This window comes from Lissotriton vulgaris, chromosome 2_1 (genome assembly GCF_964263255.1).
Source record: "Lissotriton vulgaris chromosome 2_1, aLisVul1.2, whole genome shotgun sequence".
NCBI lineage: Eukaryota > Metazoa > Chordata > Amphibia > Caudata > Salamandridae > Lissotriton > Lissotriton vulgaris.
The window spans coordinates 1907457938-1907530026 of NC_141687.1; the positions used below are offsets into that span (position 1 = coordinate 1907457938).

The 72089-nt window shown below is 43.3% G+C and overlaps 2 protein-coding genes across 2 annotated transcripts; one reads left to right on the plus strand and one right to left on the minus strand.

Annotated features, from left to right (window-relative positions):
- Nucleotides 1–24555: 24555 nt before the first annotated feature.
- On the minus strand, nucleotides 24556–25464 carry LOC147733495 (uncharacterized). Its single transcript, XM_086958974.1, has one exon. It carries the CDS (start codon nucleotides 25462–25464, stop codon nucleotides 24556–24558), a length of 909 nt encoding a protein of 302 aa, XP_086815100.1.
- Nucleotides 25465–26589: 1125 nt separating this feature from the next.
- Nucleotides 26590–27504, plus strand: LOC147733496 (uncharacterized). The gene has a single exon (XM_086958975.1). The coding sequence runs from the start codon at nucleotides 26590–26592 to the stop codon at nucleotides 27502–27504; it is 915 nt and encodes a 304-aa protein (XP_086815101.1).
- The last annotated feature ends 44585 nt before the right edge of the window (nucleotides 27505–72089 follow it).

The window sequence follows — 72089 nt, forward strand, 5'->3', positions numbered from 1 at the left end:
TGAAGCAGTCGCCATAGAGTTACACCTACCTGCCCCCCTATGTCACTCCTACACCCACCCCCTTCAAATACAAGATATAGTTCCATGGTGATGAGACAAAGTCACTCTAAAATCTTAGTGGGTGCCTAGGTCTAGTGCACTTAGGGCCAGGTGTCTTCGCCCCGTGGGCTTTCACTGGGATATTTTCACTTTTTACTTCACCATGACAAGAAGACATCAAAATAATCCATGATTCAGCCATTTTACAAATAATTCTGTTTCAGTCTTCTTCTATAGTTATGAATAGCAACTTCATAATTTCTTCAGGAACAACTATTTGAAGCATTTGAGGGAGTTAATGAGCTACTGGAATGGGAGGATGGTTCACATAACAACGCTCTGTGAAAGATATCTGACATGGTTGCTGGGTCTTCCCCCACCTCTCGATATCTTCTCATGTGTGTCTTAAATGGTAACCAGGTTCTGTCAAATTTGTGGACTTTGTCATATATGGTGGATCATGTATCCATCCTGAATATCCTCCAGATCTTCCCCACCAAATATGTAGAGGTGTAATAGTGGAATAGAAAGGTTGTATCCCTCTCTTTCTTTGCTATCTGATGACAATAAGGAAGAGGTTGAGGCCTTACGACCAGAGCTGCTGGGAACCAGGCTCGAGCCTCGGCGTCGGCTCAGCTTCCTATGATTCTGGGCAAATCACTTAATCTCCTCACGCCTGCCAAATAATGAAAGTGTCCTTGTGTAACCTAACTGGTTCTCATGTAAAGCGCTCCTGTACCTTCGGGTTGAGTTCCCGCTATATAAATCTGCGTAAAAAAAAACATACTTTAGGTGTGTCCCTGTGTTAAAGGGAATCCAGTTTTCTAATCTTGCTCTTGTTGGAAGCAATAAAGGCATTTTAAGGGTTTTAAAGAGCAACTCGGCTCTTCCTGAACACACACTTCTTGGGTTGTAAATCCAGTATAGGGTGGTGAAAAATTTTGGCTGCTGTGATGTACGCAAATATAAGGGGATGGGAGCACACTGAGTCACCTCCCTGCACAGTTCACCCCTTGGCATTATGGTACTTGTATTTTTGCTGAAGTGTTTCACCAAAGTTGGTGAGGGTTAGTGCTGTGAACCCCTAATCACATGTGTTTCTGGATATTATCCTTCATCAGTAGAAATAAAAAACGAAATTCATCTGGGGTTGCAGAGCAGACTGCCACAGTCCTTTCAGGTCACAGAACCTCCCTCTGGCGCATAGGTCCATCCCCAAAAGCACGTCAGCACAGTGGCTCAAGGGAGCCTTATCAAATAGAAAGGGGATGGGAGCACATTGTGTCACCTCCGAGCACAGTTCACCCCTTAGCATTATGGTAAATGCAGTCACTTTAAATGCTTACTTGTATTTTTGTTGAAGTGTTTCACCAAACTTGGTGCAGGTTAGGGTAGGTTAGTGCTGTGAATCTCAAAGACATGTGGTTCTGGATATTATCCTTCATCAGTTGAGATAAAAAACGAAATGTATCTGGGGTTGCTGAGCAGGCTTCCACAGCTCTATAAGGTACCTCTTTCTAGTGCACAGGTGTATCTCCAAAAGCTCACCTCCCAACACAATTCACCCCTTAGCAGTATGGGAAATGCAGTCACTTTAAATGCTAACTTGTATGGTGCTTGTCACCAACCCCGCAGTAAAAATGCAACGAAAGACGTTAAAAAGATAGCCCGCCAAAAGATCTTCATATATTTAATATAACAGAATGGGAAGATATCAGAGCCCGGTGCCTAGTGACCTAGCGTTCTTTTATGGCCGCTTTCTCTTCCTCTGTGGAAATCGCTCCTTCAAGAGAATCATGATCTGCCTATCAGGTTGGTGGTGAAGTGGGGGTGTAATCTGCCCGGCATTCATTTTATATTTCTTGATCCAAATTTTGTTCATTGAATATGGACGAGTAGATGGCAGAAAATATTTGAATAATGTTAGGTGTTTTCATGTTCACTGTTTGTTGGGTGTTTGATCTCTTTTTCATGGTATCTTGTTTGTATCTTTATGAGTTTGTAAGACAATGATCTATCAGCCTTGTCTCCCATTTCATCATGTTTGTTTAACACATAGCCGTTTTCTAGCAGTGTCTTCATCATGAGTGGGTCTAATTCACCCCTAACTGTTCTTAGTTCACTGTATGTCATAAGGAACAGACTCTCTTATGCTGCTGCTCTAATTGCTTTGGTTGGGTCTCTAGCTCTAGATCCTTTTGTCTCACTAAATGTTCGAAATGTGATGTGTGAGACATCCGCTTACCCTCTCATTGTCGTACTCTTCAAAGTAATGTTCTATTACCTCCCCCCTATGTTGTTTGTCAACATTGGGTCTCACAGAACTATCTGGAAACCTTCCAGGGCATATGTGAGGGTGCCTGTGGCATATCCGGATTTATGAACCTCCAAGCTTAATTGTGATTGGACAGAGTCTTGACCCCTATCTAGATAGGTAATATGTGTGTATTTAGGTCTCTGAATATAAGAAATAAATCGAATCTTGCACATGATGAGTGCACATTAGAAACAAAGTAAAATCCTTTTCTCCTCTGTGCTGAAGCCTCCAAATGTCTTGGAGTTTCAAGTCAGTAATGCCATGAAATTGGGTTAATGGATTCCTAGGGCATGTGAGTCTCATTGGGTATCTATCCTCTGTATTGAATAAGATCAAGCCGACGTTTTCTCCTATGATTAGGATGTCTTTTGTGAAGTGCCCCAACTTGGAGAGGAAATCCACAAAGTACATTTCCTTCTCCTCACTGGGTGCATATAATAAAATGAAATTAATTGCGGAATTATCAAAGATGCTGCGAATTCCTACAAATCTACCCTCTTTCTCTATAAGTTTCAACTCTAACTGAAAAATTTTCCCTCAACTTAATTATATCACTACCCCTTTTATTTTAGAAGTATTTGTATCATGATTAGGGCTTCCGGTTTTATGGTATTTATTGTTTAGGTCGAGCATTCAAGACCTCTTGCATATACTTTAGTATATACTTATTATATACTTATATGTGTATGTACTTTGTGGGCTCTGGAGATCAGCCCTATGACTTTTCTGCTTCCGCTTAGGGACTTTATTTCTGTTAAACTGCCTCTATTTAACTGTCTTGATAGAAGATGTCCAGCAGAGGTCAGTAAAGTACCAGAATTGCTTTCTGCTGACGGACTTTCTTTTTTTAAATTTTTTTCTGGCATCTGCCTCTATTTAACTTTCTTGGTAGAAAACAACCAGCAAATTTCAGTAAAATACCAGAATCACTTTAGCATTCTTTAAATTCTAGTCCATAGAAATTGTCTTCCACGAGTACCCGTTGACAATAAAAAAAAATTCACAGCTTGTATTTTCATTGATATGACCACAGAAGGCCCTGATTTTATATTAAAAACAGAGCTTTGGACTATGTTATATAACAAATTTTTGTTAACATATGCCAGTATTTAAGGACATGTCATGGACATGTTTTTTTTAACTCTCCATGCTATCTATCTGCTTATCTTTTGCCTGGAATTCATGAAATACAGCATGGAGAGTCTCACCAGAAGCACAATTTTCAGTATTTTTGTGCATTTAAAAATAAATAGAGACAGGAAACACATTATTTTCTGTCTGTATTTATCTGTAAAAATCAGTAAAAATGGACAACCGGAAACCTTAATCATGACATTGGGATGGGTACCAATAGGAGCAAAGCCATGGTATTTCTTTTGCAATCAAATGTATCTCTTGTAGGAGAGCTCTAACTATCTCTTTTGCTTTAATACGTTGCAGCAGGGATCTCCATTTAATTAGGCTTCTGAATATTTATTGTAATGACCGTTAGTGCGTTCATATGTGTAAAATAGGTGGATTTCTAAAACCCATTGCGATCTGATATATTGTTGGCATCTCACTCATGATGCTTTGTTCATGTGTTAATGTCCGAGGAGTGTGTCCCTTGCCTGGCTGTGATACTGTTAGGCCTGACGACCTTGGCGTGGTGTTCCCCCAAACTTTTTTACTTCATTCCTCTGTTTTCTCAATTTACTTTCTTGGCATTAGGACTCTGTGCACTTTATCAGTGGTAAAGTACTTATTATGCTCTCATCCTAGATCATTGTAAAATTGTCCTACACCTGATTGGCACACTTAACTTACTTGTTGTTCCTAGTATATTCCATTACATATACCCATGTCCGGTAAATTAAATGCTACTAGTTGGCCTACAGCACTCATTGTGCTACCTACGAAAGTTGCACTTTAAAACATGTCTCAGACTTGCTTTAAACTGCAATTTCTACCTGCCAAAATTAACCTTTTGCCTGACCTAAACCTTCCTTATTATTACATGTCATTTGCTCCAAAGGTAGGCCCCCAAGGCTCATAGATCAGGGTGCATTGTATTTAAAAAGAAGGACATTTTAATTTATGTTTTACATGTCCTGGAAGTGAAACACTCCTCCTAAGTCATTTTTCACTGTTGTAAAGCCTATCTCTCCCACTGACTAACACTGGGCTACATTATTACATTTAACCAATGCTACCATACTGTTTACACTCAAATGAATAGTAATTTGAAAATCTCTTTAATTGCGAAATCTGATTTAGAAATGCTGAAAGTGCCACTTTTAGACATGTTACTTTTTGTTTCCTAACCATTTGTGCATCTCTGCCAGCCTCCTGAGTCAAATGACTGTGCATACCTCTGCTGTTGGGTGTTGTGTATTGCTTTCAGACAGTAGCACAAAGGCGGCTTATGTGTGGCCAGGATGACTGGGAGGAACTGTACCCAGTCCCACTTACATTTCAAAGAGCTTTGCCATATGCACACAGTGGAATCCAACACCAGGCTTGCCCTGTCTTTTTTCATCCCAGACTTCTTGGAGCCTTGAGAGGGGAAGGGAAGAACTTTCTAGAATCAGTTGTGCACAGGGTGCTCCCCCTACACAACGGTTGGCACCAGGTAAAAATATTGGCCCTGCAGAGACACTCATTAGAACACTGTTGTAGACATTACAGAAGGACTTCCCTGCTGCCAGAGGACTGCCTTGCTGTCTGAGAAAACTGAACCTGCTTACCTTCATCCCAGGCTAACCTGAATAAATCCAAAGGTGAGTTGGCTGACCTCCTGTTTGAGCTAAAGGGACAGAACAAGCTCCAGTGGCCTCTCTGTACTTGCTCAGCTGACATGCTGCATTTGACCTACCTGGACCTGCAACATGATATGTATGATCTCTGCTGGCCTCTGCTTGAGTGAGTTCCTGAGCCCCAAGAGGTGCCCCCAGGTCCTGGACCCTTGGTTAGCATCAGTCTGAGCTTCTCTCAAGACGAAAAGGTGAAATCCTGAATTTTGGGCTATTTGTGACTGCAAACAGGCCCCTTCATGCTGTTACTCTGCCCCCTGCGATGACTGAAAACTCAAAGCTATGGTGAAGACCTGCTCTTCACGCTTCAGCGATCGCCAGCGATGACCGGGAATGTGCGATCTGCACTTCAAGCTACAGCAAGGGCAGCCCATGGTGATCATCAATCTGAAACTCCAGCAGTGATCATCTGTGACGTCCAATTGGCTCTTATCACCACACCACGACAGTCTGCGCCACACACTTGCTCATCATGCTACAGTGACGACCATCTGCGACACACTGTCTGCTTCTCACGTCCACCTGTACCACAACTGGAATTCTTCACGCCGTACTTAAAGAAGATAACTCTTTCAGCCAGACTACCTTGGTCCCTGTGTCCGACCTGCTCTCTATTGCAGTTGGGATTAATGTGTGACTTTCCCCTGGTCTAGCATGACCAGATGACCGCAAGAGGTGCTTTGTGCTTTTAGACACTATATTAACCTCAAAATGTTAATTTTAACATCACTGGTTACACTGATTGGATTAGCGTCCCTGAAGAGAATTGTGGTTGTTTGTTTGTGTGGACTTTAACCCCCCTCAACCAATAACCCAATATTTTACACATACCATAATCAGCATTGATACCTTCCTTGCATCTCATCTTCCCAATAACCAATCTGAAGCGTAGCAAATTATGTTGCATTTCTTCTAATATTATTAAAGCTGCAATAACCCATATAACCTTCATCTTCCTTCAGGGGGCTGCTTACAGGAGGAAAATTTCAAGGCCTAAGCTCCCTGTGCAGCAGACATTTCTTTATAGATTTAGAACAGTAATCCAACCACTGCGGGATCCTTGACTGAATCTGGAAAATATTCCTCTTTTCTGTTGTCAGTGCAGTTTCATGCTTTCTTAGAAGTCTTCCAGAAGGCTAGTTTCATGCTACAGTAGATGATCCACAGTTCAGGAGAGGCCCAGAAATGCCTTTGAATTCATCTCATTACTTTACTCTGTGTTGTTTTCCCTTCTTCGAAAAATGAGCTATCCCGCTATTAGGAATTCTCTCTCGCCTCAGGTGGGATTTAATTTATGCAAAAAATCTGCGCTTTACTAATGTTAATTCTGGGACTTCTTCGAATAATGTGATTGTGTCGTCTCTGAAAGCGATCAGTCCTTGCTTGCATGTTGCAGCTAATATCCTTTCTTCGTCTTTAAAATAATGTACTCTTGCAATCATGTCTGGGGCCAAGTTCTTTCTCAGTTGAAAGACTAAGGAGGATGTTCACAAGGACGTAACTCTGATTTATCCCCACCTTACAGCATCAAAAGCGGAGATAGATTTAACACCCCTTTCACAAGCTGGTGCAAACTGCGGTGGACAATACCAACTAACCCTAATGAGATGCAGAGTTGGCAAAAACCCACGAAAAAACCACAACACCACTTTCACAGCGAAATGCCAGATCTGCGAAGCGAACTAAAAACAGCCGATAAGCCGCAGTAGCAGCAGGGAATTAACACCTGGCTCTTGCTGGTGCTAAGCAGGATGACTACCCACAGCATGAAAGGTGTCCCAACCAAGAGCCACACCTGAAGACCCGCAGATGCCATGGAGACAACGCACATGCAGCACCGATACCCATGAGGGCCACAACATCCTTCGCCACCACCCCCATACCCCCTCCTGACTTCCCCCAGGACATACACATACTGTGCACAGCACAAGAGCCACAAAAAGCGCATGATGATGCACATTGCCAAAATAAATATCCCACATGTGTGGCCAGAGGAATGAGAAATAGTCACACAGCACTGGAGTAACAACCATAAACTTTATTGAGACGTAACACAAAACGACAATGAGCAACACTCCTGTCAGGGCCGTCAAGGGCAACCTTGAAGTCACAGCCTGGAAAACAAAGCACAAAATCAGGACGTGTGCCGTGCGCACATCAAAGGAGCGAGCCACAGAGAAACAGAGAAGGAAAGTGAGCCAGAGAGAGAAAGAGATGGAAGGAAAGAAAAGGAAGGGAAGGGAGAGAGAGAGAGAGGTAAGGGAGAGAGAGTGAGAGAGAGAGGGAAAGAAAGGAAAGGAAGGGAGAGAGAGGTAAGGGAGAGAGAATGAAAGAGAGGGAAGGAAAGCAAGGGAGAGATAGAGAGAGAGAGAGGTAAGGAAGAGAGAGAGAGAGAGAGGGAAGGAAAGGAATTGAGAGATAGACATAACCTACCCTGGGCACAGAGACCACACTGCTCACCTGCTTCTGCCGTGTGTCCACCAGTAGGCACACCACATGCCTGTGCAAACTCCAGGCCAGGGCCCACCACCATGGCATAGTCCACATCATGCAGGTCCGCCCCGCGTCCCAGCAGGTCCCACACATGATGCTGAGTCCTGATTCATCAATGGCGGTGACCACATCAGGGCACACATCATCATCGCAGGCTGCAGACCCGCTCAGGTAGTCCGGTGCCTCTAACCCTGTGCAACCCAAATCAGCGCCACGTGGTGGTGGCCTGTGATGGCCACAAGGCTTCGGGTGCCACCAACCCTGTGCAACCCAAGTCAGCACCACGTGGTGGTGGCCTGTGATGGCCACAAGGTTTCGGGTGCCACCAACCCTGTGCAACCCAAGTCAGCGCCACGCGGTGGTAGGCCCATGACGCCCCCAAGGCCTCGGGTGCCACCAACCCTGCACGCAAAATCTCATGGGCCTTTTATGATTGAACACCGTGGAGCGTCCATCATCTAGTCACCACCGGCAGAGGGGAATGTGACTTTATCGACCCCTTATATTTGCATGGCCAGATGGCCTGTGATGCCTGTGCCGGATGGGTGTGGTGTGTGTGCAAACCTGCCCTCAGGGAGTGGCCGTGACATGCTGACAACTAGACCAGTGACCTGCACAACACCAGTGTGAACGCCTGAAACATGTAGCTATGTGGGCCCCCCCTCGGAGCGTAAGCGGAGTGGTCTGGCCTGGCGTACGCTGGGCCAGGGCAATACTTGCAACTATGACTCGGGGGCTCTGGGCGTGGTTCAGTCCATGTCTGGACCAGGAAGTAACTAATGCGTGTGTCCCTGTTGCTGTGTCAACGGCATACAGTTGAAAATAGGCAATGTAGCACACTGGGATTGGCATCTCACTAGATGGGCATCATTGATGTGAGGGGTATCACTGTCCCTACATTTATCCACACATACCTACATGGATGATGAAAGACATGACACAGCAGTGCGTTACTGGATGTTTATTGCACATCCAGAGGAGTTCTGCAGCTGGAGAGGTGCCAGGCCATGCCAGGCACCAATATGGGCCCGTGGAGGGGCAGCCAGAGTCCATCCGGGGATGACAAGCACTGCATAAGAGGAAGGGTAAAGTCCGCAGTCTGGTCGCCGAGTCATTGGTCATGAAACAGGATATGGCAGTCCATGTCGTGGTCCAAGGTGAGTGCAGTGGAGTGCATCGGGGGCCAGTGGAAGGTCATGGGGCCATGTGCGGCACCAAGCAGAAACAGGCCAGGTGGCAGACATGAATGCTAGTGCCTCCTTCTTACAACAATCCCAGCCACGTCTTCGGATGTGTACTCTGCCCCGCCAAAGAGTATTGCAGTACCGGCTGCGGCACTGTGTGCCCTGACACACCAGGTGCCAGAGTGGATACGCCTGCCGCACTGTGAGGCACTGACACACCAGGGGGCGGAGATGTGCAAAGGGGGCATCAGCATTGATCAGCGCCACAACTTGTGGCAGCAATGCCATGATGAGGATCTGCAGGGCATGGTTGATCCCAGCTACATCTCGCTGATGTGCAGCGGTGGCTGCCATCCTTTCCGCCTCCATCCGCACCATGTCCTCCATGAGCCTCTGCATGTGTGCCAGCTCACGGCTGGAATCGCTGGAGCCAGTCTGAGCGGACAGATGTTCTTCTCTCCGCGTCATGACTCCAGCGATGTCATTCAGGGATCATTGGAGACCATGGAGCGGGCGTGGGTGTCCGTTAGCAACTGGAGCTGGTCCCTCATGGGACCTAGGCACCCATGGATGGCGTCCAGTTTGATAGCCATGAGGCTGAACCCCACCCTCACCTGCTCAGCTATCTCCCTCTGGCCCTCCAGTGCACGGCATTGGAAGGCCATAGATGTTCATGGGGTCTTGGGAGACTGCCGAGGCTGTGGGTGCCTCCTGCTGGGTGGTTTGGGTAGTGGGTGGGGTCTCCTTGATGCAGCTGGGTGTTGATGCTGGGGTTGTCCTCCTCGTCCTCAGTGAAGAGTGGCTAGGACTGCTGTGCAGGAGGTGTTGACGGTGCCCCTGCAATGTGAAGGGGAGATGGTGTATGTGGCCACATGGAACATGTTAACATACATACAGCATGGCAATGTACATTGTGACAGTGTGTAGATCAGGGCCATGACCCAGAGTCATTGTGGGTGTGCACTGTGCTGTGCCTGATTGTGCATGTGTGCCATTGTGGGCCTCTCCACCCGTCCCCCCAGTACCTGGTGGTCACTCACCCTGTTGCGGTTGTGTTGTGTTGTGTCCTGTCGAGCAGTGTCCGTTTCCCCGACTCCAGCCACAGTCTCCACACTGATGACTGTCGACACCAACTCCTCCATGTCATCCAGCATGAGCTGTGGCGCTGGGCTTCCACCTCCAGTCTGCATTGCTGCCTTCTGGTTGGCTACGAGTTTCTCCTTGGTCTTCCGCTTGATGTCAATCCATCGGCTCTTGGCCTCGTCCATTGACCCCTTGTGCTCCCTGCTGGCATTCATCTTGTCCACGATGCCCCGCCATATTCCATTTTTGACAAACAGTTGTTGATGGTGTTCCATCACCTCCGTGATCATGATCCTGTTTTCCTGTGGACTAAACTTCGTCTTCCTCTTTTTCTTGTCCTTGCTATTCCCTGTCTCCGAGGCCCCAGGCTGGTCGTCCGGGGTGCTTGTGGGGTTGCACTCGTCCTCTGCACCTGCTCCGGCTGCCTCCATGGTGCTTGGTTGTTGGCCAGCTTGTGTTTGTGTGTTTTTTCTACTTTTGTAGTGATTTTTCCCACCTGCCATGTGTGCATTGCAGTAAGAGAAAGACAAGGGAACCCTACTCACGACGGAACCAAGGTCACATTACACGACTGTGAATACCTGTTGCTATATGTATGAAATTATTCATCATAGTATAATTTTCAATACAATCATTGAACAACCGAATCAGTATATCTGTGTTTCTTTCTCTCTGACATCGCATATAAACCCTGCCTATATATGCGATTTACGCCTTGTCTTTCAAATTATTATTAAGTATCTATTCCACAGGAACCACTGTTTTTCTTAAAATACTTATGTGTGCATTGCAGGCCTGGCGCTGCTTATCGCTGATTTCCTCATCGTGCTTTGAACCATTGCATGTTTTTTCGAGTTGAGGTTTGTGTTTTTGTTTTTATCTCAGTGGAGGTGGTTGTATCGGGGACATTGGCCACGGTTTCGGCGGACTAACGCATGGTACCGCGGTGTTGTGAATTCCATGTTAACACAGGGTTATTTTCCCGCGATGGGCTGCGATGTGTAAAGTTGCGTTAGCATTTTTTGGTGATATTTACCACACCATACCCCTAAAAAACTATAGGTGCGATCCAGATGGAAAATGTTCGCTGCAGCAGTCTTGAAACAGGTATTTAAATGAAGCTTGTGTGTATGCTCTTTGGTCTGCCTACATACGGATATTGTTCTGTCTGGAATTATTTTTAATGTCATCAATCTTAACGAGCAGTCCAACCTGAATACCTATTCATCTCAATCAGGTGAGTCTTCTGCCAAAATATTTTGCTATGTGCTCCAGCTGTGTTTCCACTTTATGGAGGAAAAGATCCAGCTCCGACAAAACTTTTCATTTTATTTAGTAATCAAAAAAAATACAGATCTGGCTGAGTGTAGTGTGACATCACAATACATTATTTTGTTGAAAGTAACACAAAGGCGGTACTAGAATCATTTATCGTAGTAGAGATTCAACAGGTAAAAGAGACTGCAGTCGAGTAGCAAAATATATATATTCAGCATATCTAGGGTCTAAAGCATGGTCTCTTGTGCGTACAAGCTTGTTGTTCAATAGATATCAGTTGTTGGTTACAGAAAGGTTACAGAGCAGTTGAGTTCTCACCCTCCGCTTCCCCTGTTTCCTTTACCACTAAATGTTTTTGGGTTGGGCACCAAAAACCTTTAGGTCAACTCTGGGGGGGAGTAGTTAACTATATATGTCAGACTGTATGTTGCAATACATCATATCTGTATTCCAGCCCTTCATAGTCGATATTGGGCCCCTAGCCCAGCGCATCGCAAAACAACGCTTAGCAAGCAATAACCTCACCCCAACACGTTTTCTAACACCTTTATAAACCTCTGTATCACATCCCAGTAGAACAAGCAACAGGGCAGATTGAAGGGGAAAACCTGTGATAGCACCCAATGCATTGAAAATCTTTTTTCAGTACTCTTGGATCTCCAGGCAGTACCATGCGGTATGTATGAAACCAGCTTCTTGCTCATGACAATGTTGAGATTCCACTTTGTAAGGGAGTCTGTGGTGATAAAGTTACTCTGGTGTATAATACACTCTATTAATGTATTTAAATAGAATTATGCTGAAAGCACCGCATGCCGCAATGCCAAAAATGCAAGTTGTGCATTTCAATGCAAAACGTGACAGGCACTGCGCGGTACCTGCCACGTTGTACATTGAAATTCAGGGGGGTACCATAGGTACACCCCATGTGCAACCCCCATCCCCCAGAATCCCTGGAGGCCCGCTACTGGCCCCCAATGTTGAAGACTGCGTGCCTTTCCGTGGCGGCGTTGCCGCCACAGAAAGGCGAAAACCCGCATGTATCTTAATATGGATGGCGATGCCTACCAGACACCACCACCATATTAATAGTTTTTCCGCCCGGTCGACTCATCGACCTGGCGGAAAACCTGCAGACAGTCTTTCCGTCCGCCGGGATCCCCCTGCTATAGTAATATGGCGGGGGAATTTGAATGCGGGCGGGAGGAAATGGTGGGCAGATCGCCACCGCCATGCGGGCGTTGGCGATCCGCCTGACATACTAATGGGCCCCTAATAATCCATAATCCATATTTGTAAGTGAGAACATATCACCCCAGTTTCAAGGAGCTTGGGGCTGTCGGGAAAATTAAGTGAGCTATTGCCCAGAGTCACATTAAGGTGAGCTGAGCTGCAGTGGACGCCAGGGATCAAATCGTGAGCCCTGCCATCTGGAGTCAGCGGCTCCGGCCGCTGCGCCACAACTCTCACTCAATGCATATAATAGGGGTGACAATGGGCATCCCTGTAAAGTCCCCACTGTGATCATAATTGGGGAGGTGACAATATTGCCTAAATGAATCCTGGCCAAAGGGGCTTTATGTAGCATCATAACCAAGCTCAGGAACACTTTGCCCACTGTAGTTCGTCGAAGCACTACCCTCATGAATGTCCACTCTACAGTGTCATACGCCTTTTTGGCATCTAAAAGACTGCTGCAGCTCTAACATCTGGCTCTACCTGTTGAAGAACACCAACAACCATTCTAAGGTCATATGTTATACTATGATCTGGGACGAATCCCGCCTGTTCCGGTTGAACCACCAGCAGCACTATTGAAGCCAGTCGGTTTGCCAAGACCTTGGCGAATAACTTGATGTCGACATTCAAATGTTTTGTAAAGCATAACATATCTTCCTTTTATATTAAGTAACATAATAAAACTAAAAGCAACATGACCAGAAGAGACTAGACTATGACTAGGTGGACAGAACCACAATATGAAACAAAAACGTCTAAGAACGGCAAATACGCAAAAGTATGTTCACAAATGGGAAAATGTGATGTGGTGAAAGCCATAAATATGGAAAAAGATCAGGCATAGTGTTTCATCCCCAGTGGAGGTATTTAATTACGAGTATGTCCAATTTGTTGTGGACTAAACAACCCTTGTAAAATGACTTTGCTTGGTCTTCCATATAACCTTAGCCTGTAAACTCATCGTCAAAGGTGAAAGATCTAGCTGTGTCAGGACACCCCACTTGTGGGATGGGAGCCACTACAACTTTGTTGCAACAGCTGTCTCCCTCCACACAGACTGTAGACTCAGTCAACCGGACCAAACTTGAATTCCCCCTTCCTGCAGACATGAGGTAACCTGATTCTGATTCGGACACCACTTGAACCCCTTTTCTTTTTACACAATGTAGAGCATAATACCTACGTTGGAATTTTGTTTATTTTTCATGGAGTCTGCTTCTCACAGCTTTCTCCTTACTCACTTTACATCCAGGTCCATTAGTGCTTCGGTTCAACTGGTGTAAATGCCTTTTGACCCCTCAGTGCCTCCAAGGGGATAACTAATTTAGTCATGTCAGACGTAGATTGCTATGACCAAAGCATTTCCTATACTGTTTTTATCAAAATGGATGAAATTGCAGATGTCCTAACTGACACATCACCAATGAGTCTATTTGCCCTCTCAATCAAACCATTCTCTGGGGGATAGTAATGACGTGTTCTCTTATGTATCAATCGTGTTTCCTTCAAGAATCACACCATCCCATCAGATGTAAATTGCATCTCAAAATCCGTGACTAGAGTTTAAGGCAAACCACCCTGAAAAAAGGCACTTCTAATAAATTCTACAACACGTCTCATATCAGGTTGCTTGACAATCCTCATTACCAATATTAAGTCAAGCACAACAGAATTTGAGAGGATAAAAGTTCTTTATTCTAGGCAACCCACAGAGCGGAGCAGCGACTCCTGCTAGTCTGTCCCAAATGACTCCAAACTCAAACAGCATGAACATTCTAATGCTTGCTGGCACACTTTGGAACAGGCTTAAAATGGCACAACACAGCTGCGTGAAAGTGTGATGACACTGACACAATAGAAAGCTTATGCACAACAGAGCAGGACTGAGCTGGTTATGATAATAAGCCATTGGGCAAGGCCATGGGACTGATCTGTTTGTTATGAAAGTTGCAACAAAGGCAGTAGGTCTGACTTATTTATTGTAAAAGCATATTTTAATGACAATAGGCATTTCATGAGGAAATACCATTACACCATGTTAAAGCTTGTAAACAGGTATTTTGTTACAAGGGATCTGATCATAGTAGGTAATGATTTTGAAATTGACAAAACTTCTTGTTAGAAGATTTTTGCTTTGAGAATTCATGTTATGGAAATTTAGGAAGGGGTGTGTATTGTTTTGCCAATCTATAATGAAACGTTACAGCGAAGGCAGGAGGCCTTACTTATTTATTGTAAAAAGCATGAACTCAAGCCAATAATCTATTAAAGGTGGCTTGTTGTGTATTAATGACTGAAGGAAGGTATTTTACTACAGGGAATCTGGCAAATTACTGTACAAGGACATTATTTTGATATTTGTCATCCTCTGTGACAAACCCTGGGGAAGGGTTGCACTCTGACAAATCCCTATTAAAACATTGGAATGTGGAGCACTCCATTGAAATGCAATGGAGTTCTCCGTGCTCCTACAGGCCGGTAAAAGCTTACAGAGCACTATTCCAATGCTGCTTTTGTTCACACCTGTTGCTGTTGGGATTTAAACCCATTCGGGCTCCGAGAGGCCTTTGTTTTATTTGTTAGAGCATTCTGCCCTCTAGTGGCAGAATGTCCTAATAGCCTTATAACCCTTCGTAGCTGGGCTACACCAGCTATTAAAGTCCAGCTCCCTTTTTATAGGCCCTGGCCTTCGGCTCAGGCCTTTAAAGATGGAGCAGGCCTTTAATGGCCGTATAGCCCAGTGCGGCGGGCTATAAGGCTATATTTTGCCCCTTTAGGAAGGGATGTATATTGTTTTCCCAACTGCAGTTTTGTACATATTTTTAATGTTATGACTACTGAGAGCGGAGCTTTGACTCTGCCCGTAGTCCATTGAGTACAGATTTTTATTTGGAAGAAGTTGCGTGCTTCTAGGAAATCTAATGCTCAATACATCAGGACTGAGTTGGCTATTAAGACAAGATATTCATCAAGGCTAATAGCCTGAATTGCCTATTATGAAAAGTTGCATTAAAAAGGAGTAGGCCTGACTTATTTACTGCGAAAATCATATTTTAAAATCAATAGGCCTTCAAGGATGGATAGTCATTACACTTTGTTAATGCTTTTAGACTAACCCTGGGCGGCCAACTACACTACGCTCGCGAAGTTTGCGTAGTTTGTGCTACTTCGCGCTACGTGAATTGCACGTAGGATAGTGCAAAATCGCGCAGCTGCTCGCAGTCCTTAACATCAAGTTGGCGACCGCAAGCGAGCAAAATGACATCCCGGCGAGGCTTTTTCCTCGTTCGCGATCAGCAACATCAAGTTGGCGATCACGAACAAGGAAAATCTCACAGCGAGATTCTCAACGCGGGGAGGTCAGGTTTTTCATTGCGAGTGGTTGCGTATGCTTGCGACTACTCGCAATGAGAAACTACCAGTCCGCATTGAGAAAGCTGCCGCTCGAGTAAAAATCTACTCGAGCGGCAGAAAATGACAGCTCGCACTGTGCGAGATGCCGTTTTCAATGATTGCACAGTGCGGACAAGCAGCCGGCACTGTACAATCATCGTGAACAGCGCACTACGCAGTTCGCGTAGCGCTACGCGTATCTTGCATAGTGCGAAGTGCACTTTGCGTAGCTGCACGTAGCACAACTACGCGAACTACCCCCAGGATTACTTTAGATAAACAATTTGCTATATGGAATGTCGCAGGTTACTTTATTAAGCAAGGATTCTGTGTTGTTTACTTCCTTTGACCAACCTTGGGGACAGAATATTTTCTCAGTCATAGTTTTTGCTAAATCCTCTTGGGAGGGCCTGGCAGGTGTTGTTGTCTGCCAAATCTTTTAATAATGAAAACATAAAAAACTATACTTGCACACATAAATGGTCCGTGGGGCAACTGTCTTCTGTCTATTTGAGAGTCATTCATATTTTTCTTTTCCCCATGATAGCTTACTGCCTGGGGCAAGAGGTAAGCCCACTTCTGCCGTTGGCTCTGTTTCCTTGCAGCCCTGTCAAGTGTCAAGTACCGCCTATGACAATAATGCATTTTAATGCACTTTACCGCATATCAGTAAGCAGGGATATATATCATGGATTTAACACATTTTAAGCATGAGCATTTTAGACAGTTATTGCTCATGCTCTATGTGAGAAATTGGATTGTTGGTTGACTGGGGTTGACTGGGATGTGAGTCCTGGTCAAGCAACAGCCACATTCCCTGGCAGAATGAACCACAAAAAGTCACTAAATTAATGCTTAATGCTGTGTAGCTTAGCACAAAAAGTAGCCCGGCTTAACTTAGGGAATGTAAATTATTTATGCAGCACTCAAACATTAATGAAGTAAAAACACAACAACAGAAAAATCCCACACCTCTTTAGAAAGATTGAGTAGATTTTAATAAATGATTTGACACTAAAACTCCCAAAATCCAATCAGTAAAACCAAAGTTATCAGTTGTCAAAGTTTTTAATGAAAACTAGCACCTAAAAGATCAATGCGCCAACCACAGACATCTAGCCCCGCGAGCCACGGTGGAAGTAAAAAAATATGGCAGACTGCGATGGAGCAGGGGTTGTATAGTGGATTGGGCCCGGTCAACGCTTAACTTCGGACTTAGAAGAATTTTCAAGAAAAATTACCTCAGTAGGTAAAATTCAGCAGGGCAAGTCTGTAGGCCTTGCCCAGCTGAGGCCGAGGAGGGAGTGCATCGGAGAACCACTAGATGAAGTCCAGATGAAGATTTCTACTTGCGGACGTAGTCAAAGTCAAATCAAGCTGTATTCGGTGCATAAAAAATGACCATAAAAGCATACTATAATATAAAAACAATACATCATTCACTAATACATTTATGTACATTTTCCCAAAAATTATTCACAAAAGGCATTTATACCCAAATGTTTTTACATTAAAAAACTACAGTTTAACAGAATGTGATCTATTTGATTTCATAATTCAAGTTTTCCAGATAAGCAAGATCCTTTGTTCGTTTAATGGCCATCAATATAAAACGAATAAGTTAATACATTTTCCAAATTGCGAATTTGATTAAAAGCATCTTTGAAAGAATACAGACTATTAACAATAAAAAGTGGTCGTAAAATAGATATTCTAACGTCTCTGTAAAAATTACAAAAAAGTAGGAAATGAAAAGATCTACCATCACACGGGCACTTTGGTAAATTAGAGCTCCACTTACCTATCTTTGGGAATGCAACCTGGAAGTGGAGCGTATTGTTAATGTTAATGTAATGGGGAATTTGTATAGTGCATAGCTACTCCAAGGAGTGTCCCGGCACTGGGGAGAACAAAAGGGCCCCATGTGAGAAGAGAAATGAAAAAGGGCTGCTTTAAAAATCTGCATTTATTGATCGAACAGCCAGGTCTTTAATTGGTGCCTAATCTAGTTAAATAAAATCTATGTTGTGTATTAGTGATAAAAATAAGATACAGCTGAATACCTAATAATAAAGGTCCTTCAAGGTAGGAGCCTATACACGATTTAGTACTCAAAACAACATCCCTCGATGAAGCCCTGAGGTTAAGGAGCGTCTTTTTTAGATCCCTTTTACAAAAAATTTCAATATTCTCAGACGTCTTAAGATTCAATTAAAAGACCACGAATATTGTTTAGCCATGTTATTTTCTTACAATGATCCAAGGTGAGGCAGTCCAAAATTCTGTCCCTCGTAAAATGTGTTTCCTCCCTGGACCAAAATCGATGCCACAAAGTTAAGGCCGCTATACTAATCAGATCAATTACGTACGGTGTATCTGTCTCCCTATGGACTATGAAAGTGGCTGTAGAATTTGGTACCAATAACAACCTTCATAAAAAATTATTTTCCAGAGTTAGTAGTGGGGAGGAATCTCCCATAACCCACAAGGCTCCTATGTAACAAACCCCAGTGATACACTTAGACCCATATAGTTTTAAAATTTCCTGTACTGGTTTATTACCAATTTTGTGTGAAAATCTAAAAATAGCCTCGACGGATCTCACAAATTTTAATTTACATAAATTAATGTGTGAACTCCATATACCTTTACTATTAAAAAGTATCCCCAGATAAGAAAATGTAAAAGTCCTCTTTATGGATACTCCATCAATATAGTGTGTTCTACTCCTAGTTTTATTTTTCCCGTGCGTCATGACTAGGGTTTTACTCAAGTTAATTTTCAGGTGTTTTTCAGTCATGAAGGTTGTAAAATTATCCATCAGAAGTTGCAGGCCATTTGTTGTCCTAGAAATTAGGACAGCATCGTTGGCATATAATAAAACTGGGGTAACACGCTTACCAACTTCAGGAGCATCAGCTCTCAGCAACTTCAGGAGCATCAGCTCTCAGACTCTCTAATAAAGAGTCAACACCGTTTATATAAAGTGAGAATAAAAGGGGGACAAGGGAACAACCATGTCTAATCCCACAAGTAATTCTAAAGTGGTTTGTGTATTTACCAATCTCGCGGTAACGTATCTTTTTAGGTTAAGTGAGCGTATATTCGCGATAATAAGCTAATAATATCCTGGGGGAGCATCTGCCATAATTTAGAATTATTTACTAAATCAAACGCAATAGATAAATCAACAAAACAAAGATGGAGGGAGACTTCACTGGCGAGGGTGTATTTCCCTATAGGCAGCTCAAGGTTAACACACTGCTCAATAGTTCCAATACCCCTTCTAAAATCATACTGGGCTACGGACAAAATATTTTTTTCCTTTACCCAGTGTTCCAATCTGGCCAGCATCATTCTGCCCATTACTTTAATTGTTGAGTCGAGAAGGGTTATTGGACGGTAGCAGCTCGCGCTGCCTCTATCACCCCTTTTTTAAAAATGTGGACAATCACACTCTCAGCCCAAGTTGCAGGTATCACACCATTGATGGTTGCGTTAAAAATTATATAGGATAGGTACCCAAAACTCAATATTATACTTAAAAACATCAATTGGGACCCTATCCGGGCCTGTAGCCTTCCCGCTGGCACTGTTCTTAAGGGTGGTTTTGATCTCATCATGGGAAATTATTTCTAATTTAATATAATAATGTTGCTATTCTCAACTACATTATTAGTCTGCTTTCTGGAATTAAAAATGGCTTTAAAATAAGTTTGCCAATCGTCGGGCATCACTAATGTATCGGTTTCTGGCTATCAGCCGTCTTCAGCCAGGATAGCTTGACTCCAGTGGGGTGGAGAACATGGGACTCACGTCTGAGCATACCCATCCCACTCGGGGTGACAAATGCAAAAACAACAATTGATGGAGAGAATGCAGAACAATGTCATACATTCACCCCAGTACAGAGATCTGGGCCTAAATCCATCCAGCACAGCGCCCCCATGCTCATGACGAGCTCAGCTCGTCATGAGCCACGGTTATCGTGTGCATGACATGCCGTGCTTCCTTTGAACGCCCAGCACAGCAGGGGAATTAGCCCCACGTGTAGGCGTTCTAACAGTCATGACAAGCTCAACTCGTCATGAGCACACAAGAACTGTGGCTCATGACGAGCTGAGCTCGACATGAGCGTGGGAGGGGTTAACGCTTCCTTTAAACCCCTTTAAACCCCTAATAAGTCTAGAGAACTGCTGATTAAACCATCTTAGGCAATATTTCCTGTTTATCCTAGTCTTACGTTTCAGGTGAGCTGTTTAAGAAGGCCTTAACAATGTCATTACTACTAGAAGAGTTATCTAGACATGTTTTAGATTTTTGAGAAGTTGAAACCTCCAGTGGGATAAGGCAGGTGATTGTATCTGAAGATGATTCCAGGAGCCCAGATTCCCCTTTTGTGGAGGACCGCTGGACAGGATTTTCTGCAGTGCAGAAGAACGTAGTGGGAGCAGCTGCAAAAGTCAGGCAGACCGGCGATGCAACTCGGGCGGGTCGACGAGCAGGTTGGTTCCAGTCTTTCCTCAGTTCTCAAAGCTGTTTGTAGCCAAAAAACTTCTAAGGACCAAGTTTTGGATTTTAGCTTTCTGGGCATCTTTGGCATCAAACCCAAGTGCTCTGGACTAGTGGAACACCACTTGTGGGTTCAGGACTCACATAGGATGGGTCCTGGTGCAGGTTCAAGATCGGGGAATCCTTATGCCTCTCTGGCTATGCAGAGGATGTCAGCAAACCAGCCCTTGGAGTAACTCTGGTAGTCTTGTGATCAAAGTCAGGCTGCAGGCACAGAGAGGCTAAGGGGAGGAAAATGCGAGATTTCTAAAAGTGCCATTTTCAAAATTATACTTTAAAACCTGACTTTACCATTAAAGAGGATTTTCCGTTACAATTACATAGATACCAAACAAGAAATGCTTCCCTGGTCCCAATGCAATTTTAGCACTTATTAAATGTAATAAGGCAACCCAATGTTTTCCTATGGGGCAGGTAGGCTTCACAGTAGTGAAAAATGAATGTAGACATTTTTCATTACCCAGACATGTAAAACCTAAAAGTACACGTGTAACCTTTTATTTGCAATGCACCCTGTCCTATGGCATTGCGCTCTGACACCTATGTCACAGCTCTACGGAGTCTATCTGGAGCCAAAAGAGTTCTGTTCTAAAATATTGCAAAACACTACATCTCACCCTCTCTTAAATGAAAAATATAATTTTTTCCCCAATAACCATATATATATATATATATATATATATATTTTCTCTCCTCCAGTGCCGGTATGCGCACGTTGGGCTGTCGTGGCGCGGTCCTGGATAGGCCACCGACTGGCCTTCGATATGTACACCAAATACCTCCAAAATTCTGAAGTAAACCAGGACACACGGAGTTCGTTGCAAAATTTAATGGCAGAGTGAAAAAGTGCGACACGTTTCGCCGATAAGGCTTGCTCACGCTCGTCTAACAAACAATGACGGCCATTTTTAAAGTGCTGAAAACACACCCCCAGTGTAAACATATCTTCACCAAGGTATTGCAGGGCTGCCATATTGTACTAATGTTGATAACACTGATTACTGTCCCACATGATGTATACAAATGCATAGTATAATACTGGGGCTGAAAATGTGAGTTATTACATTTTGCACAACAATTACCCGCATGAGCGCGACAATAACACTGCGTACAATTTCATTTTGAATGTTGTCATGTAGAACACCAAATCAATTCGTGAGGCGTTAAGCATAATTGAACAAATGCATATAAAATTAAATGCAAGTATATTAGACATACATATCTCGTCTAAGTTCTGACATGAAAATTGCGATCACGTGATACCTTTCAGCACGTAATCTAAGCGTTCATTGGATGCTGTAATGCTGACACATGCAATGCCCCATTTGATTGGATCCCGTTGCTGGGAAACGAGATATCAACAATCCACTGGTTGTACCCGTGTGACCAACTGAACAAAGCCCAAGTGGGCATGTGCTGTCGGTAAACATCACAAAAATGTTATGCCTGCACAAAGTACTCGCCCGAGTGGGCTATTGCCAAAGTAAATTAACAAACCAAAATATGAAAATAAATGAAACTAGTGCCGCCCCAGTGGGCTATAATAAGTCTCTGTTCCTTCAAAAGTTGGTTGAGTTTTTGTTCAGAAAAACTCCCAGCCCAAGTGGGCATGTATAACATACTTCCAAATTGTGTCCCATTGGAAACAGTGTTCAGGTTCAAATAAATTTATTGTATCCAGCAGTACCCCACAAGACCTGTGAAAAAAATGTATCTATAAAATTAAACTGTTAACATTTAAAATGATTAAAATACAGACAGCATATTTAATGATATCAATTAGGATATTCGTACTTATTCTTCATACAAATGGACGGCCAATTCCTCACTGGTATTCAACCCCATAGGAGTTAGACATTGAAAGTCAATTATGTACTTGGACTCAAGTTTCCTCATAGAGAGTTCATAATTGCCACCTCGTACACCTAGATCCACACAATCAATAACCACCATACGTAGTTTTGTTTCATCCTGCATGTGATAATCAAAGAAGTGTCTTGCGACCGGATACTGTTTGTTATAATTCCGTATCGCTCGCAGATGTTCTAACACCCTCTTTTTAGCCTCATGTTTTGTGCTGCCCACATACCATTTGTTACACGGGCAAATTAACACATACACATTGTATGGGGTATTGCAAGATAGTCTCTTTTTGATGGTAAATTCTCTGGATGTACCTGGTATCAATAAAGTTTTACAATCTCTACTGAATTTGCATGCCTTGCATTTCTTGCAGCATGCAAACCCGGTATTGGTGGCATGATCAGATAAATTCTTGTCAGTTACGTAGTTGTGGCTAAGCTCATCCCGTAAGGATCTGCCTTTCCTAAACGTAATCTGAGGATTTTCTCCTAGCTATTTTTTGAGATGTTCATCAGTATTTAAAACATGCCAATGTTTCTTGAATACCTGTCTCACATCCTGAGATTGCCCCGAAAAAGTTGTAATGAATCTAATAGTTTCAGATTGTGTCTGGGGTGGTTTGGGAGCTAGCAATTCATCCCTTGTTTTGCTGTTGCTGCGTTCTATAGCCTTGGCAATGACTCTATTGCATATCCTCTCTGCCTAAACCTCTGGCACATCACAACTTCCTCTTTCTTGTACCCCTCTTGTGTACTACAATTGGGCCTGGCGCGCAGTAACTCCCCATAGGGGATGCTGTACACAAGATTTTTGGGATGGCAGCTCGAAGCTTTGAGAAGGCTATTTCCTGAAGTGCTCTTCCTGAAAAGTTTGGTGGTCAAGATGTTGTTGACCACTTCCACTTTCACATCCAGGAATTCCATCTTCGTCCTACTGATATGTTCAGTAAAAGTCAGATTCAACTTATTAATGTTGAGATTGTCTATGAACTGTTTAGCCAATTTCTCATCGCCATTCCAAATGAAAAAAATATCGTCAATGTATCGCAGCCACAGGGACACATTGTTGAATTCCACCATCTCTTGGACAACCTGCTCCTCCCACCAGCCCATGAATAAATTTGCGTAGCTGGGGGCGAAGCAGGTTCCCATGGCCGTGCCCTGTGACTGACGATACATGACGTCATTGAAATAAAAAGAATTGTTGGTTAGACAGAAGTCTATCATGGATAGAAGCATTTGAGAATGCAGCAACAAAGAGATTGATCTAGTGTTCAAGTAATGCTTGACTGCCTTAAGTCCATATTCGTGTTGGATACTAGTGTAAAGGCTGCTGACATCTAAAGTGACCAATGTAAAATTGTTCTCCCAATGGATGCCATTGATAATGCTCAAAAATTGGGTGGTATCTTTCACGTATGATGGTAATGCTACCACAAAAGTTCTTAAATAATGATCGATGTACTTCGACGTATGTTCCAAAAAAGAACCTATGGAGGACACGATCGGACGACCCGGTGGGTTGTCTTGATCTTTGTGGAGTTTAGGGAGGAGGTATAATATTGGAACTTTCGGGTGGGCACAATATAGATAATGATATTCTTCTATCTCTATCAATCCTTTATCTCTCCACTCCAAAAGCAGATCCCTGAAATTACCCATAGATCTTAAAACATCATCCCTGTCACATCTGCAGTAACATGTTGTATCCTGTAGTTGTCTTAGACCTTCCTGGATATATTTGTGCTTATCCAAAACCACAACATTACCCCCCTTATCGGATTGTCTTATTACAATCTCTTTGTCCGCTCTAAGGGATTCAATGGCCATTAGTTGTGCGTGTGACAAGTTCTTATTACTCTGGGGTATTTTCTTGTATCTAAGTTTTACAAGATCTTTTAGTACTCCTCGTTCGAACACATCAATAGCATCACATTGAACTGCTGGTAAGAACACACTCTTAGGTTTAAATTTGGACCCTGGGTTATTATCTAAGTCCAAACCCCAACTTTCCCAATCCGGTTCCTCTCTCATATTTACATCATCACCATGAATTTCCTCTAGTAAAAAAATGTCCTCTACATCAAGGTTACTCAATGTATTACTGGCCAATACAGCAGGTCTATCCTTGACTTTGGTGCAGAACCACTTTTTCAATTTAAGCTTCCTAGCAAACAAAAACAAGTCTATACGAGTCTGGGCAAAGTTCATATTTTGTGATGGGCAGAAGGAAAGGCCAAGTTCCAAGATCTCTTTCTCACCTTCCGTAAGCACAAGGCGTGAGAGGTTCACCACCGTCCTATTCATTTCGTGTTCTTGCTCCTTGTCGCCATTCCCATTGGAGCTTCTGTGGCGTTTAATCCTCCTCTTTTTTGCTTTCTTGTTCCTCCTGTTCCTCCTCTGCTTCCACGTCCTCTTTGATTCCCCTTCTCCCCCTGAAAGGTGTCTGTCCGGTTCTGACTCATCATCTGAAATTGGGCAAAAAAATTCACCCTTTTACTCGTGGCTGCAGCGGGCTCTTGGGTAATGCCTGAGTTGGAGGCGTCCGATAGATTACCATCTGATACATCGCTTTCCACTACCTCCACAGTTGGTCCTGACTTCTGTTGACAAGTTAGTGCCATCCCTGTACTTTTGTCGAATAAATGGTCATACTTCTTCTGAAAAGTTAAGGTACATCCTGACTGGTAATCTTTGAAATCCCTTATAAATTTCCGTTGTTTCTTGGCCGTGATCTCTTCTTCTAATTTCTCCATTCTCCCATTAAGCTTCTTCAGATGTTCTTCCAATGCTTCTTTTGTCATCAGAGGTTCAATCTCCGCTAAGAGGTTCTCTATATCTTTAAGAAGCTTGGCACGGTCCTTGAGGGCGTACTTGACCAAGATTTTCATCATTATCATCGAACAGGATGAAGTGTTGTCAGACCATTCATTTATCATGTCCGGGTCCGGATCTTCATAAGTGGGGATGGTGAAGATCCTAAGACCCCTTGGGACTCGTTTGACTTCGATGTATCTGGATAGGGACTCCGCCTCCCACCACTTAGATAGTTCTTTTTTGTATAATTTTTCTAACGAGCTCAATTTCGTTTGCAAAGTTATTTCCTGACCAATGCTGGTAGGGGTCAGAGTTGGCTCTGTACTTGTGCCGGCCATATTGAAGAATAATGTATCTGCTGTCTGTTTCCGACGAGAGTCCAATTCACCTGCCATGATGGTATAGATTAAGCAAACACACTCCGTGCGTGTCCGGAAGCTTATGGTCACCTGTCAGCTTCCACACGTTCGCCTACTTTCGTGTAGTAACGTTGGTAGGCAGAGAACCCGTACCATGCACGCCTACGTGAGAGTTTCAAGATGTTCCCATGCAGCGTTACAGCATCCAATGAACGCTTAGATTACGTGCTGAAAGGTAACACGTGATCGCAATTTTCATGTCAGAACTTAGACGAGATATGTATGTCTAATATACTTGCATTTAATTTTATATGCATTTGTTCAATTATGCTTAACGCCTCACGAATTGATTTGGTGTTCTACTTGACAACATTCAAAATGAAATTGTACGCAGTGTTATTGTCGCGCTCATGCGGGTAATTGTTGTGCAACATGTAATAACTCACATTTTCAGCCCCAGTATTATACTATGCATTTGTATACATCATGTGGGACAGTAATCAGTGTTATCAACATTAGTACAATATGGCAGCCCTGCAATACCTTGGTGAAGATATGTTTACACTGGGGGTGTGTTTTCAACACTTTAAAAATGGCCGTCATTGTTTGTTAGACAAGCGTGAGCAAGCTTTATCGGCGAAACGCGTCGCACTTTTTCACTCTGCCATTAAATTTTGCAACGAACTCCGTGTGTCCTGGTTTACTTCAGAATTTTGGAGGCATTTGGTGTACATATCGAAGGCCAGTCGGTGGCCTATCCAGGACCGCGCCACGACAGCCCAACGTGCGCATACCTGCACTGGAGGAGAGAAACTACATATGAGGTGCACGGGCTGACCTTTTGTGTAACAACGCCGTTTGGATCCAGCTGTGAAAACGACAGTGTGGGGGATTCTCCTAAAACTGCATCACGAGCGCAACGTGTATGCACAGACGGTGAAGTGTCTATAATTGCAACGTAGGGAAAGCGGAGGACCGGGAAAGGCGTGCCGGCGGGGAGCAACAGGGTGGGAACATCTTGAAACTCTCACGTAGGTGTGCATGGTACGGGTTCTCTGCCTACCAACGTTACTACACGAAAGTAGGCGAGCGTGTGGAAGCTGACAGGTGACCATAAGCTTCCGGACACGCACGGAGTGTGTTTGCTTAATCTATACCATCATGGCAGGTGAATTGGACTCTCGTCGGAAACAGACAGCAGATAAATTATTCTTCAATATGGCCGGCACAAGTACAGAGCCAACTCTGACCCCTACTAGCATTGGTCAGGAAATAACTTTGCAAATGAAATTGAGCTCGTTAGAAAAATTATACAAAAAAGAACTATCTGAGTGGTGGGAGGCGGAGTCCCTATCCAGATACATCGAAGTCAAACGAGTCCCAAGGGGTCTTAGGATCTTCACCATCCCCACTTATGAAGATCCGGACCGGGACATGATAAATGAATGGTCTGACAACACTTCATCCTGTTCGATGATAATGATGAAAATCTTGGTCAAGTACGCCCTCAAGGACCGTGCCAAGCTTCTTAAAGATATAGAGAACCTCTTAGCGGAGATTGAACCTCTGATGACAAAAGAAGCATTGGAAGAACATCTGAAAAAGCTTAATGGGAGAATGGAGAAATTAGAAGAAGAGATCACTGCCAAGAAACAACGGAAATTTATAAGGGATTTCAAAGATTACCAGTCAGGACGTACCTTAACTTTTCAGAAGAAGTATGACCATTTATTCGACAAAAGTACAGGGATGGCACTAACTTGTCAACAGAAGTCAGGACCAACTGTGGAGGTAGTGGAAAGCGATGTATCAGATGGTAATCTATCGGACGCCTCCAACTCAGGCATTACCCAAGAGCCCGCTGCAACCACGAGTAAAAGGGTGAATTCTTTAGCCCAATTTCAGATGATGAGTCAGAACCGGACAGACACCTTTCAGGGGGAAAAGGGGAATCAAAGAGGACGAGGACGTGGAAGCAGAGGAGGAACAGGAGGAACAAGAAAGCAAAAAAGAGGAGGATTAAACGCCACAGAAGCTCCAATGGGAATGGCGACAAGGAGCAAGAACACGAAATGAATAGAACCTCTCACGCCATGTGCTTACGGAAGGTGAGAAAGAGATCTTGGCACTTGGCCTTTCCTTCTGCCCATCACAAAATATGAACTTTGCCCAGACTCATATAGACTTGTTTTTGTTTGCTAGGAAGCTTAAATTGAAAAAGTGGTTCTGCACCAAAGTCAAGGATAAACCTGCTGTATTGGCCAGTAATACATTGAGTAACCTTGATGTAGAGGACATTTTTTTACTAGAGGAAATTCATGGTGATGATGAAAATATGAGATAGGAACCGGATTGGGAAAGTTGGGGTTTGGACTTAGATAATAACCCAGGGTCCAAATTTAAACCTAAGAGTGTGTTCTTACCAGCAGTTCAATGTGATGCTAATGATGTGTTCGAACGAGGAGTACTAAAAGATCTTATAAAACTTAGATACAAGAAAATACCCCAGAGTAATAAGAACTTGTCACAGGCACAACTAATGGCCATTGAATCCCTTAGAGCGGACAAAGAGATTGTAATAAGACAATCCGATAAAGGGGGTAATGTTGTGGTTTTGGATAAGCACAAATATATCCAGGAAGGTCTAAGACAACTACAGGATACAACATGTTACTGCAGATGTGACAGGGATGATGTTTTAAGATCTATGGGTAATTTCAGGGATCTGCTTTTGGAGTGGAGAGATAAAGGATTGATAGAGATAGAAGAATATCATTATCTATATTGTGCCCACCCGAAAGTTCCAATATTATACCTCCTCCCTAAACTCCACAAAGATCAAGACAACCCACCGGGTCGTCCGATCGTGTCCTCCATAGGTTCTTTTTTGGAACATACGTCGAAGTACATCGATCATTATTTAAGAACTTTTGTGGTAGCATTACCATCATACGTGAAAGATACCACCCAATTTTTGAGCATTATCAATGGCATCCATTGGGAGAACAATTTTACATTGGTCACTTTAGATGTCAGCAGCCTTTACACTAGTATCCAACACGAATATGGACTTAAGGCAGTCAAGCATTACTTGAACACTAGATCAATCTCTTTGTTGCTGCATTCTCAAATGCTTCTATCCATGATAGACTTCTGTCTAACCAACAATTTTTTTTATTTCAATGACGTCATGCATCGTCAGTCACAGGGCACGGCCATGGGAACCTGCTTCGCCCCCAGCTATGCGAATTTATTCATGGGCTGGTGGGAGGAGGAGGTTGTCCAAGAGATGGCGGAATTCAACAATGTGTCCCTGTGGCTGCGATACATTGACGATATTTTTTTCATTTGGAATGGCGATGAGAAATCGGCTAAACAGTTCACAGACAATCTCAACATTAATACGTTGAATCTGACTTTTACTGAACATATCAGTAGGACGAAGATGGAATTCCTGGATGTGGAAGTGGAAGTGGTCAACAACATCTTGACCACCAAACTTTTCTGGAAGAGCATATCGGGAAATAGCCTTCTCAAAGCTTCGAGCTGCCATCCCAAAAATCTTGTGTACAGCATCCCCTATGGGGAGTTACTGCGCGCCAGGCGCAATTGTAGCACACAAGAGGGGTACAAGAAAGAGGAAGTTGTGATGTGCCAGAGGTTTAGGCAGAGAGGATATGGCAATAGAGTCATTGCCAAGGCTATAAAACGCAGCAACAGCAAAACAAGGGATGAATTGCTAGCTCCCAAACCACCCCAGACACAATCTGAAACTATTAGATTCATTACAACTTTTTCGGGGCAATCTCAGGATGTGAGACAGGTATTCAAGAAACATTGGCATGTTTTAAATACTGATGAACATCTCAAAAAATACCTAGGAGAAAATCCTCAGATTACGTTTAGGAAAGGCAGATCCTTACGGGATGAGCTTAGCCACAACTATGTAACTGACAAGAATTTATCTGATCATGCCACCAATACCGGGTTTGCATGCTGCAAGAAATGCAAGGCATGCAAATTCAGTAGATATTGTAAAACTTTATTGATACCAGGTACATCCAGAGAATTTACCATCAAAAAGAGACTATCTTGCAATACCCCATACAGTGTGTATGTGTTAATTTGCCCGTGTAACAAATGGTATGTGGGCAGCACAAAACATGAGGCTAAAAAGAGGGTGTTAGAACATCTGCGAGCGATACGGAATTATAACAAACAGTATCCGGTCGCAAGACACTTCTTTGATTATCACATGCAGGATGAAACAAAACTACGTATGGTGGTTATTGATTGTGTGGATCTAGGTGTACGAGGTGGCAATTATGAACTCTCTATGAGGAAACTTGAGTCCAAGTACATAATTGACTTTCAATGTCTAACTCCTATGGGGTTGAATACCAGTGAGGAATTGGCCGTCCATTTGTATGAAGAATAAGTACGAATATCCTAATTGATATCATTAAATATGCTGTCTGTATTTTAATCATTTTAAATGTTAACAGTTTAATTTTATAGATACATTTTTTTCACAGGTCTTGTGAGGTACTGCTGGATACAATGAATTTATTTGAACCTGAACACTGTTTCCAATGGGACACAATTTGGAAGTATGTTATACATGCCCACTTGGGCTGGGACTTTTTCTGAACAAAAACTCAACCAACTTTTGAAGGAACAGAGACTTATTATAGCCCACTGGGGCGGCACTAGTTTAACTTATATTCATATTTTGGTTTGTTAATTTACTTTGGCAATAGCCCACTCGGGCGAGTACTTTGTGCAGGCATAACATTTTTGTGATGTTTACCGACAGGACATGCCCACTTGGGCTTTGTTCAGTTGGTCACACGGGTACAACCAGTGGATTGTTGATATCTCGTTTCCCAGCAATGGGATCCAATCAAATGGGGCATTGCATGTGTCAGCGTTACAGCATCCAATGAACGCTTAGATTACGTGCTGAAAGGTAACACTTGATCGCAATTTTCATGTCAGAACTTAGACGAGATATGTATGTCTAATATACTTGCATTTAATTTTATATGCATTTGTTCAATTATGCTTAACGCCTCACAAATTGATTTGGTGTTCTACATGACAACATTCAAAATGAAATTGTACGCAGTGTTATTGTCGTGCTCATGCGGGTAATTGTTGTGCAACATGTAATAACTCACATTTTCAGCCCCAGTATTATACTATGCATTTGTATACATCATGTGGGACAGTAATCAGTGTTATCAACATTAGTACAATATGGCAGCCCTGCAATACCTTGGTGAAGATATGTTTACACTGGGGGTGTGTTTTCAGCACTTTAAAAATGGCCGTCATTGTTTGTTAGACGAGCGTGAGCAAGCCTTATCGGCGAAACGCGTCGCACTTTTTCACTCTGCCATTAAATTTTGCAACGAACTCCGTGTGACCTGGTTTACTTCAGAATTTTGGAGGTATTTGGTGTACATATATATATATATATATATACATACATATATATATATATATATATATATATATATATATATATATATATATATATATATATATATATATACATACATGACAGCTCCCGTGTTGCTAGAACACACCACACTCGCAGGGGTTATTTCAAAGGCGTTTATTAACAGCAGCGTGCTTGATAGCTATCAGGTCCATGAAAAGCCTCAAGAGAATTCAAAAGGCTGAGGGTTCGTCTTAGTGCTTTATTTCTGCTTTCCGACGCGTTTCAAAGGTCCATGCCTTCTTCCTCAGGGATAGATGAACTTGGCTGTTGGCCGCAGCTGTAAGTCCACTTTTAATGAGATGACACGCCCCCCAATGGGCAGTGCTATTGCCGCAGTGTCTTGTGGAACTTGCATGCTGTCTTGCGTGATGCGTTCCTCCTTCAGGTCCTGTGCCGCTGGTAGTTAACCCCATCTGAGCACCCCCTCGCCTACCACTGACCATCCAGGTTGTTGAAGACAGGAGCGGTGTATATCCGGCATCCAGTGAATCTGAATGATTCCCTTTACGGCTCCAAACTCCGGCTGGTGCAGTGGCGGTGCTGAGCATATGCAGTTTTGCTGCGAGGCTCCAGTTTCCACCAAAATGCTCCTTGCACTCTTCATGGCGGGTGCGGAAAGAACGGTGGTGGATCCGTTCCTTACATGACAGCTCCCGTGTTGCTAGAACACACCACACTCGCAGGGGTATTTCAAAGGCGTTTATTAACAGCAGCGTGCTTGATAGCTATCAGGTCCATGAAAAGCCTCAAGAGAATTCAAAAGGCTGAGGGTTCGTCTTAGTGCTTTATTTCTGCTTTCCGACGCGTTTCAAAGGTCCATGCCTTCTTCCTCAGGGATAGACGAACTTGGCTGTTGGCCGCAGCTGTAAGTCCACTTTTAATGAGATGACACGTCCCCCAATGGGCAGTGCTATTGCCGCAGTGTCTTGTGGAACTTGCATGCTGTCTTGCGTGATGCGTTCCTCCTTCAGGTCCTGTGCCGCTGGTAGTTAACCCCATCTGAGCACCCCCTCGCCTACCACTGACCATCCAGGTTGTTGAAGACAGGAGCGGTGTATATCCGGCATCCAGTGAATCTGAATGATTCCCTTTACGGCTCCAAACTCCGGCTGGTGCAGTGGCGGTGCTGAGCATATGCAGTTTTGCTGCGAGGCTCCAGTTTCCACCAAAATGCTCCTTGCACTCTTCATGGCGGGTGCGGAAAGAACGGTGGTGAATCCGTTCCTTACATGACAGCTCCTGTGTTGCTAGAACACACCACATATACATATATATATATATTTACTGAAAAAATCATAGGTTTCAGGCACGTTATAGTTAGAACTTAGCATTTAAACTCTAGAAATTCACTGAAAAATCCATAGGTTACAGGGACATTATAGTTAGTTGGACATTTCACTCGTACAAAACCAGAGGAATTCCGCCATTATAGTTAGTTCATGCTAACTATAACTCGCGCCTCCGCAATGAACTGCTGATGACGTCACATATTACATTATTCATGACATGGTCAGTGACATCACGGATGACATCACTGATGACATCTCAATTAACATTACTGATAACATCCATGTGAAAATATGATGCACCTTCTCACACCTAAATATAACCTTTGATACACCCACGCTTCCCCAAGGACCGCCTCCTCCATCGGGCTTCATTTATAAGTTGTGGTGGGAATGGCAGCCCCCCCGCAGCCCTGAGGACCCCCCCTACCCCCCCGGGGCTCTTTAGTATAAAAACAAATGTGTGGGGAGGGCACGAACCCACCACACGGCCCGGGCACAACCACCTCCTCGGGGCACTGTATATTTAAATTTGGGGATCCGTTACAGACCCCCGGGCCCCGGGACCACCACCTCCCAGGGACTGCGCACTGGTAGGGAAGGGGACCGCGCAGCCCCCCTTTTGGAGCCCTTGATGGCCCTGGGGACCGCCACCCCACAATGCCAGCTCCTGCAGTGTCCCGGGTTGCCCACCCCCGGGACACTGCTGTTTGCTATGACAGCAGTACAAAAGGGGGTGGTGACAGGGCAGGAGCTGTGTGGTTCCTGCCCTGTCATAGCAAACACTGGTTTGAATTTTGTAAGCGAGAGCAGGTCTTCTAGTCTCGCTTACAAAATCCAAACCACATTGCTTTTCCACAAGAGGAGCTACATGTTAGCAGCTCCCCGTGTTGAAAAGCAATGCCAGCTCCAGCAGGAGGTGGGGAGCCAGCGGGAATGTGGGGGCATTGGGGCTCCCCCCATGGTCCCCAACAGAAGGGGCCGGCCCCGGTGGATGGGGTCCCTGGGGATTGAAGTGGCCCAGGAGGCGGGCCTTGCAGCTCCCCTTCATCAATTAGTCAAATGTCTTTTTTTAAATGAGGCACAGCCCCAGGGGATGGGGTCCCGAGGCCACTAAAGGCCTAAGGAGGGGGGCCACGCAGCCCCCTCCTCATATATTTTTTTTTAAATGTGGTCATGCCTCAGGTGATGGGGTCCCTGTGCCAAAATTGGCCTCGGGAGGAGGGCAGCAAGGCCCCCCTCCTGTTTTTTTAAATTAAAAAATATAGCAGGCCCTGGGGGCTAGGGTCCACAGGGCCCCAATTAAGGTCCAAGAATGGGGGAAACATAGTCCCCCTTGTAAAAAAAATAAAAAAGCCAGCATTGCGACGGAGGCCCTGCCCCTAACGGCAGCACTCAGCAAACACGGCCCATAGCCCACCAGATAGCTCCAAAATGCACCAAGGAGCTGTGTTGCAGAGAGGTGTTTAGGGGCCACGCCCATTTTTACACCTCTCTGAAACGTAGCTCGGTGGCGCTTACTGGAGTTACCTGGTGGGCTAGTTTGCCCGCAGGGACCCTCAGGACTCAAGGAGAATTAATCCCCCAACTTAAAACGTGCCACTGGGTGTGCTTGCACAGTGGTTCAGGTCCTGATATGACAAATGTGCAAACCCACCCAGTGGCACGTTTTAAGTTGGGGGATTAAGTACTCTTGAATCCTGAGGGTTCCTGGGGTCCAACTAGCCCACCAGATACCTCCAGGAAGAGCCACAGAGCTGCATTGCAGATAGGTGTAAAACGGGGCATGGTCTTGGACCACCTCTCTGCAACGCAGCTCTGTGGCGCTTACTTAAGGTAACTGGTGGACCCTCAGGATTCAAGGGGAATCAATCCCCCAATTTAAAACACACCAGGGGGTGCGTTTACACAGTGGTGAAGGGAGGGGGCTGGCATGTGTGTACTTATCCAATCACTCTGCCAAAACCCAAGAACTTATAAATTCACCATGCACTCTCCTTGCAGTACTCTAATCATCCAGTTACTACCCATGTACTCATGCAATGGCCCAGGCACTAACACATGCACTGCTACAATCCCCTGAGCACTACTGTTGCAGTTCAGCCATCTCCTTGTCACTACCCATGCACTCCTCCAATCACCCAGCCAGTTCCATGTCCTTATCTAATCACTGAGACAAAACACAGGTACTTATGAATTCACCATGTGCTCTCCTTACAGTACTCTAATCATCCAGTCACTACCCAGGTACTTATGCAATGATCCAGGCAATAACATATGCACTGCTATAATCCCCTGAGCACTACTGATGCAGTCCTGACTTCTCCTTGTCACTACCCATGCACTGTTCCAATCACCCAGCAAGTTCCATCTCCTTATCTAATCACTCCGCCAAGACCCAAACACATATAAATTCACCATGCACTCTCCTTGCAGTACTCTAATCATCCAGTCACTACCCATGTACTGATGCAATGACCCAGGCAATAACACATGCACTGCTACAATCCCCTGAGCACTAATGCTGCAGTCCAGCCATTTCCTTGTCACTACCCATGCACTCCTCCAATCACCCAGGCAGTTCAATGACCTTGTCTAATCACTGCGCCAAAACACAGGCACTTATAAATGTACCATGCACTCTCCTTGCAGTACTCTAATCATCCAGTCACTACCCATGCACTCATGCAATGACCCAGGTACTAACACATGCACTGCTACAATCCCCTGAGCACTCCTGATGCAGTCCAGCCATCTCCTTGTCACTACCCATGCACTCCTCCAATCACAAAGCCAGTTCCATGTCCTTATCTAATCACTGCACCAAAACACAAAACTTATAAATTCACCATGCACTCTCCTTGCAGTACTCTAATCATCCATTCAGTACCCATGTACTTATGCAATGGCCCAGGCACTAACACATGCACTGTTACAATCCCCAGAGCACCACTAATGCAGTCCAGCCATCTCTTTGTCACTACCCATGCACTACTCCAATCACCCAGCCAGTCCCATGTCCTTATCCAATCACTACACCAAAACACTAGCACTTATAAATTCACCATGCACTCTCCTTCCAGTACTGTAATTATCCAGTCACTACCCATGCAATCATGCAATGTCCCAGGCACTAACACATGCACTGCTACAATCCCCTGAGCACTACTGATGCAGTCCAGCCATCTCCTTGTCATTACCCATGCAATCCTCCAATCGCCCAGCCAGCACCATGTACTTATCCAATCACTCCCCTAAAACCCAAGCTCTAATAAATTTGCCATACACTCTCCTTGCAGTACTCTAATCATCCAGTCACTACCCATGTACTCATGAAATGGCCCAAGCACTAACACATGCACTGCTGCAATCCCCTGAGCACTACTCATGCAGTCCAGCCATCTCCTTGTCACTACCCATGCACTCCTCCAATCACCCAGCCAGTCCATGTCCTTATCTAATCAATGCGCCAAAACGCAAGCACTTATAAATTCACCATGAACTCTCCTGGCAGTACTCTAATCATCCAGTCACTACCCATGTACTCATGCAATGACCCCGGCACTAACACCTGCACTGCTACAATTACCTGAGCACTACTCATGCAGACCAACCATCTCCTTGTCAATACCCATGCACTCCTCCAATCACCTATCCAGCATCATGTACTTATCCAATCTCTCTACCAAAGCCCAAGCACTTATAAATTTACCATGCACACTCCTTGCAGTACTCTATTCATCCAGTGGCTCTAGGCCTGGTTAGTTAGAGTCAGTTACCTCCAGTACCCGTTAGCAAAAAGTTGCAGGCACAGGAGGGCTTTCTGCTCTTCCTTTGGTTCTTTCTGCACATAGCTTTCTTCTTCCTGCACTTTTCTTTGCTTTCTGGACTTCTGTTGCCGCTTTCTGCATTTGTCTTGCTTCTTTCTGTGCTTTCTACCTCTTTCTTCACATGTCCAACCTTTGTAGGCATAGTTAGAAATTAGCATTAAAAAAAACTTTTGAAATTCACTGAAAAAACCATAGCTTTCATGGACGTTATAGTTAGAAATTAGCATTTAAAAAAACCTTACAAATTCACTCAAAAAAACACTGGTTTCAGGGACGTTATAGTTATTTGGACATTTCACTCATACAAAACCAGAGAAATCCGAGTGTTATAGTTAGTTCAGCTAACTATAACTAGCGCCCCCGCAATGCACTGCTGATGACATCACATATCACATCATTCATGACATGGCCAGTGACATCATAGATGACATCACTGATGACATGTCAAATGACATCACTGATGACATCACTGATGATATCATCCATGTGATAATCAGATGTACCTCCTCATACCCTAATAAAACCTTTGATACACCCACTCTAAAATACAGACTACCATTTACGAAACCATAGATACACCAATACCAGTTAGTACATACCCACTCACTAATTCCTAGGTCTACACACACATTCACTCATTCACCCATACAGTCACTCATACATGCAGTCAACCATCAATACGGCATTACCATATGCACTCACACATCTATACAGACACTCACACACCTCCACTCATTCGTAAAGATACCCACACACCTAGTCAGTCATGCAAAGAATCAGTCACACTCCCATTTACTCACCTATACAATTATACACACATCACCTCACATATTCAAACATATACTAACACATACTTACACTCTTATACAATAACTAATACAAGCAAACACTAATCCATACAGCCACTCTTACAATCACTCTCACATATAGTCATTCATACACACCAACACTCACATATACTGCCTTTCACACATGCAGTTACTCACACATGTACCACTGAGGCATCCATTCACTCACCAACTCACTGATACACACACTCACCCACCCATACAGCCCTTCACAGATACACTCTTGAACCCATACACCCAGTGAATCATCCACTCACACACACAGACTCAGAGTCACACCCCCCACCCACCCACACAGACACTCAGGTACCCATACAGACAACCAATCAATAACCCTTATACATCCTCATTTAGCTACTCACCAACACATGCAACCGCTTACACACCAACTTACAAATTAAACAGTCACTAACCCATGCATTCAGTAAGACACATTTAATCACTAACTTATACAGTCTGTCACGCACCTACTTAATCATCCATCTAGACACCTATATATCAACTCATTCTTTAATACACCTTGGCATATATATAAAACTGTATAGAAACACCCAGTCAATGGATGGTGTCATCAGTGATGTCATCAGTGATGTCATTTGAGATATCATCAGTGATATCATCAGTGATGTCACTGACCATGTCATGAATGATGTAAACTGTGACGTCGTTAGGAGTGCATTGCGGGGGCGCGAGTTATAGTTAGCTGAACTAACTATAACGGTTGAATTTCTCTGGTTTTGTACGAGTGAAATGTCCAACTAACTATAACATTCCTGATACCTGTGTCAGTGTTTTTTTCAGTGAATTTATATATATATATCTATATATATATCTATATATTACCTACTGGCGGTCACCGGTAGGTAGTTATAGTTAGGATTATTTTCAATGCAAAATCTCAACATTCTATTGTGAATAACTTTGGCGCCGGCTGAGGAATCTGTCTGTAAATTTCTTCAAATTTGCCTTGTGGCGCCCCGGTCCTTCCCTGAAAGCGGGGGCCGAGATAAAAGGAGGGTCCCAAAACGTGTTTTTCCCATGTTAATTTCCGTAGGGCGGTCGACCTCACTTTTAGCTCGAACGGCTGAATGGATTTATACAAAACTTGGCAAAATTGTAGGGACTGGTAGCCCGATGTGCCTTTGCTATGTCTCAAGATATGTGCTCCAGTGGATTTTGAGTAATTTATGTTCAAAAAAATATATATATCTATAAGCGCGCCCCGGTACGATCACCGGGGCGCTAACCAGCGCGCTACGCGAGTTCGCGCGCGCAAAGCTGATTGGCTCTCGGGTGTCTGTAAACATTCCAAACAGTCCGGAGTGGCCGCCATCGTGTGTCTCGGTAGGATCGAGACACAAGAGGTGGCAAAAACAAAGGAGAAAATTAGCAAAAGGGGGCAGGGTAGACCCCCCCTGACCCCCTAGGTTTGATGTGGGGGCTATAAAAGGGTTCAGCGGGACCAAAAAAAAAAAAATATTTTTTTCGATTTGTGCCGGGGAGCGCCCGGTACGTGCACCGGGTAACGGACCGGGGAGCGTACCATGGAGAAAAAAGAATGACATTTTAAAAAAAAAATGTTTTTTTTTTAAATTAGAGGTAGTTCTAAAAAGAACTGTTTTTTTTCTTCTTTTTGTTGTTTTATATATATATCTTTTTGTGAACATTTTTTACTTTTTTTGCCTTTTCTGAACAGTTTTATATTTTTTTTGTATTTTTTATAGGGAGAAACAAAAAACAGGGATTTGTAAACCGCTCAACTGGAGCAAAAAAAAAACAGGAAAACATTAAGGCTTCGTTGTGCATTTGTGGTTATCACCAGCAAGCATGATGAGTGTAATGCTCTGCTCACCATAAGTAATTAATTTCCCACAATGTACACAAACAATTTTGTATCCCCCAAAATTTGGTGGTATACTTGAAATCAACTGACTTGCTTCTGGACCCGATGGAGTGGGTTCTTTGGTTGTTGAGGTTGTGCCAGATGATTGGGGTAGGTTTTTGCAGAGTTCTCTCACCTCGGCTGCTGAATAGTTAATAGGGTGCAAACGCTGCATATGCCGAATCATTGTATGATTCCCAAAGGAATATTTTTTGGTAGGGTTCCCCCTGGATGGCACAGCACCACAGATGAGACAGGTCACCTTTGCAGCGTTTACTTTTTTGAAACCAGTTGGGATTTTATAAAACTCCCATATGAAGTGCTCCCTAGGTTTGTATGGTGGAGTATTTTCAGGCAGGAACTGCCTTGTCCCTTCCTCATCTTCCACCTTAACTGGTGTGAAACCTATGGTTTTTTCAGTGAATTTCATAGGTTTTTTAATTGCTAATTCCTAACTATATATAGGGCCTCAAACCTATGTTTTTTTCAGTGAATTTCAAAGGTTTTTTAATAGCAGTATATTTATATAATACTATTTTGTTTATGTATTTTGTTCATGGTTTTTTAATTTTTTTATTTTTTTGCCCTGGAGCGCTCCCGGTGCACGTACCGGTGGGCGCACCGGTAGGCGCAGTATTCGGCGCGCCCCGGTGCGCGTACCGGTGCACGTCCCGTTAGCGCATCAAAAAAAATAATAATAAAGGAGTGAGCATAAGGAAAGGGGACAGAGAGAGTGATGTTAAGAGAAAGAGAGCTAGAGGGAGGAACACAGAGGGGCTGTGTAATAGATAGTAAGACAGAGAAAAGGAAGCGAAAGAAGACAAGGGAGAGGAAGAAGACTAAAGCAGAGGTACTGGGAGAATGTGAGTGGGTGTTGAAAGTAAAGGGAAGGAGAGTAAAGGATGGGGAATGAGGGGTAGTGACGGAACTGGAGTAAAGGAACAGCGGTGAGGGAGGGTAAGAAAAGAGCAGTGAGTGTAAGTAAAGAGGGGTGAAAGAGGGTGGGTAAAAGTGAATAAGGGTAAGACAGGGGGAGTGACAGGGAGAAAAGACAGAGAGAGTAAAGGAAGGAGTGACAGAAAGGGATTGAGTGAAGCAGAAAAGAAAGGTAAGTGAGGGAGTGTGGGTGAGTTATAGGTAGTGAGCATGATGAAAGAGTAGTGACAGAGTGAAAGGACAGAGACAGTGAGGGTAACAGAGACGGAGTAAGAGAATGGGAGTGAGGAACTGTGAGGACAGAGGGACTGAAAAAAGAAGTGAGAGGAGTGGAGTAAGTGAGTAAGGGAAAGGGAATGAGTGAGGGAGTGAACGAAGCGAACACAGGGTAAGGGAAGTAAAGCAGGGGGACTGAAAGAAGTTAAATGTGGTAGGAAAATAAGGAAAAGAGAAGTAAACATGGAGGATAAGAATAAGTGAGGGAAGCAGAGTAAGGAAACAGGGGTGAGGTATATTGAGAGTAAAGTAGTGAGGTTAAAGCAAAGGGTGATGACAAACTACATTTTTTAGTCACACTTACCATATAATTAATGTAAACTTAATTACATGTTTTTACTACACTTTGTATCTGTGAAAGAGAGAAGAAAAAATAAGTTATAATTAGTAAAATATATATTTTAAAATAGAAGAGACAGGTCAAGAGATTAAAAATCATAAAAGTGTACTAAGAAATTAAGTAAGAGTAAAGGACACAGAAAGGGAAATAAAGTAATGTAGAAGGACAAAAAGAGGGAAAAAGAAATAGAAGGAGAGCAAATTACTAAGAGTAAGGCAGATAAATTCAGTGACAGAGAAGAAGAGAAGAAGAGAGAAATGAACTGAAGGTAAGTAAGATACTAAAAGAATGGGAGTTAGCAAAACTAAATCAGGAAAGAGGAGTAAGTAAAAGGGGAATGAGTGAGAGGGAAAGGAGTCTGATTGAGGATCCATTTACAAGAATGAGGAATGGAAGATGACTGAGAGTGAGTGAAGGGGAGTCACAGAGTGAAGGGATGAAGGGAGTGAGGATAATATAGAAGGATTGAGAGAAAAGGAGTGAGGAAGTAAGTAGACAGAGGGACTAAGGGAAGGACTGAGTGAAGTGGAGTACAATGAGTGAGGAAAGGAAAATGAGTAAGGGAGCAAAAGAAGGAAAGAGAGGGGAAGAGGACTAAAGCAGTGGTACTGAGAGAATGTGATTCCGTGATGAAAGTAAAGAGAAGGACACTGAAAAATAGGAAATGAGGGGTAGTAATGGAACCGGAGTAAAAGAACTGGGGCGAAGAATGATGAGAGAGGAGCAGTGAAGTTGTTGTAAGAGAAATGATAGAAGGTAGATAAACACAAGTGAGCATAACACAAGGAGAGTGAGGGACTGAGGACATAGAGGTAGTGAATGAAAAAAGAGGACAAAAGAAAGGACCAAAGAAAGATAAGTGAGGGAGAATGGGTGAGTTATAGTGACAGAGTGCGACAAAAGAGGTGAGTGAGTAAAGAGGAATTACTAAAAGAGCAAAAGAGGAAAATACGGAAAAGGGATGTAAAGCAGAGAGACTGAAAGCTGAAAAGTGGTGCAAAGGAGAGAGGGAATGCAGACAGTTGAAATGGGATTGAGGGGTTGTGAAAGAAGTGGAGTAAAGGAACGGGGATGAAACAGAGTGAGAGAAAGGCAGTGTGAGTAAGTAAAGAGAGCTGAAAGAGGGTGGAAAAAGGAAAGTGAGTGTGAGACAATGGGAATACAATGTAAATTACACAATACAAACTATAGAATAACTTGTACAACATGTTAGATAGTTTATTTTTGCTGTTATCAGAATATATTGAATTTCACTAAAAACAGTGAGTTCAAACTATTCATCATATGACAGCGGGGAAAAAAAAAAACAATCTAAAAGATTGTGTTTAAAAAAAACCATATAAACTTACAAATCACATATGTACACTAATCTTTGATTCACTTACTTTTCCTTGAGGCCAAATAGTAGATTGTGAAGGTCCTTTTCGTAGGAAAATACTCTGCTGTTCTCTAAAACTTCCATTTCATCGACTTTCTATAAAAAAAGCTCCAAGAACATCTGAAATATGTCTCAATGTTTTCATTTCCTCCTTGTGTTAAGTCATGACTCTTTGCTCATTCCTTCACCTTTCCTTACGGCCAAATAGTGTCATATATATCAGTATGTTTTCAAATTACTGAAATCAAACTCTGAAATTACCGTTTACCCAATGTTCTGAAAGAAAAGCTCATACAACATTTTCACAATGTTTAAATATTCATATTCCCATCTCTGGATCACTCATGTTCAACATTTCCTATAATACTGATATCACTTACTATGAGATCCACTTACAGTACCTATATGAGAACTTGATTTTTTATATTATGTTGATCACTTTTACTCACAATATAATTTTAAATAGTAGACTAACTTTTATTAACTGCTCCCGTCTTCATAGGCCAATTACCTTTACTTAAATTTTGGTTCTAAAAACACTAGGTAAGAATTTTTTAAGTCAAAAGGCAAACGTTGTTTGAAAGTCAAATGAGTATCATTACAGTAAGTCCAGCCTTTTCGACATTTTAAAAAAGCTGTATAATGCCCAGATGTTGTCGAAGGACCGTCATGATAAATAATAGCTACAGTTGCAAAGGTTCTTCTTGAAATTGATAACTGAGAAGCCATGACATTTTTAATAGAAGTTGTCAATTTAGTTCCATCAGGTCTACATCGTTGGAACATTAAAATGACATACTGACCATAAGTTTGAATAAATAATGTGGACAGCATTGGACACTTACATTGGGTACACACCATATTATGATCAGCTGCTTTAACTAGATTATTAAAAGACACTGATTTGCAGTCTGGTAAAGTCAAATATATAAATCTTTCAGTGTCTATTCTAGTAGTACTTGATAAACTACAATTATCGCAGTCATGCTGCCATTGATAAGAAAGGCTAAAAAGATTTTCTACATCTACACCTTCATCTTGCAATACACCAAACATATACATTAAAAATTGCTGACAATCCTGCTGAATGTTCTGTGAATTTTTTTTTGTTGACCAGAACATATGTCTAAAAGGTTTCGAATTTCTGAAACACTTTCTATTTTTGCTCTAACACTGCTACATTTCTCAAACACAGAATTCAGTAAACCGCAGAATCATCGATCCCGATTTTCAACAATCTGTTCTTGTAAAGTTTGAAGACAAAAAACAACATTAATCACTACATTAGCATAGCAGTTGACACCAGAACTGTTTTCAAACTGAAATCCAACAACATCTTCAACAGAATCCTTTTTCTTTCTGCTTACAATTATAGTTTCATCTACTTTTTGTCTTTTTGCTACTTCTTCACTGCAATTATTCTCATTTCTTCTTTTTCGGCCTACCATACGTTTTTCAAACAGAGGATACTGAGGCAAATGTGGAGCATACTCTCTTCTTAACCTATTGTATTCTTTAACACAATCTAGATCTACACAAATCTTTGTCTCATTACACTTAATCAAGTACAATCCTGATAAAGTTCTGACTCGTGATAATGCCACATATGCCATACCCTCTTTAAACACAGAACTTCCAATGTTCCCCAAAGCACTATCTACACTTAAACCTTGAGATTTATGAATTGTCACTGCATATGCCAAACAAACAGGAAACTGTTTTCGGCGAACATAAAGGTCTTTTACAAGCAAAAATCTAGCAGATCAACGACTGTTTTGTTATACTTGCTCAATGCCATCAAATTTAATTTTTAAAAATTCAATTCCATCTTTATTTCTATAATTCACAAAATCAACAACATGACCCATTGCTCCATTTACCAGACCTCTTTCAACATTTAAATTCCTTCTCAAAATGATAGTCTTTTCAAAACCAGCAATTTTAGATATACTCTTCTCTAATGAATCCAATTTTGATTTCAAATTTTCTGACAAAATAATTGTTGCTCCCATATGCTCTATTTTATCTATAGCTTCCAGTTTCACAATCTCTTCATTTTCTAACTTTAACATTTTGTTGTTGAAAATGGAACATTCTTGCAGAGTTGGCATCAAACATATCCCAGATTTGTTCTCAGTAATTTTCTTAAAAATATTCTCTGAAGAATGTTTTCATTTGGATACAAATTTGAAATTAATCGTGCATGTAAAGCTTCTTTCCCATGCTCACTTAGTTTTCCAATTCTTACATCTTGTAGAATATTTTTATAATCTTCATCTTTTGCCTGTCGCAGTTTTTGAAGCAGCTCTGCATATTTGAAATATAACCATATATTAACGTTTCCAATGCTTCCTAGGGACTTCCTGGTATCTTCATGCGTGAGCATTTTAAACACTGGTTGTCCTTTCACTGGAGTCAACTGCAGTAGATCTCCAAAAACAATAATGTGTTTCCCTCCAAATAACACATCATACTCTGTTCTAAGAATTTCTTGCATTCTGAAATGCACAAAAGCAAGAATTAGATTTGAGACCATGCTTGCTTCATCAATGATAAGAAGTTTCATTTTCTTCAGGACTCTGAAAACTTCAGAACACGCTTCTCCAGATAGCTTGTTGTATTGCAATTTATTATCATGCTCAACTGGTAGCATCAGTAAACGATGTAGAGTAATCCCTTTAATGTTATGTCCTGCCAGTCCAGTTGGAGCGGTTACAACACAAGACAACGGTGATTCAGTCCTTTTCTGCAGATAAGTTGCAATTGCTTTAATCAGAAAACTTTTTCCAGTTCCCGATTCTCCATTTACGTACAGTCGGACAGGCTTAAATCATGGTAGGATCACGTGACCGGCTCTGAATCGGGTTCCGGGATGTTAGACCGGCCGCCGGGAGGAAAGAGAGAGACAGTAGCTGCCCCGCGTTTGGAGAATCAAGTCTAAATAGAAGACTCCCACGGAAAGTCCCTCGATTGGCTGGGACGCCGGAGTTGCTTTGTAAGGGCTACCAACCACGTGAATTTTTGTAGGGAAGCCCTGAGTCATCAGTAGAATACGGACCTTTGCATTAGCCCAAGTCCTGATGAGGCCCATAGTAAGAGGGCTGAAACGCGTCGACACTTTTGTTTAAGAGAAGACCCCAGCCTAAAAATATTGGAAACTATACATGAAATAGATGGTTTCACAAGGAGTGAAAAGGACATTGAACAGATCAAAAAATTAAAAAACGATCTGGTATACTCTTTTGTAAATAGGTCTGGAGGAGCTTACTGCTTAAGGAATGCTGAAGCCGTACCAAGAGCGAGCATCCTGTGAAAATAATTGGGCTACTTTGAATATACTGCAATATTAGTTTATCAGTGTTTGTATGTATTGTATATATATATATATGTAAAAAGTGATGTGTATATATATGTTTGTTTGTCTAAATGTGGCAAAAATAGACTCAAATGAATAAGAAGTCGGATTCTAGGTTATGTTATAATTAAATTAAAATCAAATACATAAACATATCGTTTTTGGTGTTTTCTATAAAGAGTTGGGTGACCAGAGAAAATGAAATATAAGAATTTGATTCATCTAAATACGATAGATTGGGTATAGGATGAGATAATTTAGTGGTCCCATTCTTGAATTAATACTGTGCTAGTTGAATCCAAGGCATCATTTTGCTTTATAATAGTTTTTATAAATCATGTACATGAGCACTCTTTTTTCTCATGACTGAATCCATGTTCAATCTGTTCTGTGACTTCGTCATATATCTGTTTCTGCTCAACGTTTAGTTGTTTCACCAAATCTTCTAAGTTAACTACATCCTCTTGAGATTGTTCCATAGCTCTTTCCACCTCATCCATGGCAGTGGCAGCTTCATTTTGGATAATTGGTCCTCCTAGTGGATCCTGACTCAATGAAGTAGAACTCTGACTGTCTTGAGAACAGTCTCTAGCAATCTCTGCAGCAATTGTGGCTTCTTGCTCTATTTCTTTGTTCAACATTTGCCGATAATTTGGAAAAACAGGACATTCTATGGTATTCTTGGTTGCATTAAAAGAATCTTCGTAACAGAGAAAATCTCCAAGTAGTTACTCTTCTGTACGCCATGGCTTAAAGAGTTGCAAAAGAGCTAAATAGTAAAATTCCCTTTTGTATGGAGATTCGCAACTCAATTTTCGATGATTAATCAAATGGCCTTTTCTCTGCTTCACTAGACATCCTTCATACCCAATGACAGCATATTTTCCATTATTGGTATCTTCTGTGATGTTCCTCTTATAACTATAGTTTTGCAGAACTTCATACAAACAAGTGTTCTCAAGATGACTACTTCTATTTGGATAGTATGTATCCAACATGTTTGTCTTCAAAATATCTGTACTGTTTGGTTCTTTCTCCGCCAAATACTCAATTTCTTGTACAGATTTCAAAACTCGGTTTCGTGTTGGAGCAAGACCTAGACTCACCCAAATGATTGTTCTAGATTTGGCATAGAGACTTGCTGATGATAACCGATCTGAACATTCATATGCTCAAATTTCTCGATGCGACAACATCTTCAGACTGAAACTGTATAATTTTTTACTTATACTCTTTTCATGTGAAATGTCCTCCCACATTTCCTTCAGTTCTGTCTTTTCTTTTTTTGTGATGTAAGACGTCACACATCGAGCCACAGCAATAGAGTTGTCAGCAACGAACTGAATATCCATGTTAGCATTCCACATGGACAAAATCACTGGGTTGTAGTCGTTGATGTACTTGGACTCTTCGTTTCTTTTTAAAGTGTATGTATTTTTTGGTGATTTCCTCGTCACAGTATGTCGCAGAGAAGACACCAAATGATTTACTCTTCCTTTAGAAATCACTGGTCGTGGAAACCCGAAACGACATTTTGTGTAGAACTTGTCCTTGTTTCTGAATTTTCGATGACAGTACTTTCCACAACGATGGGATTGAAAGCGTAAAACATGTTGCCTTAAACTGTTTTCTTCGGTAGTTTTCGGAACAGACATGTTGAATACTCTTCAATGAAACTCATCACTGTGTCATCCGAATCAGTTCCAAATGTGGGTGCATCTTTAATCCATAACAACATATGTATGTGAGGAGCACCTCTAGCTTGATACTCCTTCCTCCAAAAGAAATCCAAAACCTCTCCAAGGGGAGGATTTTTTTTGTTGATAATAAAAGACATCATAGCTTCAAATCTATGATTGAAATATCTGCATACATTCACTGGATCCAAAGAACACAGTTCTCCTGGTCTTTTGAATTCTATATTTTGTATGTTTCCATTTGCCTCTCGTAGAAATTGAAGTAAGTCGTCCCATGCATACTCAGCACAGCTAAGAGTGAGTAACCATGTAGGAGTTCCTAAGTTTCTTAGCATACATTTCAATTCCCCATGACGACGGAACCAATTCTTGTTTGTACCACGCTGACATGCCATGAGATTGATTAGCTGAGATTCCAAAATACTGTCTTGCAGATTGACTTTCTCCATAAAGTCCCTCGCCGAAACATTTTGCAGATGTGCTCCACTTTTCAGTATATGGTTAACTGCATAAGAAAGCCCAGACAAGTCACTTTCATACAGTAGATGAAACAAATACGGAATGCATTGACGAAACCTTGGATCTTCAGCATATAATCTTAAAGTCCGGTATTCAGCTGCAGGAATTTGAACTGGTCGATCATCATATCGTCCACCTCGACCTGTTGGAAATAACAGTGGAAAACAACGAGCTTCCAAACTTCCTTCCCATACACTGATGGGTCTTCCTTTTGCTGCTTTCATTTGAAACAAGTCAATTGCATTCCCCATTCCTTCTTTGGAATACAAAGGATGAACAGTATAATGTTCATATATTTCTTCACTTCTAGACACATCAACTTTTTCATTTTGGCCGGATGAACAATCACTGTCTTCTACTGTAGCTGTTTCCTCTGCTCCAACACATACATGTTTGTAGTACTCATTGTTTTTGACCAAATACAACGTTGCCTTTTTGACTTTCCAAACATCCACTAAATCTTGCCAGATTTTCTTACTCTTTGTCAGAACCCCATTAAATAGAATAACCAGAGGTTCCTCTTCCACTCTTTCTACACCAATTGTATCAATATTTTTCTTGAAATCTAGAGGCAAATAAACAACTCTTCCTTTTAATCCTCTCTGTAAATCTGAAGGAGGCAGTTTCCCTATCTTAGGCTCCATGCGAACAATAGCCTGAAAAGGATGGACACATTGAATCAAAATAGATTCATAGGTATTTAAATCCATCAATTCAGAAGGAATGTCTACCAACTCAAGATCATTATGAACAGCTCTAGCAGGCATTCTGTTTTCATTTAATTTTTTAAAACAATAATTACAAATACGCTGATCAGAACTCAAATCAAAATAATTCTCTACCAACAAATAAGTTGCAAAATCCTTCCATTCACTATTATTTTCCATTTCACTTTTTGCATATAAATCAACTAACCTAGTCTGAATCTTATAATGAGTCAGTCGACAACACACACTAGTAAAATTAGGCAGTGCACTTGATTTCACCTTAAACTTGGTAATTTCCTCGTCAAACTTTTCTGTACTTGAAATCTGTACATTGTCTTCCACATTACCTTCTATTACTGTATCAATTTCTACACTGTCCTCTTTGTCACCAAAATAACAAAACTCAATTTCTTCACAAATGTTCTTCACATCTAATTCAGATCCATGCAAAAGAGCACTGTTTAGCTGTTTAAGCTTAAGTGCTGGACTTTTTGCATAACACAACCTTCTCACTAATTTCCTCATTTTATTATGATGCACTGCGAACATCCTAAAATGATGAAAAACACTCGGACATACTTTTCTAGAAAGACAAGCCAGTGAATGCCCATGCAAACCTGTGTTTTCTCTCACTCTGCAAGGATCTAAGTCCTGCAACATCTTCATTTTCTGTTTTAGACTTTTCTTACTATATGTACGTAAGAAATTACGAAGCAAATCGATTGAATCCTGTCGCACACTACAAATACTACTACACTTCCAAGTGTAGACTGGACCCTTAGTACGTCTCCCTAAAACTTCATCAGCTAACACCTCTTCTGCATCTCCAGACACAAGTTTCTCTTTTTCCATCGGACAACCGTCTTTCACCTCATATGCTCGACCACTGGTGTCAACTGTATGCACCAAAACATTCTCCTGGAAGTAACTCTCCTCATTAAAAAGTGGCTCAGAACTTGAACTATGCATCCATTCTCCAGAAAAAACTTCACAAAAATTAGTCCGATTAATTATTCTTTTCCATCTACTGTTCAATTTGAAAACATCAATTGCCTTGTTAAGTATCCTAATTCTATTGATTACTAAAAGAAATAATTTTTTCTTAACTTCAAAAGCCTGATCAACAATCTTCTCTACACTTTTCTTTTTCTTGTAAAAAGCAGCTCTCTGTTTACCTTTCTTAACATTTTTTAACAAATTTAAAACTAGCCTATTGTGAAACATTCATCTACGAATGTCCCTAAATTGGTTTTGCCTTTTTGGGGGGCCTCTCCTTCCTTTTCAAATTTGCTCTCTCCTTCTGTATATTCACTTTCCCATTAACATTTTTTTTTTATCTACATATGTTCCGAAAAAAAGATTTAGTTGTCTTACCAGGAGCTTTTTTTGTGTTTTTTGAAGTACTTGTTGTAGGGGAGTGTTTTAATTCCGTTGCTGTTTTTGATTTTTTCTGCTTGACATCTTTCCTTCTCCTCTGCCTTGAGGGCATATTTCCTTACTATTGAAATGTTGATTTCAATCTGTGGTAAAGAAAAAAATAACACATTATAGACCACTATTAGCAAACAACAAAGCAATGACAATAAGCAAACGATAAAACACTAGTTTACAACATATCTAAGTTTATACCACAGCAACTACATAACTAGGAGTAAGACAGAGAAAAAGAGCTAGAGGGAGTAACACAAAGAGACAGAGAGAGTCAGACAAAGAAACAGGTAGCGGGAGTAAAACATAGAGAAGGAGTAAGACAGAGAGAGCGTATAATATGTTGTAAGACAGAGAAAGGATGTAATAGGGAGAGGGATTAAGTCAAAGAAAGGGAGAAAAAGAGTAAGTCAGAAAAAGGGTGTAACAGGGTGTTAAACAGAGAAAGGGTGTAAGAGGATTTAAGACAGAGAGAGGGTGTTAGAAGGGAAGAGGATGTAAACGAGACTAAAACAGAGAGAGCCTGTAAAAGGGAGAGAGAGAGAGTAAGTTTGAGAGAGGGTGTAAGAGGAAGTAAATCAGCAAGAGGATATAACAAGAAGTAGGTCAGACAGAGAGTGTAACAGGAAGAGAGGAAGAGAATAAAAAAGTCAGAAAGAGGGAGAGGGGGTGTAAAACAGACAAAAGGTGTAATAGGGAGTAAGTCAGGGAAAGAATGTTACAAAGTGAAAGGTTGTAAGACAGAGGAAATCAGGAAGAGGATGTAAGAGAGAGTATGACTTAGAACTTGCTGTAAAAAAGAGAGAGAGGGAATAAATCAGAGACAGGGTGTAGGAGAAAGTAAGCCAAAGAGAGAGTGTAAGAGAGTGTAACACAGAGTCAGGATGTAAAAAGGAATAAGTCAGAGAGAAGGTGTTAGAAGGGGACAGGTGGAAAAATAATAATAATGCTTGGTAAAGAAATGTTGATGCATAAAGGAATTGTATTTTATAAATGAGTGAGGTTTCAGTAGTGTAATGAAATGCTTGTACATATGACCTGTCCTCTGTTTTTTTTAATGTTATTTAAAAAAGGATTTCGGGCACATGAATTGGTTTTAGATTATTGACAAGGATTAGATAGTATCTGCATGATTAAAAAAAAATATTAGCACATTTCACAATCATGTCACCTGTGTTTCCTCAGATTAATAAACAGATTGTGCAGATGAGGTGAGGCCTGTCCAGGGGTGCAGAGGAGGTGAGGCCTGTGTCCAATAGTGCAATTGACAGGATTCACCTCCTCTGACCCTTGGGCAAGCCTCACCTCCTCTGTGCCCATTGGACAGGCCTCAATGTATTGGGTATAATTGATGGTAACAGGGTGCAGATGAGTTGAGGCCTGACCAGGAGTGCAGATGAGGTGATGCCTGTCCAGGGGAACAGAGGAGGTGAGGCCTGTGTCCAAGACTGCAGTGGACAGGACTGCATAAAGCCTCTCCCCCACTGCACTCTTAGACACAGGCCTCACCTCCTCAGCACCTTTCACAATCATGAAAGCCATTTGGGCTTTCCTCACCTCCTCTGCACCTTTCGAAATCATGGCAGGTGTGTTTCCTTAGATTAGGAATCAGATTGTGTTGTTTTATTGTTGCTTTCTGTTATGTTTTTTGTTAATGCTTGGTAAATGTTTTTGCTGCATAGAGGAATTGTATTTTGTAAAAAACTGAGGTTTCAGTAGTGAAATGGAATGCTTGTACATATGACCTGTGCTCAGTTTTTCTTAATGTTTATTTAAAAACGATTAAGGGGCAAATGAATGGCTTTAGCATTTTTCAGAAGGATTAGAAGATGTCTGCATGATTAAATAAATATATTTGCACTTTTCACAAACATGTCAGCTGTGTTTCCTAAGATTAGGAAGCACATTAAGCTTTGTTATTCTTCCTTTGTGTCATATTTCTTGATAATACTTAGTAAAGAAATGTTAGTGCATAGAGGAATTGTATTTTGTAAAAAAGTGAGGTTTCAGTAGTGTAATGAAATGCTTGTACATATGACCTGTGCTCTGTTTTTTAAATGTTAATTAAAAATTGATTTACAGCACATAAATTGGTTTTACATTATTCACAAGGTTTAGATAGTGTCTGCATGATTGCACGTTTCACCTGTGTTTCCTCAGATTAGGAAGCAGATTGTGCAGATGAGGTGAGGCATGTCCAGGGTGCAGAGGAGGTGAGGCCTGTCCAGTGGTCAGATGAGATCAGTCCTGTTCAAGGTGGTAGAGGAGGTGAGGCCTGTGTTCAAGAGTGTAGTGGGGGAGAGGCTTGTCCAAGGGTGTAGATGAGGTGAGGCCTGTCCAGAAGCGCAGAGGAGGTGAGGCCTGTCCAGAGGAGTAGAGGTGGTGAGGCCTGTGTCTAAGAGTGCAGTGGACTGGACTTCATGAAGCCTCTCCCCCACTGCACTCTTAGACACAGGCCTCACCTCCTTTGCACCCCTGGACAGGCCTCTCTCCCACTAAACTCTTGAACACAGGCCTCGCCTCCTCTGCACCCCTGTACCCCTGCACCCCTGTACAAGCCTCACCTCATCTGCACCCCTGAACAGGCCTCACCTCATCTGCACCCCTGGACAGGCCTCACCTCATCTACACCTCTGGACAGGCCTCACCTCATCTGCACAATCTACTTCTTAATCTGACGAAACACAGGTGACATGATTGTGAAAGGTTGAAATATATTTATTTAATCTTACAGACACTATTTATTCCTTCTCAGAAATGTAAAAGCCATTCATTTGCCCCCAAATCGTTTTTTAAATTACATCAGAGCCTATGTACAAGCATTCAATTTCACTACTGAAACCTCACTATTTCACAAAAGACAATTCCTCTATCTTGCATATGTTGATTTCAAGCATTTTCAAAAAAATGCTAACGCAGGTGACATCATTCTGAAAGGTTCAAATATATTTATTTATTCTTGCAGACAGTATTTATTCCTTCTCAAAAATGTAAAAGCCTTTCATTTACCCCCAAATCGTTTTTTAAATTACATTTTAGAAACAGAGCGCAGGTCCTATGTACAAGCATTCAATTTCACTACTGAAACCTCACTATTTCAAAAAATACAATTCCTCTATCTTGCATATGTTGTTATCAAGCATTATCAAAAAACATAACACAAACCAACAAGAAAGAAGCTCAATCTACTTCCTAATCTGAGGTAACGCAGGTGACATCATTGTGAAAGGTTCAAATATATTTATTTAATGAGGCAGACACTATTTATTCCTTCTCAAAAATATAAAAGCCATTCATTTACCCCCAAATCGTTTTTTAAATAACATTTTAGAAACACAGCAGAGGTCCTATATACAAGCATTCCATGTCACTACTGAAACTTCTCAATTTTATATAATACAATTCCTCTATGCAGCAAAATCTTTTTACCAAGCATTATCAAAAAACATGACACAAAGCAACATTAAAAAACCACAATCTGCTTTCAAATCTTCTCCATAGAGCATACAAGTCTCTATCTATATTAAATGAATCATTACTCACCTTTACAAATGCTTTGGGAGATTGAGAACAGTGTCAGACACACACACCAATTTTTCTTTAGCAGAGCAAAAGGTATGCACTCCAGACACTGCAACCATGACTGGCACAGAAAACCTCTATTTCTACACACATATGCCTCATGTCAACCAATTAAAACTCTTCCCTTACTGTTTTCAAACCAACACCCTTCCCCCCTCAGCCCTTTCTACCTGTTACCATAGCAACTCCCTCCTCACTGAACTCTCAGGTTCAAAAGTTTATTCTACAATGTTGCAAATGAACTCAGCAAGAATGTTTGACCTCTCAATACACCAGCTTATCCGTTGCAATGTTTCTTTAAATGACTTTTTCTTAACCATTCAAATTACTTCTTTCACAGAACACAACCATGCACCCTAACTTTCAGTTTTCAACTATCTGAATCCACCAATCATTACTTGTTATTCAAGAGCAGTGAAACTCCACAGTTATTTTTTTTGTAAACTCCAACTGTTCCAACTGCCATTTCATTCCCACACTTCATCTGACTGCACCATAACCTTCTCTCACCATGTATTCTGTCTGGATTATTGGACATAGCTACATCCACTGGGCTCAAAGGTATGCAGCTATCAGAAATTTTCACAACCTTGATTTACCAAATGTGGACATCAAGTGGATTGGCCAAAGAGGATTGAGATGTCACCAATTGATACCATTGGTGAAAACCTTTATGCATCTGCCACACCCTGACCTCTTAATTGTGCACTGTGATGGAAATGACTTGGGCACTTTGACTGGGGTAGGTCTGGAAATGCTTTTAAAGGACATCTTTGGTCAATTGATGGCACTTTTGCCTTGGTATATTCCAATATATGTCAAAGACAGAAATGGAAGTGGTCCAACCAATTTTGTCCACAATTTGAGAAAGCACGGAAACATGTGAATAAATCTGTTTCTGCTTACATGAGAGACTATGGAATGGGATCAATATACAACAATACCCTGCGTTACAACGTGCAAGATATCTACAGAGGAGATGGTGTGCACTTCTCAGATGAGGGAAATAGAATATTCCTCCTGAACTTAAAACTGTGCATTGGAACCTACTTGCAGGTACCCAAATTAGCCACACAACCCAAAAGCTCTTTTCAGGGCTACCCTACTTCTGATCACTCAAAATGATTATCTTTCTATAACTTTTTTCACTATTTTTCACCAAAGTACGCTTCCCGGCACGCTCCCCGGTGCGCGTACCGGACGCGCCCCCGCGAATTAAAAAAGAAAAATAATAAATTTTTGTTGCCTCCTAAACTCCCCTCAGAAAACCTAGAGGGTCAGGGGGTGTCTACCGTGCCCCCTTTTACCCATTCCCAACGTTGTTTGTCCTCCATCTTGTGTCTCAATTCTACCGAAACACAAAATGACGGACTCCTGTAGCGCTTACCGGTGCAAGTACCGGAGCGCGCACCGGTAAGCGCTCCCCAAAAATTTTGGAAGTTAATTTACAGAAAAACCACTGGAGACACTTTCACCAAATATAGAATAGGCCCTACTACATACCAGTCCCTACCATTTTTCAAAATCTGGTGGAATTCAATTGAGCCATTTGGGCTGTAGCCCTGTCTAAATATCCTGAGGTAAATTACATGACAAAAACACATACGACAGTGTTAGAATTCACAACCAATTAAAATGTTACTTTCATTTTGTACTTTTATGTTCTGACATTTGATTGGTTATGTACATGAATATATATGAAAATGAGAGGGAAACACAGCCATTTTGACTAGTACTACCTGAGGTACATTTGGAAAAGATTTTCACTCAAAACTTCAACTGCTTTGACAAAGGTAAGTTGTTAATTTGGAAGGGGAACTATGTTGTGCACTTTAAGTTAATTTGGAAAAACGTTTTCTGATAGTTATATACTGTCCCTCTGTTATAGTTATAGATTGAGATAGGCTTCTCTGTTATAGTTATGGATTGAGTTAGGCTTCTCTGGTATAATTATGAATATACTTAGGCTTCATCACATGCACTTTTTAATAGTTCTACTTCCTGCCTGAAACCATACACTGTCCAAAAATTACTTCACTGTTAAAAACTCAGAAGTACCTGTCTGAACTTAAACCCAACAGTACCCTAACTCTACTGATATAGTTATTTTTTATGCAATTTACAGAAAGAAAATGGAAGGGAAAGAAGAATCCAATATTATTTCTTTCGAAGTTAAGGTTGAGAACAATCCAGAAGAAAAGAAAGATGACTTGGATTTCATGGATGACTCTCTTGACCAACAATTAATTGTCTGTTTGGAAAAAATAGAATCATGCAATGAAAATTATGAGGAAATTCCAGACAATCTAATGTTGGAAGTTTTATTAAATTTTGAAAAATCTGAAGAATAAATGTATATTTAATAATTAAAAATTGTTTGAGACATTATTCATTTTTATATGTAATTCATGAAGTAGTACCAAAATGATTATAATATAAAGTGAGACTTATAGTATACTGTGCAACTTTTTTGTGTTACATAGTAAGTTTGCTCATAGTTACTTCCTTTCTCCCACTATATTATCTCCAATGTGTATTTCACATCTCTTTTTCATCATAAGGGAGAAGGATAGACTACCCATGATCCCCTAGGCCTTCTCAGTGAGTGCTTAAAGGATCTGTTTCTGCTTTCCTGACAGACTATGGTAAGGATTCCATATACCACAATAACTTCTGTAACAACATGCAAGATATCTACAGAGGAGACGGTCTACATTAAGTTTAAGACTCTGCATTGGTCCCTACAGGTTGGTACTTAAATCACCCACACAACACAACAACTCTATTCAGAGCTACCCTACCTCTAAGCACTTTAAATTATTATTTTACTGTTTCACTGGGTTTTCACCATGGTACGCTCCCCGGTACGCTCCCCGGTGCGCGTACCGGGCGCTCCCCCCGTGAAAATCATTTTGTTTAAATTTTTTTTGCCCCGCGGGGCCCTTTTATGGCCCCCACATCAAACCTTGGTGGTCAGGGGGGTCTACCCTGCCCCCTTTTGGTCATTTCCCCCTTTGTTTTTGCCACCTCTTGTGTCTCGATCCTACGGAGACACAAGATGGCGGCCGCTCCGGACTGTTTGGAATGTTGACAGACACCCGAGAGCCAATCAGCTTTCCACGTGTGAACTCGCGTAGTGCGCCCGGTGTCATGAGTGATGTCACTGACCATGTCATGAGTGATGTAATATGTGACGTCATCAGCAGTGCATTGCAGGCGCGCAAGTTATAGTGAGTCCAACTAACTATAACGTGGGAATTTCAATGGTTTTATGTCAGTAAAATTTCCAGCTAACTATAACTGGTGTGAAACCTATGGTTTTTTCAGTGAATTTAATAGGTTTTTTAAATGCTAATTCCTAACTATAACTGGTGTGAAACCTCTGGTTTTTTCAGTGAATTTCAAAGGTTTTTTAATAGCAAATCTCTATAGGCATGAAATGTAATATTATTTATAACGAATTTTATATTGTATAATTATGTAATTTTTTTTATTTTTATTTTTTGCCCCGGAGCGCTCCCGGGGCGCGTACCGAGCGTCCCGTTAGCACTATTCCTGCAAACGAAAACAACATCGTGACGTATCACGTAGCCGCGTGAAGCACCTGAGCGCATACGATCGCGCAACGTTCGCGCCCCGGGGCACACACCGGGGCACGTAGCGTAAGCACGTCGGGTCATGTGACCTGAAAATAACACTTTTGATTGGTTCAGAACACTTTTAGTTTTCAAATAATGAGAAAGCCCAGGTCATGAGACCTGAAATTAATTTCCAAATGATGAAAGACCCCCCTTTTTTCCTCATTTTCACTTTGTTGTTTGAGTGAAGAAGACCTGCATTCATTCTGTGAGAAATGGCTTCACTAGTAGCAGCTGCAGGTGCATCTGCACCACCACCACCACCTCCACGACCACCACAAGGAACACCACAAGACCACATTGGTGGTCATGAAGAAGAGGAGGACGAAGAGGAGCAGGAGGAGAGGCAATATCTGCATGATGACAATCCCCCATACAGACCCAAGAAACATTTTATTTGGGAGTTTTTAAAGATGCCAAGGGGTGCCAAAAAAGTGAATTCAGCTAAGGTGACTTGCCTCATCTGTCACCAAGAACTGTCAAGAGGGAACCCAAACAAAAAATATTCTTTTGGGAACCACACTATGATTAGGCATATGCAGAGGAAGCACCCGAACAATTATTCGAGAGCAGTGGTCAGGGAACTGACAAAGAACCCTCCCCATCCTTCTTCTTCAAGCACCTCCAATCAACCCACTCCATCGGGTGCAGAGGCTAGGGAGATGGTCCCTAATGTCCAAACCAAGTTTGCAAAATTTAAATTTGTTTGCATATATTGCAACAAAACAATATCATATGGTAATTGTAATTGTTGTGTCTTGTAAAGCGCACTGCTACCCGGAGGCCTCGTAGCGCTATAGACCGCTGGGGAACCCGTCCTGGCTTTCCCTGTGAGATAGTCCCTCCTGGGGGTCTCCAAGGTGAAACCAGGCATCCCCGGCGTTTGTGTGGGGCCGTTGTGGAGATGAGGCAAGCTAATGCCCAGAGTTGCCGAGTGTGATCCCTGGTCGGAGTAGGCACCGATGCGAGAATTATCAGTCCGCTGATCCTGGTCCAAGACCCTGCCGCGTCGGGAATCGAACCCTGGTCCCGGGCCGTTCTCTGCACTCGGGTCTGCCGCCTCTAACCAGTGAGCCACACCTCTCCCATATGGTGAGCAGAGCATCACTTTACTCAATCGAGCTGCAGACAACCATCACTGCAGCAAGCAACTTTAATTTTTTTCTATTTTTTTTGCTCCAGTTGAGCTGTTTGCAATTCCCTGTATTTTGTTTGACCCCAGAAAAACTACAAAAAAATATAAAATTGTTCAGAAAATCCAAAAAAAATAAAAAATGTTCAAAAAAACAATAAAAAAAATATAAAACAACAAAAAGAATAAAAAAAAGTTCTTTTCAGAACTACCTCCAATTTATATACAAAAGCTACATTTTTAAAAAACTGTCTTTCTTTTTTTCCCCATGGTACGCTCCCCGGTGCGCGTACCGGGCACACCCCTGCGAAAACAATTTTTTTTTTTTGCCCCGAGGGGCCCTTTTATGGCCCCCACATCAAACCTAGGGGGTCAGGGGGTCTACCCTGCCCCCCTTTGGTCATTTCCCCCTTTGTTTTTGCCACCTCTTGTATATCAATCCTACCGAGACACAAGATGGCGGCCGCTCCGGACTGTTTCGAATGTTTACAGACACCCGAGAGCCAATCAGCTTTCCAGGCGCAAGTCGCGTACCGCGCCCGGTGCACTCCCCGGAGCGCGTAGCGGGGCGCGGCCATAGGTATATATATTTTTTTGAACCTAAATTACTCAAAATCCACTGGAGCACATATCTTGAGACATAGCAAAGGCACATCGGGCTACCAGTCCCTACAATTCTGCCAAGTTTGGTGGAAATCCGTTCAGCCGTTCGGGCTAAAAGTGAGGTCGACCGCCCTATGGAAATTAACATGGGGAAAGCACGTTTTGGGATCCCCCTTTTATCTCGGCACCCGCTTGACAAATCCCCCCCAAACTTTCAGGAAAGGACCGGAGCTCCACGAGGCAAATGTGAGGAAATGTTCAGGCAGATTCGTCAACCGGCGCCAAAGTTATTCACAATAGAATTTTGAGATTTTGCATTGAAAAAAATCCTAACTATAACTACCTACTGGCGACCGCCAGTAGGTAATACATATATATATATATATATATATATATATATATATATATATATATATATATATATATATATATACACTGAAAAAACCATAGGATATAGACCATATATAGTTAGGAATTAGCATTTACAAAACCTTATATTACTCACACAAAACCATTGAAATTTCATATATAGTTAGTTGCACTAACTATATATCGCGCACCCGCAATCCACTGCTGATCATGTCACATATTACATCATTCATGACATGATCAGTGACATCACTGATGACATCACTGATGACATCTCAAATGACATCACTGATGACATCACTGATGACAACATCCAGTGACTGTATGTTTCTGAAAAGTCAAAATATGTCTTACATATTGAAGAATGAGTGGATGTATACGTGTCTGGATGAAGGATTTAGTAGGTGCATGACTGACTGTATGAGTGAGTGATTAAATGTGTCTCACTGAGTGCATGGGTTAGTGACTAAACTGTCTTAATTTGTGCATCATTATATCTGTTGTTCTGTAAACTGATGCATGTGTTGATCAGTAGCTTTATGATTAAGTATATGGGTTATTGATTGGTTGCCCAAGTATTTGTATGGGAGAGTGAGTGTGTGTGTGGGTGGCTGTGAGGTGTGTGACTATGTGCATAGATGTGTGAGCAGTTGATTCACTAGATGTATGGGTTCAAAAGTGCATGTTGAAACAGCTGTAGGGGTGGATGACTGTCTGCATTAGTGTATTGGTGAGTGAATGGATATCTCAGTGCTACATGTCAAAGTAAGTACATATGTAAAACACAGTACATGTGAGAGTTGACATATATAAATAACTGTGCATAAGAGCCAGTGAATGTGTGAGTGGCTGTATGGATCATTGTGAACTTGTATCAGGGATTGTATAACAGAGTAAATATGTGTTAGTATATGTTTGAATAAGTAAGGTGTGTATAACTGTATAGTTGAGGAAATGGAAGTGTGATTGATTCTTTGCATGACTGACTAGGTGTGTGAGTAACTCCATGGATGAGTGACAGTCTGTGAGCGTCTATTTACTCTGAGTGTATCTAAGATTATATTAGAGTCTGAAGAGGTTCACCGTATTATCACATGAATGATGTCATCAGTGATGTGATCAGTAATGGCAAATGAGATGTCATCAGTGATGTCATCAGTGATGTCATTTGAGATGTCATCAGTGATGTCATCAGTGATGTCATCAGTGATGTCATCAGTGATGTCACTGATCATGTCATGAATGATGTTATATGTGACATGATCAGCAGTGGATTGCGGGTGCGCGATATATAGTTAGTGCAACTAACTATATATGAAATTTCAATGGTTTTGTGTGAGTAAAATAAGGTTTTGTAAATGCTAATTCCTAACTATATATGGTCTATAACCCATGGTTTTTTCAGTGAATTTTTAAGGTTTTGTAAATGCTAATTCCTAACTATATATGGTCTATAACCTATGGTTTTTTCAGTGAATTTCATTGGTTTTTTAAAAGCTAATATCTGTAGCTGTAAAATGTATTTTTCTTTAAATCCAAAAATATATTTTATATGTTTATTAATAATTTTTTTAAAATATTTTTTTTGTTCGCTCCCTGTTCGCGAACCGGGAAGCTTTCCGTTAGCTCAATTTGATGCCGCGACCCGGTCCGCTAACCGGTAAACATTCCGTTTGCGCAACTGCCGCGTTAGAAATCAACATTGTGACGCGTCGCGGAAGCGTGACATATCATGTTGTCGCATAATGCGTCTTATGACGCGCCGCATTAGCGCTCTCGGAAGTGCTCCGGTACGCGATCTAAGACGCGAAGCGCAGCTCCCCGGAAGCGATCCGGGGCGCGGCGCGCAGCGCGTAACATAAGCGTAACAGGTCATGTGACTTGTTAATAAAACTTTTCATTGGTTCATTTCACTTTTGGTTTCCTAATGATGTAAGGCTAGGTCAGGTGACCTAAAAATAACACTTTTCATTGGTTTAGAACTATTTGTCTTCCCAAATGATGAAAGCCCCCACCTTTTTTCTCACTCTGACTTTCAACTTTGTGAAAGGAAGACCTATTTTGCTCAGTGGAAAATCGCTTCACTAGTAGCTTCAGCTGGTGGACCCCCACCACCACCACCACCTCCTCATAGGAAGAGAGGACCACCTCCACAGTTCCTTGCCAACACAGAGGAGGAAGAGGATCAAGAAGAGGAAGAGGAAGAACAGGCACCACAGTTTTTACAAGAGGAGCCCCGGGTATCTCATCATAAAAATAGTTTCATTTGGCAGTTTTTTTCATTTCCTGAAGGACAGAAAAAAGTTAATGCTCAGTATGTGACGTGCCTAATATGCAAAGAGGACTTATCTAGAGGCACAAATAAGAAGTATAGTTACGGCAACTATACTATGCACCGTCACATGCAGAGCTGGCATCCTCTAAATTACAGCCGGGCAGAGATGCGTGACCTGCAGGACAACCCACCAACTCCTGTGGCCAGGACATCAACACAGATATCTCTGTCGGGGCCAGAGGCACGGAAAACAGTGCCAAACATACAGGAAAACTTTGTCCACATGAAGATTGTCTGTCTATATTGCGGTACCTTACTTTCATGTGCCAATATGAGCATTAACTTAGTAAACAGAGCATTAGAAAATCACAAGTGCTCTAAACGCCCCAAAAATAATTTTTTTTTTGCTCCTGTTGAGCCCTTTCCAATGCCTGTTTTTTGTTCTTTCCCCTCCAAAAAAACAAAAAAACCCATAAAATTGTTCAAAAAATACAAAAAAACCCAAAAAATGTTCAGAAAATTAAAATTAAATAAAAAACAACAAAAACATTAAAAAAAAGTTCTTTTCAGAACTACCTCCCCTTTATAAAAAAATTGCTAGAATGTTTAGCACTCTGGCAAGCTCTATTTCTTTTGGTTCGCTTCCCGGTTCGCTCGCCGGTACGCGAACCGGGAGCTAACCCAAACATTTTTTTTTTTTAAAAAGAAGAGTAAGTACAAGGGAAGTAAACAGAGAGTAATGTTAAAAGAAAGACAGCTATTTTTTTTTATTTAAATTTGTTTTTATTGTTGCAGTAAAAAAAGGTACACCAGTACAGTAAACAATCCGCCGACGTGGCCTCAACATTCAGCCACGAACAGCCATGTGTGCAACATTTTCTCGTTTTATAGAACTGGTACACTTAAACATGACATCGGGTAATCCGTGCATTATACGCGTGTGAGGGCGCCTGCGAGCTGGGAAGCGGTGGGACGGTACTGCCGTGGGGGCGGTGAGTAAGGAGAGGCGGGCGCTCGCTTGCCACAGCGGCGCAGGATCTGGGTCTGTACTGTGCATATGATAGTGTGACCAGTAAACAGAGGGGAAACAGAACTGTGGGAGGGAAGCATGTAGGCGCTAGCAGGGTCCAAACGGGGAGATATCGGCAGCAGGGTGTAGTAGGGGGGGGGGGGTGATCGGCAGGGGGGGCCTGCTGTATCTCGGCCAGCGGGGTGGGGGTCAAGTGGCTGGACGTACGAGAGGCCGCTCCAGATGCGGGGGTTATCTGGGTTTGACCCCGGGGTGGCTCACATCAGATAAGGGCTACTGGCTTTCCTGGGCGGGGGGAGGGGAAGGGTCAGGCTGGTCTCCCGCCTGCGTGGACTGACGGAAATTGTGAAGGAGCATGGCCCATTCCATGGAGATGGGAATTTTACGCGCACCCTTGGCTTCTTCTTCTCTTAAGGCGTCTTCCTCCGCTGCTGCCCATTTGCTCACCGCCCCTTTCCACTGTGCTATGGGGGGGCCCTCTGGGGATCGCCAGCGCATGGTTATACACCTATTGGCTAACAAGAGCGCCAGGGGCACGAAGCGTCTGTGGGCAGGTTCCTGCTTTGAGATGTGGAGGATGCCTAGTGCACTGGACTCCCAGGTGGCTAGTGTAGTAAGGCCCGTGAGTTCCCGTAGTGTGTCGTGTACTGCCCGCCAGAAGGGCTGGAGGTCAGGACAGTCCCAAAACATATGACGAAAGTTTGCAGCTGGGGAGCAGCATCTGGGGCATAGGAATGGCGTGGAGGGGTAGAACTTCTGTAATCGCGCTGGAGTGAGATATGCCCTGTGTAGTATGTAATACTGTATATTTTTGAAGCAGGCGTTTCTAGAGACGCGTTTAGGGGCCTCAAGCGCCTTGGTCCATTCTGAGTCGTGTAGAGCGCGGCCTATGTCCTCCTCCCAGGTGGCGCGCAGGGTTGTCAGGGGAGCGTATGAAAGTTCTCGGATGGATTTGTACAACCATGTGACTAGGTGGCGACCCACCCCCATATGCAGGATAGTATGTATTACTGGATGCGTGTCTGGTTCGCCAGTGTGGAGATTAAAGTGGGGTCGGTATCCATCGAGCAGTTGTCTGTACCTTAGGAACTGACCCGGGGGGAGCCCATATTCCGCTATCAGGCGGTCCAGCGGCTTCAGCTGTCCCTCCTCGAAGAGTGATTCCAGGTCTGTGATACCACAGTTGGACCAATCGGCGAGTAGTGGAGCCGTGAAATAGGAATCCTGCCTGGGGCTGCCTATTAATGGTAGCAGCGGAGAGTATGGGGGCCTACCAGGGGATAGCCGGTGTACCCGCATCATGCACCGGCGCGCCACCGCCACATGGAGGGGATATGTGCGCCGCGGTTTGGTGCCCGGGAGGAGTAGACGAGTAAGCTCCGGTGTTGTGATTCTGCCAGTAGAGGTAACCGTCTCCTGAGGGTAGCGGTCCGCTGTCCAGTAGGATAGCCACTGGAGCTGTGCCGCAAGAAAATATGCATCAAAGGATGGTGCTCCGAGTCCCCCCTGTGTCGTGGGGAGTTGGAGAGTTTTCAGAGCGACCCTGTGGCGGCCAGCTCCCCAAATAAGGGTTCCTAAGAGGGAATCTACGTCGCGAAAGAAGGATCTGGGCGGTATCACCGGCAGGTTTGTAAAGTGATAAAGGAGCCGGGGAAGCATCACCATTTTAGCGAGGGCTATCCGTCCTATCGGGGCTAGCGGTAGTTTATTCCAGAAGGCGACCGTCGGGCGTAGGCAAGCTAGTATCTTGCGGTGATTGCCTTCGAAGATGTCTGCTGGAGAATGGTATAGGCGCACGCCGAGGTATCGGGGGGCTTCCGCTGACCATGAGAGTTTATGTAAACCGAGTTCGACGTCCCGGGAGGGTAGGTCCGGGTGTAGAGGATAGACTGTGGACTTGTCCCAATTTACTTGTAGGCCGGAGGCCGCTGCAAATTCCGCTAATGCGGTCCCTATGGGGGTCAGGTCCGATTCTACGTCGCGGACATATATAAGAAGATCATCCGCGTACATGGACACACAATGGGTTCCGTCTGCGAGTGGTATGCCCCAGTCCACACCTTCCTGACGCAGTCGAACCGCCAGCGGCTCGACTGCCAGTGCGAATAGAAGGGGCGACAAGGGGCATCCTTGTCTTGTGCCCCGTCGAACTTCAAACGCCGGTGAGATGCGCTTCCCGATACGAACTCGAGCGGTGAGGTCGGTGTATAGGAGGCGGGTATACGCCATGAGGGTCGGGCCGATATTGAGGCGGTGCAGAACTGAGAACAGGTAGGGCCAGGTGAGAGTGTCGAACGCCTTCTCTAGGTCCATAATGAGGCAGGCGGCCCGGGGAAATCTGTCACGTACCTGATCTTGAATATGGAAGACCCGGCGGAGGTTCTGGGAGGTATTTCTCCCTGGGACGAAGCCACATTGGTCGGGGTGGACCAGTGGGCGTATGATTTGTGCATATCGGTCGGCCAGGATCTTCCCTAGGATCTTACAATCCGCTGACAGGAGTGTGATGGGCCGGTACGACCCCATGTGGAGCGGATCCCTGTGAGGCTTAAGAAAGGTGACAATCACAGACTCCCGTAGCGACTGGGGTAACCTCCCCAAACGAAGTGACGCCCCGAGCATCCGTGACAGGCGGGGGACCACCAGGGAAGAGAATGTTGTGTAGTATTCTAGTGGGAAGCCGTCCAGTCCCGGTGCTTTATTCCGGGACATGGCGCGCATCGCTCGGGTGATGTCAGAGGGAATAATTTTGGCGTCCAGTGTGCGCTTGTCATCATCCGATATCGCGGGCAGTGTCAGGGGGTCCAAAAAGTGGGTCGCGGGAAACGGGGAGCAGTAAGTTGGGGTCTCGTATACTCGTGTATAATGGCGTTGGAATGCCAGGAGAATCTCGGCCTATTATTGCACCAGCACGCCTTCCGGATTGACGATGTCTGTGATCGGTTTGATTTCAGTTTCCTGCCTCGCCATCCAGGCCAGGAGCGCCCCGGTTTTGTCCCTGTCTTTGTGCACCCTAGAGGCATATGCCCTAAAATTGTACTTCCGCAGGTCAGTGCAGGCAGTCTGATATTCCGATTTAGCCTCCGCCGTGAGCACGGCGTGTTCCTCCGAGTCGTCAGTTCGTTTGGTGAGGGCAGCTAAGGTCCGTTCCGTCGTTAAAAGCATCCGTTCTAAGGTGCGGCGGACCCCCACTATCTGTTTGATGCATTCTCCCCTCGCCACCACTTTATACGCGTCCCATTCCACCAGTACCGATGACGCAGTGTTCTCGTTGTGTGTAAAGTAATCGCGTATGCTGGATGCGTGCGCATCTCTGAAAATCGGGTCCGTCAGACAGTCTCTGGGGAGGCGCCAGGTGGGGACTGGTGGATGCGGGGGGCGCCAGGTAAGACGTATAATGTGGGCGTCATGATCCGAGAGGATCCGGCCCAGATAGTCCGTGGATGTAATCTTAGGAAGGATCGGAGCAGAGCAAAGGAAACGGTCCAGGCGGACCCGGAGATTGTGTGGGATCGAGTGGAAGGAGTATATGCGATCTAGTGGGTGGAGGTGTCGCCATGCGTCTGTGAGCGCCCAGTGTGCAGTCCATGTTCTAAAGAGGGCTGCTTGCCGGGGGGCCGGGGAGTGTGTGGGGGGAGGGTGTGAGCGGTCCAGTGAGGGGTCTAGCGTGCAGTTAAAATCGCCTCCCAATATCCATGGGACTGTGGTGAACTGGGCCAGTACGCCCGTAAGGTGATCCCAGAATTGGTCCTGATCCGTATTGGGGGCGTAAATGCTGCCTAGAAGTATCCCCTGCCCATCAAGAATGCCCTCCAGAAGTGCATACCTGCCCATCCCATCCACTATGCGCCTGAGCGCTCGGAAGGGGGTACCTGGCCTCACCCAGACCAATGCGCCGCGCGCAAATGCCGAATATTGTGTGGCACAGATGGTCCCTCGCCATTTGGCTTGTAGGCGATTGAGTTCAGTGGTGTTAATGTGTGTCTCTTGTAGGAACGCTATATTGGCTGCCATGCGCCGTATGTAGGAGTATACAGAGTAGCGTTTGCTGGGTGTGTGTAGGCCCCGCACGTTTAGTGTGAGAATATTAATGTCTGAGTGGGGGACTACCATTTCTAGGGTGGTGTGGTGGGGGGGGAGGTTCCTCTACCATTCCTGTATGCCGCCTGTGAATGTGTATCGTATGTGGTCCTGCGCGCCGAGCTTCCTCAAACATGGGGGGGGGACTGGGGGCGTTAACAGCAACTAGAACTTTGGGTGGGCAACTGTCCCAATTCTGAGGATACGTCACTGGGGGTGGCATATCCAAACTAGTGTCCCACTAGGGGAGAAAACCAACGGAAATTCGCGGGGGTGGCAGCATGTGTCGCTGCTGGGCCTGTGCGCGAGTCGGGCTCTAGCAGGAGAAGTGTGGATCGCTCGCCGGAGCTCGCAGTTATCTGGTAAAGCAGTCTAGGCTTCTAGACATCGCGCATTAAAACAGGCAATCATGAAAAGGATATGTCAGTTGACAGTTCAGTTGCTCACGAAGAGGTGGTAGGCTGACTGGCTAAGGCAGCGTCCAGCGGGTGTGTCACAACAAGGGGGGAAGAGATTGGGCCAAATCCTGACATAGTTCCATCACTGTCCCGGTCTTTCTCTGGGGTGAACAGGTGCGGTGGACCTTCCAAGTCCGATGCTGGGGGTGACGAATGTAGTCCAGAGACCGCCCGTATAGCGTCTCGTCGTTCCTGCATGATTTGTGTGAGATCGGGCGAGCCCGCCTGGGAAGACGCCCGACTCTTGGAGTGACTAGCTCGCGAGCGGCTTGCACCCCGTTTTCTAGATCGTCCGGAGTCATTGTTGCGTTTCTTCTGGGGTCCTGGTTTAGGGATCAGGGGGCAATGAAATTCGGTCCAGTCCTGCGCATCCGCTGCTGTGTCGAAGAAGAGAGCTTTCCCTTTGTGGATCACTTTAAGGCGGGCAGGGAACAGCAGGGAATACTGAAGATCATTCGCGCGGAGGCGTCTTTTGACTTCCAGGAACGTGGAACGTCGCTGTTGGATCTCTCGGGCATAGTCTGGGAACACCATAACATGCTGGTCTTCAACTTGCAGAGGGCCGGCCGTTCGGGCTGCGCGGAGGACCGCATCCCGGTCTCGGAAGTGCAGGAACTTGGCTAGCATGGGCCGTGGAGGGAGACCAGGCTTGGGAGCTCGGGCCGGGACCCTGTGGGCCCTTTCGATGGAGAAGTACGGCGACCGGTCGCAGTCTGGGGTAAACGATTTAGTCCAGGATTCCATGTAAGCCAGGGGGTCCGAGTTTTCAATCCCCTCCGGCAGGCCCAGTACGCGAATGTTACAGCGCCTCGAGCGTCCCTCCAAATCCACTGTGCGTTCTTCCAGGGTCGTCACGCGGCGCATTATCTCCTGCATATCTGCTTCTTGTGATTTCACCGCTGGTTGCATTTCGGTCATAATCCGTTCACCTTCTTTCACTCTGTCCGCCAGTTTGCGGTGGTCATCTCGAATCAGGCTAATGCCAGTCGTCAAAGTGCCCAATCTCTCTTCCATCGAGAGGCGGACATTTCAATTGCCGCCAGCACTTGATCCAACTTTGCTGATAGCGTAGGGTCGGTTTGCGACGCATTAGTCTGCGTCCATGCCCTCGTCTGCGGCATCCTCTCGACCGCTGTTTCCGGGACTGTCTGGGTGGCCCTCGGTTTCCCCATGGGCACTGCTAGACGGGAGAGGGGGTCCTCCCTGTGGTCGCCGTGTGTCTCGAGGGCGGTAGGTCGTCGTCACACAGCAGCATCGGATGAGTGGTCGTCGAATACTGGACAGGGCCTCTGGCCCTCGCCGGGAGCCATGCGGCCCTGAGGGGTCTCTGCCAGGGGGCGTCAGGGGTGGCGCGCGGCTGCCGCGGTTGGCGATTCCGTCTGTATGGGGGTCGTGTGGGGGTCCTCTCCTCTCTGCGCGGAGGGGTCCGCGGTACCTGACAGGGCAGAGTCAGGAAGCGTGGGTTGGTGTCGGTTGCCGTTTAGGTAGGGCGCTCCTATCCACAAAGCGATCGTCTTTGGCGCCAGGTCCCTATGGGCGCCATGTTAGGGTCAGGCACAGTTAGTGGAGGTGGCCGCCCTGGACGGATGGCGGTGTGTTCAGTGGCTCCCTGCAATGGTGGACGTGAGATAAAGGTCGGTCCACTGGGGGGGGGGGGGAAACAGCCAGGGCGACCCCCACCGCTGTAATGCTCAGTGTTCCGCGGCGGTAAGCCGTCTGGCCTCACGGGGCTCGATCAAGTTCCTGGCAGTAAGCCGGCGTCAGGGTGCCGGGGTCCCGGGGTGCCTTCCTACGCGCCGGAACTCCGGGATGGAGAAGGGCGCCGTGTGGCAGCGCAGCTCCTGCGGGATGTCGGCCCACGAGGCTGAGACCGGGGTGTCACAGTCCAGACCCCTGGGAGGGGGGGGAGGGGGAATGGGGAGATCTCCACTCACTGCGCACTGCGATGGTTCCGGGTGTCTGGGGTGGGCGACTCCGCGCCAGTGGTGTGCTCACAGGCTCCCTGTGGTGCGTGGAGGCAGGCAGATCGGGTCCGGGTGCCGATCAGGCTCCTGGCGGCGATGTAGCCTCGATGAATCCGGAGCGCAGAGAGAGGCTGTGCCCCGTGTACCCCGTCGGGCTAATGTCCGCTTCCCCGCAGGCTCGTTGCAGGCGTCGCTGGGTATGATTCCTGGGGCCGTCCTCTATATAGCTGGATTCCGACGATTCACGGGTCCGCCGGGTTCAGCAGCGCCCGCCTTTCCCCAGGGCAGGCGTCCCTCGGTCTCGGCAAGAGGCAGCCTGGCTCGCGCCGTCCACAGCAGCCGCTGGTCACTCAAGGGGTGCCCCGGTGTGCAGGGGGCATCCCGGGTGTGGAATCGGATATGTTGAGGCTCCCGCGATCCAGGAACTGGGCAAGGTGCTAGCCCGATCGCGGAGCCTCAGCAGGACACAGCCGCCATCGTGGCTTGTTAAGCCACGCCCCCAAAAGAAAGACAGCTATAGGGACTAAACCAGAGATGCTGTTTAATAGATTTATTTACCGAAGAAAAGATGGAAGAGGATATAATTGTGAAAAACAAAAACACACACAGCTAACAAGCAAACGCGTTTCGGCGTTGCCGCCTTCGTCAGTGCTCGCCAACGGAGCCATTTTTTAGAGTTTAAATAAAGTTAACATTCAAAAAACCATCACATGTTAAAATAGTAAACATAAAAGAGGCACACTAAATTCATTTACATTTGGCAGCCATCTTTGAATGGTTAATTCACCATCCGCAATCTAATATGCTGCTAAGGATATACCATCATTAACTAGAATTGCATTATTTTTCTACAGCGCGTTTTAATTGATCTCCGTTTTTTTTAATTATATTTAAAGTTTTAGCTTAGAACATTTTGTCCATGTCGTTCTCCATTCATATCCGCTGTATATTGCATTGTATTCCCTTGCCTAGTTTGGGATATGGTCTCATTGTTTCAGCCCTGGATGGGCATACTCACGCATTCTTAATGCAGAATGCGTCAGTGAACAATTTAAGGCACATTTCTTAAATTGTATACAGCGGATATGAATGGAGAACGACATGGACAAAATGTTCTAAGCTAAAACTTTAAATATAATTAAAAAAAACGGAGATCAATTAAAACGCGCTGTAGAAAAATAATGCAATTCTAGTTAATGATGGTATATCCTTAGCAGCATATTAGATTGCGGATGGTGAATTAACCATTCAAAGATGGCTGCCAAATGTAAATGAATTTAGTGTGCCTCTTTTATGTTTACTATTTTAACATGTGATGGTTTTTTGAATGTTAACTTTATTTAAACTCTAAAAAATGGCTCCGTTGGCGAGCACTGACGAAGGCGGCAACGCCGAAACGCGTTTGCTTGTTAGCTGTGTGTGTGCGCAGAAAATAAACATAAGCGGAGATCGAGAAATTGGGCTGGAGTGTCCTCATTTACGTAGCAGTTCCACGGATGGGAACTGTGTGTTGTCAATATATATATATATATATATATATATATATATATATATATATATATATATATAATAAAAACTCCTTCTTTCAGCAGCAATAAACCAGCACTCCGGGGGTTTCTCATTCATGCATCTACGCTTTTCAGCTGCTACACGCAGCCTTGTTTACGATGCAGCGTGCCTTTTTAAAATTCATTATATACATTTTGTGATACATTGACAACAACAAAAGACAAACCCCATTACACATCAAGGGAGAACATAGTGAGAATTTGGGTGCCATTTTGGAATATGATATAGTACATTGCATGTTATCACTTTTATATGCCAGTGAACAATACCTTCCTTCAATTCTAATTGAATATCATAATTCCTGCTTTACTCAATGAATTAAAAACAGAAGATACAAAGAATAAAGGAGAATTCAATTTTCCTCTATAAAGTGCATCAATGCTTAACATTACTTAGCTGCCCATATTCCCCTTAGAGTTTCGAAGTTCACAATGTCCGTTTTCCTTTTTGTCGTGCTGGAGCATAATTTTCTTTTTCTTTTTCCGTATATTACAATCATATACTATTTAATTTTATTTAAAGTGCTATTGCTTATGCTTGTGCCTATTCAAGTTAAACTTTAAAGTGCTTAGTATTAAAGTGCTGGTGTCATTTGTCTTCCTCCTAAAATTCAATCACTTTCAGTAAATAAATGGTTCTTCTTGTATGTGCAAACTATAAAGCAGTTATTAATACAGGCATGTAAACAAATCTTCATCAATATTTACTCCGTTAGGCTCTTTCCTATCGAATTCAAGGATAAAATATGTTTCTTATTTTCACAGTTCTTTTTCTTTATTTCCTCCACTCTTTTTCTGTGTGATTGCTTTGATGGATTTAATCAAAATGCCTGGCTAAAGGATAACTCCTTTCTTTGTTAATTATCGCTCTCCTGTGTTGCAGGTAAGGTGGTACTCCCTATATAAACTTTTTCACATGGGTATTTCGACATGTATATTACAAAACTTGATTTAGATATCCTTTTATTCTTAATGTTATGTTAAACGCTCTCTTCAGACTTGTGAGATTCCCCCATGTTGGCAGGCTTTACATTTAAAACATTGCCTAAAGCCCTCTCTCTGTTGCAGCCAGGTTTGATTATCTGTGTTTTCTTGGTACTCACTTTGAACAATGTGGTCCTTCATGGATTTTGATTTCTTGTATGTTATTCTGGGATACTATTTAATACTAGGACCTAGTGCAGGGTCTCCTTTGATACAGTGTCAGTGCTTTTTTAAGATAGATCTTGCTTCCTTATGTTTAGTATTATAGGATGCTATAAATCTATGAGTTTATATTCCTTCTCTAAATTTTTTCTTTTTCTCATTTGTAGATGGTTCAAACAGTACTTTCTCTCTGCTTAAGCTTAATTTCTTTGTTTTTTTCTGAAGCTATTTGAATGATCTTTGGGGGATATCCTCTTTGAAAGAAAGAACTGATCATTTCTTTCTCCACTATTTCATAATCATTCAGGGTACTGCAAGTTCTCCTTTCCCTATAAAACTCAACAAATTGAATACTTCAGATGAGTGGCAATGAATGGGAGCTCCCCTCATGTAAGATTGTATTCCCTGTGGTAGGATTTGGAAAGATCATAGTTTCCAGCTTATCCCCTTTTACCAATATTCTAACATCCAGCAAGTCTATTGTAATTTTACCTATGGTGCCCACAAACTTCAGGTTAAGATCGTTTTTGTTGAGGTCATAGATGAACTGATCTATAATAGCTTCTGTGCCTTGCCACAACACAAAAAATTAATCAATAAACCTCAGCAAAATTAAAACATTTTCTGTCAAATATTCCAGCCTCGGACCACCGAGCACCTGCTCCTCCTACCACCCAAGATGTAAATTAGCATAAGTGGCGGTGAAGCAGGTGCCCATTGCTGTCCCCTGTTATTGCTGAAACATATCATTACCAAACATAAACATAGTTTTAGTAAGCACCACTCCATCATTTCTAGCAGCAACTTGTTATGGTTTAAAAAATATCA

What these genes read in the sequence shown, in the direction of transcription:
- LOC147733495 (XM_086958974.1), bottom strand. Translation starts at nt 25,464, where the DNA reads ATGGCAGGTGAATTGGACTCTCGTCGGAAACAGACAGCAGATACATTA.
- LOC147733496 (XM_086958975.1), top strand. Translation starts at nt 26,590, where the DNA reads ATGGCAGGTGAATTGGACTCTCGTCGGAAACAGACAGCAGATAAATTA.